This window comes from Argopecten irradians, chromosome 12 (assembly GCF_041381155.1).
Source record: "Argopecten irradians isolate NY chromosome 12, Ai_NY, whole genome shotgun sequence".
NCBI lineage: Eukaryota > Metazoa > Mollusca > Bivalvia > Pectinida > Pectinidae > Argopecten > Argopecten irradians.
Window position 1 is genome coordinate 31,469,804 of NC_091145.1, and position 72,089 is coordinate 31,541,892.

Here is a 72,089-nt window from a genome sequence, read left to right on the forward strand (position 1 = left end):
TTATGCAAGGTTTGTTTGCATTCATCAACGGTTAACTGCCCCTCACATAGGTTTTTGTCAGTAGGTGATAAAGAATGTGGGACATTTGTTTCATTAATATAAGTTTTTATAGCGTTCGCATCCGGTTTGTTACTGGTGTGATTGAACCTAACTTTCAATAGGGATGTCCAAATTCATGTCATGATTATCTATAATTACCTGTCAGAAAACATTTTTACTTTTGAAATTCATAATATGCGGACGGGTCAAAATGCTATCCTGGGCTCAATCTTGTATACACAAGAACCATTTCGAAGGTCTTTTTTTCCCATTTCGTTTAGGATTTGGCGAAATTGATATTGGATTCATCGTCACAGAAAAACACAAATGAAGACAACATGAATAAAAAGACAAAAGGCCTATGCATCAATATCATGACAAATCCCAGATGATAAGATAAAAAATACAGAGTCAGTCCTCATAAACTGCACGAAACATCATTCGTGACTTTTTCAGGGGACGGTTACTCCCATGGAATGTCCACCATGTCATGGCGTTGTCCACTTCTGTGCCGTTGTCCACGGTGTATGGTCCATTGAGGTTGGACAGGCCGCAGTCGTTGTACCACCAACCTGACTGTCCTAATTCCGCGCAGCTGATGTTCGCAGCCATGTCTCTGTCCTCAGTAGCTGTACTGAATTTCATCCCATTCAGATCCCCCATAGCGTCACCTTAGACAACACACAATTGTAATTATGGTGTAACCATATAGTGCTAAATATAATTGCAATAATTTAACCATATATAATGGAAGTACTCTAGGCCTAGGCTATTGTCTAATCCAATGGTAGATAACCACCGTCTTCTGTACACCTGTATAATTTTTATAGCAAGGTATTTTAAAATGAAATAGTGATAACTGAATTCTGCCATTGCTATATTCAGTGACCAACGCAATATTACATGTTATATTAATATATTCTCATGTTGTTTATGTTTGTCATCGTTCTATGTATTATTTTGAAACGAAACAAATTCAACAAAATGAAATTAAAACAAGAGGCCCAAAGGGCCTTAACGGTCATTTGACTACCTTGACAATAGTAAAATTAATTATATATAGTGTCACTTTGTCAGGATCATGTCAGGATAATTTTCAATTTCTTACAACAAATTTTATTTCAAACAAGAGGCCCAAGGGCCTTAACATATAGGAAATTACTTAGATATAGTGTCATGGTAGTCATCTTCGATTTGGGATCAACCAGAGATGTAACAATACTTTGTCGGGACCATGTCAGGATCATTTCATGTAAGTTTCAGCCAAATCCCACCGGTAGAACTTGAGAAGAAGTTCAAAATGTGTTTTCAAGATGGCGGTTGTGGCGGCCATCTTGGATTTAGGATCGACCCGAAAAAATAACAACACTTTTTCGGGACCGTGTCAGGATAATTTCAAGCAAGTTTCAGCCAAATCCCAAAGGTAGAACTTGAGAAGAAGTTCAAAATGTGTTTTCAAGATGGCGGCTGTGGCGGCCATCTTGGATTTCGGATTGACTCGAAAAATAACAACACTTTGCCGGGACCGTTTCAGGATCATTTCATGCAAGTTTCAGCCAAATCCCACTGGTAGAACTTGAGAAGAAGTTCAAAATGTGTTTTCAAGATGGCGGCTGTGGCGGCCATCTTGGATTTCGGATTGACCCGAAAAATAACAACACTTTGTCAGGACCATGTCAGGATCATTTCATGCAAGTTTCAGCCAAATCCCAAAGGTAGAACTTGAGAAGAAGTTCAAAATGTGTTTTCAAGATGGCGGCTGTGGCGGCCATCTTGGATTTCGGATCGACCCGAAAAATAACAACACTTTGTCGGGACCGTGTCAGGATCATTTCATGCAAGTTTCAGCCAAATCCCACCGGTAGAACTTGAGAAGAAGTTCCAGATGTGTTTTCAAGATAGCGGCTGTGGCGGCCATCTTGGATTTCAGATCGACCCAGAAAATAACAACACTTTGTCGGAACCGTGTCAGGATCATTTCATGCAAGTTTAAGCCAAATCCCACTGGTAGAACTTGAGAAGAAGTTCAAAATGTGTTTTCAAGATGGCGGCTGTGGCGGCCATCTTGGATTTCGGATCGACCCGAAAAATAACAACACTTTGTCGGGACCATGTCAGGATCATTTCATGCAAGTTTCAGCCAAATCCCACTGGTAGAACTTGAGAAGAAGTTCAAAATGTGTTTTCAAGATGGCGGTTGTGGCGGCCATGTTGGATTTCAGATCGACCCGAAAAATAACAACACTTTGTCGGGACCGTGTCAGGATCATTTCATGCAAGTTTCAGCCAAATCCCACTGGTAGAACTTGAGAAGAAGTTCAAAATGTGTTTTCAAGATGACGGCTCTGGCGGCCATCTTGGATTTCGGATTGACCCGAAAAATAACAACACTTTGTTGGGACCGTGTCAGGATCATTTCATGCAAGTTTCAGCCAAATCCCACCGGTAGAACTTGAGAAGAAGTTCAAAATGTGTTTTCAAGATAGCGGCTGTGGCGGCCATCTTGGATTTCAGATCGACCCAAAAAATAACAACACTTTGTCGGGACCATGTCAGGATCATTTCATGCAAGTTTCAGCCAAATCCCACTGGTAGAACTTGAGAAGAAGTTCAAAATGTGTTTTCAAGATGGCGGCTGTGGCGGCCATCTTGGATTTCGGATCGACCCGAAAAATAACAACACTTTGTCGGGACCATGTCAGGATCATTTCATGCAAGTTTCAGCCAAATCCCACTGGTAGAACTTGAGAAGAAGTTCAAAATGTGTTTTCAAGATGGCGGTTGTGGCGGCCATGTTGGATTTCGGATCGACCCGAAAAATAACAACACTTTGTCGGGACCGTGTCAGGATCATTTCATGCAAGTTTCAGCCAAATCCCACTGGTAGAACTTGAGAAGAAGTTCAAAATGTGTTTTCAAGATGGCGGCTGTGGCGGCCATGTTGGATTTCGGATCGACCCGAAAAATAACAACACTTTGTCGGGACCGTGTCAGGATCATTTCATGCAAGTTTCAGCCAAATCCCACTGGTAGAACTTGAGAAGAAGTTCAAAATGTGAAAAGTTAACGCACGGCGGACGGCGGACGGCGGACGGCGGACGACGACGGACGAAACATGATGACTATAGGTCATCCTGACCCTTCGGGTCAGATGAAATTAAAAAAAAACCCAGTGCCAAACACTATTGGTAGTATTACAGTATATTTTGTAATGTATGTGATGTATCTTTTTTATTCATTAGCTGTTTTAGTATATAATGCAATGACACTTCGCACAAAACTGTATTGTTTTTTTAACCAGGCCAAATAAAGTACTACAATCAAAAGTATTGTTTCGGTACTTCTAATAATTTACGAGTATAGCAATACTATCATATTTGCAAATAGGACGGATACAAGAATATAATATTATTTTTTATATATTTAGTTTTACTTCTCTTTATAAAAACCTTTCCTCAATGCCCCATCAATTTTAAAAGACAATGAGGTGTGCTTTATACCTTTGTTAAAGTAATATGTGCCATAACTGGGTAAAAACAAATCATGTAATTTTTTCATCAGTAATCTATTGAAAGTGATCAGGTTTGATAAATGAAGGTGTGACAAAGCATTGAAATGAACAGAAAAACATATATGAAGCCTTATAAAATTTAGTTAATGGTTTTACTTATGGCTGGCAAGCTTGTTTGTTTGATTAATTAATGTTATTTCTTTTAACTAAAAACACGGTTCACTCCACAGTATTTGCTTGAAGGCAGATCACAGTGATATCAATTAACTTTCAGCAGAACTGTTTTAAACATTTAATTCATATTCAGAATTGTAAATTTTAAGTCATTATGATTTGTTTGTTTGTTTGTTTGATTAGTTTAACGTCCTATTAACAGCTAGGGTCATGTAAGGACGGCCTCCCATGTATGCAGTGTGTAGCGTGTGTGAAGTGCGTGGTGCGTGTTTTGGGAGACTGTAGTATGTTCGTGTTGTGTCTTCTTGTATAGTGGAACTGTTGCCCTTTTTATAGTGCTATATCACTGAAGTATGCCGCCGAAGACACAAAGCAACACTTGTTTGTTTGTTTGTTTGATTAACTAACGTCCTATTAACAGCTATGGTCATGTAAGGACGGCCTCCCATGTATGCGGCGTGTTGCGTGTATGTTGTGCGAGGTGCGTGTCTTGGGAGACTGCAGTATGTTCGTGTTGTGTCTTCTTGTATAGTGGAACTATTGCCCTTTTCATAGTGCTGTATCACTGAAGCATGCCGCCGAAGACACCAAGCAACACAGCCCACCCGGTCACATTATACCGACAACGGGCGAACCAGTCGTCCCACTCCCTGTATGCTGAGCGCTAAGCAGGAGAAGAAACTACCACTTTTATAGACTTTGGGTGTGTCTCGGCCAAGGGACAGAACCCAGAGCCTTCCTCACAGGGGCGAACGCTCAACTCAAGGCCAAATGTGAGGCGGTGCCAAGGTAGGCATTAGGAAAGATAAAGTCAGTTAGGAAGAAGAGAAAAGATAAGATCCTAAATTTAGTCGCCTTTTACGATCATGCAATAGGGGCAGCAGGTACAATTATAACGCCCTACCTGCAGGGCCAAAGTCATTATGAAGTCATATGTCAGGGTTAAATACTATGTAATCATTGTGGGTTTTTTTTTGTTGTTGCTTTATTTCATTGAAGAAGCTTAATAACTATTAATTTTTATTTACAAATTTGTAACATATTTTATTCATCAGAAAGGTGTGTTAAATGTGTACGTTCAGGTGGTTTTTGTTAGGGAATTAAAATATACTTCCGAAGATCAGGATAAGTCGTAAAAATCTGCTGTTAGTTTTGAATTGGGAGTGCAAGTTTATTCCAACTGCAATGAGTAATTGTCAACAGACCGATGTTGGGCCTGTAACATGCTGAAATGGAAGGCTACCAAATTTGTTCAAATAAATGCCCTAATTACCTTCATTCAAGGTCAGTAAATAGACTTAAATCGTAAAATGAATTTAAACTGTTGGATATTATTTCTTGGGCTGGTGAAATCGCTCTCTTAGCTAGAGTTAAATCGCAATTCTCTTCATTTCATCTGCGACATCCCTTCAGGTGTCGCCCACTAGTATACTGTAACTTAATCGGGTGATATGTGCTCCTTAATATCTGCGGCAGCAATCATTAATTGAAATAAACATATTAAATGCCAAATCTAGTCTATCAATAGAGAGCCGAGTAGTAAGAGTTATGTCATTGAGCTTTTAGAAAACAAGTAATTAATATAAAAAACTGCTCCTTTGTGGAAATAAATGCATAAGAAATACACACAGTATAGCACTAGACACATCGCAATCTTGATTTTTTTTGTATCTTTGTATGTATTTGTGCCTCGTCCAATTGTGCCGAACGTTCTTTTGTCCAGATATAGAGATAGCACCACATGTAATATTTCCTCACGTGCATGTCACGTGAATATAACGTGAACCGGGGCACAAAGTGAATTTCACGTGGTGTTCAATCTAATGTTTAAAACCCCATAGAAACTGCAAACTGAAAATTTGCATATCGAAAGTATTATTAGTTGTCCGTTTAAAATGACACTACTTTTTCCTTTTGTGATTTCCATTAAAACTACATGTAACTGCAGAAACATTCCCAAATTGGTTAGCTTTGTTAAAATATTTAGCTTAAAAATAATAATTTTTTTACGAAAAATAACCCGCCCTGCAGGTAGGGCTTAAGAATTGTACCTGCTGCCCCTATTGCATGATCGTAAGAGGCGACTAAATTTAGGATCTTATCTTTTCTCTTCTTCCTAACTTACTTTATCTTTCTTAATGCCTCCCTTGGCACCGCCTCACTTCTGGCCTTGAGTTGAGCGTTCGCCCCTGTGAGGAAGGCTCTGGGTTCTGTCCCCTGGCCGAGACACAACAAAGTCTATAAAAGTGGTAGCTTCTGCTCCCGCTTAGCGCTCAGCATACAGGGAGTTGGACGACTGGTTCGCCCGTTGTCAGTATAATGTGACCGGGTGGGGGGTGTTGCTTGGTGTCTTCGGCGGCATTCTCCAGTGATATGGCACTATAAAAAGGGCAACAGTTCCACTATACAAGAAGACACAACATGAATATACCGCAGTCTCCCAAAACACGCACCTCGCACAACATACACGCAACATACCACATACACGCAACATACCACATACACGGGAGGCCGTCCTTACATGACCATAGCTGTTAATAGGACGTTAATCAATCAATCAAACAAACAAACAAACAAACGAAAAATAACACTTTTCGAAAAAAAAACACCGAAACATTGCTCTTTGTCATCTCACATCACCCTGTAACGGGTTTCGTTTTTAACCCGCCTCCCCCAATCAAAAATACTCTCATAACATTTTCTGTCTATGTTATTTAGTTTCGAATCGGGAAAGCATTTTTTGAGTTTTTGACTTGAAAATAGAGAGTGCAGGTAGCAACGGACCACTTCTATGTTAGTATGCTTAGTTATACATATCGAGTTTATGATTCTGATATAAATGAAAATTAGTGTACAGTAATAATTTTAGATGCTTGATATGGTAACATACTTGAAAATATTGGTTGCCAAAAAGGAGGCCTCTGAAATTTAGATATTGTTAGAATGAAGTGAAAATTGGTATACAGAGTTATGCTGAATAACATGGTATCACTTTCAAAAAGATTTGTTGTCATGGGTATAAAATGGAGACGTCTGATTAGTTGAAATTTAGATATTATTAGATATAAGCAAAATTTGGTACATATGGGTTATGCCGAATGAGATAGTAAGATTTTAAAATAAATTGGTGTCATTGTAACGAAGTAAAGGCCCCTTGAGTGGTCAAAATCAAGGTTGTAGCCTTTGTGGTGCTGCCATTATTAAACATATTTTATTTCAAAATCAAATGTAACCTGTTTCTCTCTTTAATAATTTTTAATTCAATTTAAAATAGTATTTATCTACATAAGAATGATGGATTATCTTAATTTATATCTTTTGAGTTTGAGTTGCTGACGAAAATATATGTATTTCCAATAAGTATTTGATTTCTAATAAATAAAAAAAAAAACATTTTGTTTCACCCAGAAGCATATCTAGTTGTTAGGTTTTTTGTACTGTTATTGAAAATTCAAAAATAAAAATGCACTAATTTTATAGTATATATGTTAGTTTACAAAATTCTATCACTAACTGTAATTTTATAGTATATATGTTAGTTTACAAAATTCTATCACTAACTGTTGTTTTATTACGGTGTCTATGATCAATTTTGAATTTACAGTCATCTTGGGCAAATATTCATATTTTAGAAAATTCTCCATGCTTCATTTCAACACATGAAATGCTATTTTCCTGGATTTCAATTTTTTGAAAAAGTATCTGTTATAAGATTATACCTATAAGATGTTTAAAAGTGTGGACAAAATCGATAACATGCAAAATATTTCGAGCAAACCCAATATCCTCAATTTTCAAGGGATCCCCCTGCCATATACCTAAAGTATTGTTAGAAAACGTCATTTTAGGCCCTTTATGCGTTAAAAGGGGCCTAACGGTCATCTGACTACCTTGGCAATAGTAAAATTAATTATATATGGTGTCACTTTGTCAGGACCATGTCAGGATCATTTTCAATTTCTTTCAACCAATTTTATTTCAAACAAGAGGCCCAAGGGCGTTAACATATAGGAAATTAATTAGATATAGTGTCATGGTAGCCATCCTCGATTTCGGATCAACATGAAAAATAACACTTTGTCGGACCATGTCACCATCATTTTATGCAAGTTTCAGCCAAATCGCAGCGGTAGAACTTGAGAAGAAGTTCGAAATCTGTTTTCAAGATGGCAGCTGTGGCGGCCATCTTGGCTTTAGGAGCGACCCAAAAAATAACTACACTTTGTCGGGACCATGTCAGGATCATTTCATGCAAGTTTCAGCCAAATTGCATTGGTAGAACTTGAGAAGAAGTACGAAATCTGTTTTCAAGATGGCAGCTGTGGCGGCCATCTTGGATTTCATATCGACCCGAAAAATATAAAACACTTTGTCGGGACCATGTCAGGATCATTTCATGCAAGTTTCAGCCAAATCGCACCGGTAGAACTTGAGAAGAAGTCGCAATGTGTTTTCAAGATGGCGGCTGTGGCGGCCATCTTTGATATCAGATCGACCCGAAAAATAATAACACTTTGTGGGGACCATGTTAAGATCATTTCATGCAAGTTTCAGCCAAATCGCACTGGTAGAACTTGAGAAGAAGTTCAAAATGTGTTTTCAAGATGGCGGCTGTGGCGGCCATCTTGGATTCCGGATCGACCCGAAAAATAACATCACTTTGTCGGGACCATGTCAGCATCATTTTATGTAAGTTTCAGCTAAATCGCATTGGTAGAACTTGAGAAGAAGTTCAAAATGTGAAAAGTTAACGCACGGCGTACGGCGGACGGAGCATGGCAGACTGCGGACGACGACGGACGAAACATGACGACTATAGGTCATCCTGACCCTTCGGGTCAGATTATCTAAAAATCGGAGCGTGGACCCCACCATTTCACACGAATTTCACGTGAAATTCACATGATTTTTTCACATTAAGTAAAATTCACGTGAAAGGGCCTTCGCGTGAATTGCACGCGAGGAAATATTGCTTTTGTACACGTGATATAAATTATCAATTGCCATTAAGTTTAAGCGACACACTGCTGTACCAATCACTTCTCTAATAACCTACCTGCAGTACCAGAGTAACCGGATATATATAGTTTAAATTGGTCGCTCCACCAACCCACACGGAAGTGGCTGTACGAAGCGAACTTGCGGACGCCTTGCCAGTCTTCCAACTCAATTCGTAATTCACATGGTTGATAAACGCACAAATGCTTCACCACATTTAATCCTGAAAAGACAGAATGATACCAATAATTACGCTTCGAGATAGTTTTAGATATTATAATCGAAACATTAGATCAGACTATGTTGTTTTATTAAACAAGGACTATATACGACTTTGGACCTTTTTCTATCTCACAAAGCAATCGATTTGTTTATCTTCATGTTAGAAGTTAAGTTGTATTTGAAATTTATGGTACATCATTGATTCAACTGCAGGGGAATTCTAAGTTCTAATTTGGTGAATATGATAACCACCCGAACATTCCATAATGAAGCAAATATTTCTTATGTCTCTTGATATAACATAAACGTTTTATAGTTGTTCCTTACGCAAATAAATATTAACTTGTAGGCTATGTATATTGTATATACTTCAAGGAATGTTCGACTCAAACACTCGGAATTCAGTCAGTACTTTAAAATGTTTTTGTCCAATTATCCGGTAAGTAGACTCACCCAACCAAAATTCTCCATTGAAGTTTCCAAATGTTCGTCGATATGGTCTTTCAGTTTCATGATGAAAAGTTACTGAACCATCAAAACGGCTCTGCATAACCTAAAAACATAGTATTTAACATTAACATCCTGCAAAAAAAAAAAAAAAAAAGATGACAGGAGCTAATTTGAAATATTAAGTTCCCTATCAGCTTAAAACTGGCCGAGGTGGCTATCCGATTCCATATTGGCCTCACATGATCAAAGGTTCTCACATGGATTGTCCATATCACCCTTAACGAGACAGTCCATATCATATCTATACTTACCGTAACCCCCGTCAGTGTCCATATCATATCTATACTTACCGTTCCCCATCCAACCCCCCCTCTGTCAGTGTTGTCCGTTTTTACTCATATCTATACTTACCGTCCATCCACCCCCCGTCAGTGTCCATATCATATCTATACTTACCGTCCATCCACCCCCAGTGTCCAATGTCCATATCATATTATACTTACCAGTCCATCCACCCCCGTCAGTGTCCATATCATCCATACTTACCGTCCATCCACCCCCGTCAGTGTCCATATCATATCTATACTTACCGTCCATCCACCCCCGTCAGTGTCCATATCATATCTATACTTACCGTCCATCCACCCCCGATCAATATCTATATTAAGGTTAGTCATTGTTCTGAATGAAGCCAAGGATTTCTATCATATCTATATTAAGGTTAGTCATTGTTCTGAATGAAGCCAAGGATTTCTATCATATCTATATTAAGGTTAGTCATTGTTCTGAATGAAGCCAAGGATTTCTATCATATCTATATTAAGGTTAGTCATTGTTCTGAATGAAGCCAAGGATTTCTATCATATCTATATTAAGGTTAGTCATTGTTCTAGAATGAAGCCAAGGATTTCTATCATATCTATATTAAGGTTAGTCATTGTTCTGAATGAAGCCAAGGATTTCTATCATATCTATATTAAGGTTAGTCATTGTTCTGAATGAAGCCAAGGATTTCTATCAAATCTATATTAAGGTTAGTCATTGTTCTGAATGAAGCCAAGGATTTCTATCAAATCTATATTAAGGTTAGTCATTGTTCTGAATGAAGCCAAGGATTTCTATCATATCTATATTAAGGTTAGTCATTGTTCTGAATGAAGCCAAGGATTTCTATCAAATCTATATTAAGGTTAGTCAATGTTCTGAATGAAGCCAAGGATTTCTATCAAATCTATATTAAGGTTAGTCATTGTTCTGAATGAAGCCAAGGATTTCTATCAAATCTATATTAAGGTTAGTCATTGTTCTGAATGAAGCCAAGGATTTCTATCAAATCTATATTAAGGTTAGTCATTGTTCTGAATGAAGCCAAGGATTTCTATCAAATCTATATTAAGGTTAGTCATTGTTCTGAATGAAGCCAAGGATTTCTATCAAATCTATATTAAGGTTAGTCATTGTTCTGAATGAAGCCAAGGATTTCTATCAAATCTATATTAAGGTTAGTCATTGTTCTGAATGAAGCCAGAGATTCATATCATATCTATATTAAGGTTAGTCATTGTTCTGAATGAAGCCAAGGATTTCTATCATATCTATATTAAGGTTAGTCAATGTTCTGAATGAAGCCAAGGATTTCTATCATATCTATATTAAGGTTAGTCATTGTTCTGAATGAAGCCAAGGATTTCTATCATATCTATATTAAGGTTAGTCATTGTTCTGAATGAAGCCAAGGGATTTCTATCATATCTATATTAAGGTTAGTCATTGTTCTGAATGAAGCCAAGGATTTCTATCAAATCTATATTAAGGTTAGTCAATGTTCTGAATGAAGCCAAGGATTTCTATCATATCTATATTAAGGTTAGTCATTGTTCTGAATGAAGCCAAGGATTTCTATCATATCTATATTAAGGTTAGTCATTGTTCTGAATGAAGCCAAGGATTTCTATCATATCTATATTAAGGTTAGTCATTGTTCTGAATGAAGCCAAGGATTTCTATCATATCTATATTAAGGTTAGTCATTGTTCTGAATGAAGCCAAGGATTTCTATCAATATCTATATTAAGGTTAGTCATTGTTCTGAATGAAGCCAAGGATTTCTATCAAATCTATATTAAGGTTAGTCATTGTTCTGAATGAAGCCAAGGATTTCTATCAAATCTATATTAAGGTTAGTCATTGTTCTGAATGAAGCCAAGGATTTCTATCAAATCTATATTAAGGTTAGTCATTGTTCTGAATGAAGCCAAGGATTTCTATCAAATCTATATTAAGGTTAGTCATTGTTCTGAATGAAGCCAAGGATTTCTATCAAATCTATATTAAGGTTAGTCATTGTTCTGAATGAAGCCAAGGATTTCTATCATATCTATATTAAGGTTAGTCATTGTTCTGAATGAAGCCAAGGATTTCTATCATATCTATATTAAGGTTAGAAATCTATATTAAGGTTAGTCATTGTTCTGAATGAAGCCAAGGATTTCTATCATATCTATATTAAGGTTAGTCAATGTTCTGAATGAAGCCAAGGATTTCTATCATATCTATATTAAGGTTAGTCAATGTTCTGAATGAAGCCAAGGATTTCTATCATATCTATATTAAGGTTAGTCATTGTTCTGAATGAAGCCAAGGATTTCTATCATATCTATATTAAGGTTAGTCATTGTTCTGAATGAAGCCAAGGATTTCTATCATATCTATATTAAGGTTAGTCATTGTTCTGAATGAAGCCAAGGATTTCTATCAAATCTATATTAAGGTTAGTCATTGTTCTGAATGAAGCCAAGGATTTCTATCATATCTATATTAAGGTTAGTCATTGTTCTGAATGAAGCCAAGGATTTCTATCAATCTATATTAAGGTTAGTCATTGTTCTGAATGAAGCCAAGGATTTCTATCATATCTATATTAAGGTTAGTCATTGTTCTGAATGAAGCCAAGGATTTCTATCATATCTATATTAAGGTTAGTCATTGTTCTGAATGAAGCCAAGGATTTCTATCATATCTATATTAAGGTTAGTCATTGTTCTGAATGAAGCCAAGGATTTCTATCAAATCTATATTAAGGTTAGTCATTGTTCTGAATGAAGCCAAGGATTTCTATCATATCTATATTAAGGTTAGTCATTGTTCTGAATGAAGCCAAGGATTTCTATCAAATCTATATTAAGGTTAGTCATTGTTCTGAATGAAGCCAAGGATTTCTATCATATCTATATTAAGGTTAGTCATTGTTCTGAATGAAGCCAAGGATTTCTATCAAATCTATATTAAGGTTAGTCATTGTTCTGAATGAAGCCAAGGATTTCTATCATATCTATATTAAGGTTAGTCATTGTTCTGAATGAAGCCAAGGATTTCTATCAAATCTATATTAAGGTTAGTCATTGTTCTGAATGAAGCCAAGGATTTCTATCATATCTATATTAAGGTTAGTCATTGTTCTGAATGAAGCCAAGGATTTCTATCATATCTATATTAAGGTTAGTCATTGTTCTGAATGAAGCCAAGGATTTCTATCATATCTATATTAAGGTTAGTCATTGTTCTGAATGAAGCCAAGGATTTCTATCATATCTATATTAAGGTTAGTCATTGTTCTGAATGAAGCCAAGGATTTCTATCATATCTATATTAAGGTTAGTCATTGTTCTGAATGAAGCCAAGGATTTCTATCAAATCTATATTAAGGTTAGTCATTGTTCTGAATGAAGCCAAGGATTTCTATCAATATCTATATTAAGGTTAGTCATTGTTCTGAATGAAGCCAAGGATTTCTATCATATCTATATTAAGGTTAGTCATTGTTCTGAATGAAGCCAAGGATTTCTATCAAATCTATATTAAGGTTAGTCATTGTTCTGAATGAAGCCAAGGATTTCTATCAAATCTATATTAAGGTTAGTCATTGTTCTGAATGAAGCCAAGGATTTCTATCATATCTATATTAAGGTTAGTCATTGTTCTGAATGAAGCCAAGGATTTCTATCATATCTATATTAAGGTTAGTCAATGTTCTGAATGAAGCCAAGGATTTCTATCAAATCTATATTAAGGTTAGTCAATGTTCTGAATGAAGCCAAGGATTTCTATCATATCTATATTAAGGTTAGTCATTGTTCTGAATGAAGCCAAGGATTTCTATCATATCTATATTAAGGTTAGTCATTGTTCTGAATGAAGCCAAGGATTTCTATCAAATCTATATTAAGGTTAGTCATTGTTCTGAATGAAGCCAAGGATTTCTATCAAATCTATATTAAGGTTAGTCATTGTTCTGAATGAAGCCAAGGATTTCTATCATATCTATATTAAGGTTAGTCATTGTTCTGAATGAAGCCAAGGATTTCTATCATATCTATATTAAGGTTAGTCATTGTTCTGAATGAAGCCAAGGATTTCTATCAAATCTATATTAAGGTTAGTCATTGTTCTGAATGAAGCCAAGATTTCTATCATCTATTTCTATCAGTTCTGAAATAGTATCTATATTAAGGTTAGTCATTGTTCTGAATGAAGCCAAGGATTTCTATCATATCTATATTAAGGTTAGTCATTGTTCTGAATGAAGCCAAGGATTTCTATCATATCTATATTAAGGTTAGTCATTGTTCTGAATGAAGCCAAGGATTTCTATCATATCTATATTAAGGTTAGTCATTGTTCTGAATGAAGCCAAGGATTTCTATCAAATCTATATTAAGGTTAGTCATTGTTCTGAATGAAGCCAAGGATTTCTATCAAATCTATATTAAGGTTAGTCATTGTTCTGAATGAAGCCAAGGATTTCATATCAAATCTATATTAAGGTTAGTCATTGTTCTGAATGAAGCCAAGGATTTCTATCAAATCTATATTAAGGTTAGTCATTGTTCTGAATGAAGCCAAGGATTTCTATCAAATCTATATTAAGGTTAGTCATTGTTCTGAATGAAGCCAAGGATTTCTATCAAATCTATATTAAGGTTAGTCATTGTTCTGAATGAAGCCAAGGATTTCTATCATATCTATATTAAGGTTAGTCATTGTTCTGAATGAAGCCAAGGATTTCTATCATATCTATATTAAGGTTAGTCATTGTTCTGAATGAAGCCAAGGATTTCTATCATATCTATATTAAGGTTAGTCATTGTTCTGAATGAAGCCAAGGATTTCTATCATATCTATATTAAGGTTAGTCATTGTTCTGAATGAAGCCAAGGATTTCTATCAAATCTATATTAAGGTTAGTCATTGTTCTGAATGAAGCCAAGGATTTCTATCAATCTATATTAAGGTTAGTCATTGTTCTGAATGAAGCCAAGGATTTCTATCATATCTATATTAAGGTTAGTCATTGTTCTGAATGAAGCCAAGGATTTCTATCATATCTATATTAAGGTTAGTCATTGTTCTGAATGAAGCCAAGGATTTCTATCAAATCTATATTAAGGTTAGTCATTGTTCTGAATGAAGCCAAGGATTTCTATCATATCTATATTAAGGTTAGTCATTGTTCTGAATGAAGCCAAGGATTTCTATCATATCTATATTAAGGTTAGTCATTGTTCTGAATGAAGCCAAGGATTTCTATCATATCTATATTAAGGTTAGTCATTGTTCTGAATGAAGCCAAGGATTTCTATCAAATCTATATTAAGGTTAGTCATTGTTCTGAATGAAGCCAAGGATTTCTATCATATCTATATTAAGGTTAGTCATTGTTCTGAATGAAGCCAAGGATTTCTATCATATCTATATTAAGGTTAGTCATTGTTCTGAATGAAGCCAAGGATTTCTATCATATCTATATTAAGGTTAGTCAATGTTCTGAATGAAGCCAAGGATTTCTATCATATCTATATTAAGGTTAGTCATTGTTCTGAATGAAGCCAAGGATTTCTATCATATCTATATTAAGGTTAGTCATTGTTCTGAATGAAGCCAAGGATTTCTATCAAATCTATATTAAGGTTAGTCATTGTTCTGAATGAAGCCAAGGATTTCTATCAATATCTATATTAAGGTTAGTCATTGTTCTGAATGAAGCCAAGGATTTCTATCAAATCTATATTAAGGTTAGTCATTGTTCTGAATGAAGCCAAGGATTTCTATCAATATCTATATTAAGGTTAGTCATTGTTCATTGAATGAAGCCAAGGATTTCTATCAAATCTATATTAAGGTTAGTCATTGTTCTGAATGAAGCCAAGGATTTCTATCATATCTATATTAAGGTTAGTCATTGTTCTGAATGAAGCCAAGGATTTCTATCATATCTATATTAAGGTTAGTCATTGTTCTGAATGAAGCCAAGGATTTCTATCATATCTATATTAAGGTTAGTCATTGTTCTGAATGAAGCCAAGGATTTCTATCATATCTATATTAAGGTTAGTCATTGTTCTGAATGAAGCCAAGGATTTCTATCATATCTATATTAAGGTTAGTCATTGTTCTGAATGAAGCCAAGGATTTCTATCAAATCTATATTAAGGTTAGTCATTGTTCTGAATGAAGCCAAGGATTTCTATCATATCTATATTAAGGTTAGTCATTGTTCTGAATGAAGCCAAGGATTTCTATCATATCTATATTAAGGTTAGTCATTGTTCTGAATGAAGCCAAGGATTTCTATCATATCTATATTAAGGTTAGTCAATGTTCTGAATGAAGCCAAGGATTTCTATCATATCTATATTAAGGTTAGTCATTGTTCTGAATGAAGCCAAGGATTTCTATCATATCTATATTAAGGTTAGTCATTGTTCTGAATGAAGCCAAGGATTTCTATCATATCTATATTAAGGTTAGTCAATGTTCTGAATGAAGCCAAGGATTTCTATCATATCTATATTAAGGTTAGTCATTGTTCTGAATGAAGCCAAGGATTTCTATCAAATCTATATTAAGGTTAGTCATTGTTCTGAATGAAGCCAAGGATTTCTATCATATCTATATTAAGGTTAGTCATTGTTCTGAATGAAGCCAAGGATTTCTATCATATCTATATTAAGGTTAGTCAATGTTCTGAATGAAGCCAAGGATTTCTATCATATCTATATTAAGGTTAGTCATTGTTCTGAATGAAGCCAAGGATTTCTATCATATCTATATTAAGGTTAGTCATTGTTCTGAATGAAGCCAAGGATTTCTATCAAATCTATATTAAGGTTAGTCATTGTTCTGAATGAAGCCAAGGATTTCTATCAAATCTATATTAAGGTTAGTCATTGTTCTGAATGAAGCCAAGGATTTCTATCATATCTATATTAAGGTTAGTCATTGTTCTGAATGAAGCCAAGGATTTCTATCATATCTATATTAAGGTTAGTCAATGTTCTGAATGAAGCCAAGGATTTCTATCAAATCTATATTAAGGTTAGTCAATGTTCTGAATGAAGCCAAGGATTTCTATCAAATCTATATTAAGGTTAGTCATTGTTCTGAATGAAGCCAAGGATTTCTATCAAATCTATATTAAGGTTAGTCATTGTTCTGAATGAAGCCAAGGATTTCTATCATATCTATATTAAGGTTAGTCATTGTTCTGAATGAAGCCAAGGATTTCTATCATATCTATATTAAGGTTAGTCAATGTTCTGAATGAAGCCAAGGATTTCTATCATATCTATATTAAGGTTAGTCATTGTTCTGAATGAAGCCAAGGATTTCTATCAAATCTATATTAAGGTTAGTCATTGTTCTGAATGAAGCCAAGGATTTCTATCAAATCTATATTAAGGTTAGTCATTGTTCTGAATGAAGCCAAGGATTTCTATCAAATCTATATTAAGGTTAGTCATTGTTCTGAATGAAGCCAAGGATTTCTATCAAATCTATATTAAGGTTAGTCATTGTTCTGAATGAAGCCAAGGATTTCTATCATATCTATATTAAGGTTAGTCAATGTTCTGAATGAAGCCAAGGATTTCTATCAAATCTATATTAAGGTTAGTCAATGTTCTGAATGAAGCCAAGGATTTCTATCAAATATCTATATTAAGGTTAGTCATTGTTCTGAATGAAGCCAAGGATTTCTATCATATCTATATTAAGGTTAGTCATTGTTCTGAATGAAGCCAAGGATTTCTATCATATCTATATTAAGGTTAGTCATTGTTCTGAATGAAGCCAAGGATTTCTATCATATCTATATTAAGGTTAGTCATTGTTCTGAATGAAGCCAAGGATTTCTATCAAATCTATATTAAGGTTAGTCATTGTTCTGAATGAAGCCAAGGATTTCTATCATATCTATATTAAGGTTAGTCATTGTTCTGAATGAAGCCAAGGATTTCTATCATATCTATATTAAGGTTAGTCATTGTTCTGAATGAAGCCAAGGATTTCTATCATATCTATATTAAGGTTAGTCATTGTTCTGAATGAAGCCAAGGATTTCTATCATATCTATATTAAGGTTAGTCATTGTTCTGAATGAAGCCAAGGATTTCTATCATATCTATATTAAGGTTAGTCATTGTTCTGAATGAAGCCAAGGATTTCTATCATATCTATATTAAGGTTAGTCATTGTTCTGAATGAAGCCAAGGATTTCTATCATATCTATATTAAGGTTAGTCATTGTTCTGAATGAAGCCAAGGATTTCTATCAAATCTATATTAAGGTTAGTCATTGTTCTGAATTACCTGAAGCCAAGGATTTCTATCATATCTATATTAAGGTTAGTCATTGTTCTGAATGAAGCCAAGGATTTCTATCAAATCTATATTAAGGTTAGTCATTGTTCTGAATGAAGCAAAGGATTTCTATCATATCTATATTAAGGTTAGTCATTGTTCTGAATGAAGCCAAGGATTTCTATCAAATCTATATTAAGGTTAGTCATTGTTCTGAATGAAGCCAAGGATTTCTATCATATCTATATTAAGGTTAGTCAATGTTCTGAATGAAGCCAAGGATTTCTATCATATCTATATTAAGGTTAGTCATTGTTCTGAATGAAGCCAAGGATTTCTATCATATCTATATTAAGGTTAGTCATTGTTCTGAATGAAGCCAAGGATTTCTATCAAATCTATATTAAGGTTAGTCATTGTTCTGAATGAAGCCAAGGATTTCTATCATATCTATATTAAGGTTAGTCATTGTTCTGAATGAAGCCAAGGATTTCTATCATATCTATATTAAGGTTAGTCATTGTTCTGAATGAAGCCAAGGATTTCTATCATATCTATATTAAGGTTAGTCATTGTTCTGAATGAAGCCAAGGATTTCTATCATATCTATATTAAGGTTAGTCATTGTTCTGAATGAAGCCAAGGATTTCTATCATATCTATATTAAGGTTAGTCATTGTTCTGAATGAAGCCAAGGATTTCTATCATATCTATATTAAGGTTAGTCATTGTTCTGAATGAAGCCAAGGATTTCTATCATATCTATATTAAGGTTAGTCATTGTTCTGAATGAAGCCAAGGATTTCTATCAAATCTATATTAAGGTTAGTCATTGTTCTGAATGAAGCCAAGGATTTCTATCATATCTATATTAAGGTTAGTCATTGTTCTGAATGAAGCCAAGGATTTCTATCAAATCTATATTAAGGTTAGTCATTGTTCTGAATGAAGCCAAGGATTTCTATCATATCTATATTAAGGTTAGTCATTGTTCTGAATGAAGCCAAGGATTTCTATCAAATCTATATTAAGGTTAGTCATTGTTCTGAATGAAGCCAAGGATTTCTATCATATCTATATTAAGGTTAGTCATGTTCTGAATGAAGCCAAGGATTTCATCATATCTATATTAAGGTTAGTCATTGTTCTGAATGAAGCCAAGGATTTCTATCATATCTATATTAAGGTTAGTCATTGTTCTGAATGAAGCCAAGGATTTCTATCATATCTATATTAAGGTTAGTCATTGTTCTGAATGAAGCCAAGGATTTCTATCATATCTATATTAAGGTTAGTCATTGTTCTGAATGAAGCCAAGGATTTCTATCAAATCTATATTAAGGTTAGTCATTGTTCTGAATGAAGCCAAGGATTTCTATCAAATCTATATTAAGGTTAGTCATTGTTCTGAATGAAGCCAAGGATTTCTATCAAATCTATATTAAGGTTAGTCATTGTTCTGAATGAAGCCAAGGATTTCTATCAAATCTATATTAAGGTTAGTCATTGTTCTGAATGAAGCCAAGGATTTCTATCAAATCTATATTAAGGTTAGTCATTGTTCTGAATGAAGCCAAGGATTTCTATCATATCTATATTAAGGTTAGTCATTGTTCTGAATGAAGCCAAGGATTTCTATCATATCTATATTAAGGTTAGTCATTGTTCTGAATGAAGCCAAGGATTTCTATCAAATCTATATTAAGGTTAGTCATTGTTCTGAATGAAGCCAAGGATTTCTATCATATCTATATTAAGGTTAGTCATTGTTCTGAATGAAGCCAAGGATTTCTATCATATCTATATTAAGGTTAGTCATTGTTCTGAATGAAGCCAAGGATTTCTATCATATCTATATTAAGGTTAGTCATTGTTCTGAATGAAGCCAAGGATTTCTATCAAATCTATATTAAGGTTAGTCATTGTTCTGAATGAAGCCAAGGATTTCTATCATATCTATATTAAGGTTAGTCATTGTTCTGAATGAAGCCAAGGATTTCTATCATATCTATATTAAGGTTAGTCATTGTTCTGAATGAAGCCAAGGATTTCTATCAAATCTATATTAAGGTTAGTCATTGTTCTGAATGAAGCCAAGGATTTCTATCAAATCTATATTAAGGTTAGTCATTGTTCTGAATGAAGCCAAGATTTCTATCAAATCTATATTAAGGTTAGTCATTGTTCTGAATGAAGCCAAGGATTTCTATCAAATCTATATTAAGGTTAGTCATTGTTCTGAATGAAGCCAAGGATTTCTATCAAATCTATATTAAGGTTAGTCATTGTTCTGAATGAAGCCAAGGATTTTCTATCAAGGATTTATCAATCTATATTAAGGTTAGTCATTGTTCTGAATGAAGCCAAGGATTTCTATCAAATCTATATTAAGGTTAGTCATTGTTCTGAATGAAGCCAAGGATTTCTATCAAATCTATATTAAGGTTAGTCATTGTTCTGAATGAAGCCAAGGATTTCTATCATATCTATATTAAGGTTAGTCATTGTTCTGAATGAAGCCAAGGATTTCTATCAAATCTATATTAAGGTTAGTCATTGTTCTGAATGAAGCCAAGGATTTCTATCATATCTATATTAAGGTTAGTCATTGTTCTGAATGAAGCCAAGGATTTTCTATCAAATCTATATTAAGGTTAGTCATTGTTCTGAATGAAGCCAAGGATTTCTATCATATCTATATTAAGGTTAGTCATTGTTCTGAATGAAGCCAAGGATTTCTATCAAATCTATATTAAGGTTAGTCATTGTTCTGAATGAAGCCAAGGATTTCTATCATATCTATATTAAGGTTAGTCATTGTTCTGAATGAAGCCAAGGATTTCTATCAAATCTATATTAAGGTTAGTCATTGTTCTGAATGAAGCCAAGGATTTCTATCATATCTATATTAAGGTTAGTCATTGTTCTGAATGAAGCCAAGGATTTCTATCAAATCTATATTAAGGTTAGTCATTGTTCTGAATGAAGCCAAGGATTTCTATCATATCTATATTAAGGTTAGTCAATGTTCTGAATGAAGCCAAGGATTTCTATCAAATCTATATTAAGGTTAGTCATTGTTCTGAATGAAGCCAAGGATTTCTATCATATCTATATTAAGGTTAGTCATTGTTCTGAATGAAGCCAAGGATTTCTATCAAATCTATATTAAGGTTAGTCATTGTTCTGAATGAAGCCAAGGATTTCTATTCATGGCAGATCTATATCTATATTAAGGTTAGTCATTGTTCTGAATGAAGCCAAGGATTTCTATCATATCTATATTAAGGTTAGTCATTGTTCTGAATGAAGCCAAGGATTTCTATCATATCTATATTAAGGTTAGTCATTGTTCTGAATGAAGCCAAGGATTTCTATCATATCTATATTAAGGTTAGTCATTGTTCTGAATGAAGCCAAGGATTTCTATCATATCTATATTAAGGTTAGTCATTGTTCTGAATGAAGCCAAGGATTTCTATCATATCTATATTAAGGTTAGTCATTGTTCTGAATGAAGCCAAGGATTTCTATCAAATCTATATTAAGGTTAGTCATTGTTCTGAATGAAGCCAAGGATTTCTATCATATCTATATTAAGGTTAGTCAATGTTCTGAATGAAGCCAAGGATTTCTATCATATCTATATTAAGGTTAGTCATTGTTCTGAATGAAGCCAAGGATTTCTATCATATCTATATTAAGGTTAGTCATTGTTCTGAATGAAGCCAAGGATTTCTATCATATCTATATTAAGGTTAGTCATTGTTCTGAATGAAGCCAAGGATTTCTATCAAATCTATATTAAGGTTAGTCATTGTTCTGAATGAAGCCAAGGATTTCTATCAAATCTATATTAAGGTTAGTCATTGTTCTGAATGAAGCCAAGGATTTCTATCAAATCTATATTAAGGTTAGTCATTGTTCTGAATGAAGCCAAGGATTTCTATCATATCTATATTAAGGTTAGTCATTGTTCTGAATGAAGCCAAGGATTTCTATCATATCTATATTAAGGTTAGTCATTGTTCTGAATGAAGCCAGAGATTCATATCAAATCTATATTAAGGTTAGTCATTGTTCTGAATGAAGCCAAGGATTTCTATCAAATCTATATTAAGGTTAGTCATTGTTCTGAATGAAGCCAAGGATTTCTATCATATCTATATTAAGGTTAGTCATTGTTCTGAATGAAGCCAAGGATTTCTATCATATCTATATTAAGGTTAGTCATTGTTCTGAATGAAGCCAAGGATTTCTATCATATCTATATTAAGGTTAGTCATTGTTCTGAATGAAGCCAAGGATTTCTATCATATCTATATTAAGGTTAGTCATTGTTCTGAATGAAGCCAAGGATTTCTATCATATCTATATTAAGGTTAGTCATTGTTCTGAATGAAGCCAAGGATTTCTATCATATCTATATTAAGGTTAGTCATTGTTCTGAATGAAGCCAAGGATTTCTATCATATCTATATTAAGGTTAGTCATTGTTCTGAATGAAGCCAAGGATTTCTATCAATCTATATTAAGGTTAGATTGTTCTGAATGAAGCCGGATTTCTATCATATCTATATTAAGGTTAGTCATTGTTCTGAATGAAGCCAAGGATTTCTATCAAATCTATATTAAGGTTAGTCATTGTTCTGAATGAAGCCAAGGATTTCTATCAAATCTATATTAAGGTTATCATTGTTCTGAATGAAGCCAAGGATTTCTATCATATCTATATTAAGGTTAGTCATTGTTCTGAATGAAGCCAAGGATTTCTATCAAATCTATATTAAGGTTAGTCATTGTTCTGAATGAAGCCAAGGATTTCTATATCAATCTATATTAAGGTTAGTCATTGTTCTGAATGAAGCCAAGGATTTCTATCAAATCTATATTAAGGTTAGTCATTGTTCTGAATGAAGCCAAGGATTTCTATCAAATCTATATTAAGGTTAGTCATTGTTCTGAATGAAGCCAAGGATTTCTATCAAATCTATATTAAGGTTAGTCATTGTTCTGAATGAAGCCAAGGATTTCTATCAAATCTATATTAAGGTTAGTCATTGTTCTGAATGAAGCCAAGGATTTCTATCATATCTATATTAAGGTTAGTCATTGTTCTGAATGAAGCCAAGGATTTCTATCATATCTATATTAAGGTTAGTCATTGTTCTGAATGAAGCCAAGGATTTCTATCATATCTATATTAAGGTTAGTCATTGTTCTGAATGAAGCCAAGGATTTCTATCATATCTATATTAAGGTTAGTCATTGTTCTGAATGAAGCCAAGGATTTCTATCATATCTATATTAAGGTTAGTCATTGTTCTGAATGAAGCCAAGGATTTCTATCATATCTATATTAAGGTTAGTCATTGTTCTGAATGAAGCCAAGGATTTCTATCAAATCTATATTAAGGTTAGTCATTGTTCTGAATGAAGCCAAGGATTTCTATCAAATCTATATTAAGGTTAGTCATTGTTCTGAATGAAGCCAAGGATTTCTATCATATCTATATTAAGGTTAGTCATTGTTCTGAATGAAGCCAAGGATTTCTATCATATCTATATTAAGGTTAGTCATTGTTCTGAATGAAGCCAAGGATTTCTATCATATCTATATAAAGGTTAGTCATTGTTCTGAATGAAGCCAAGGATTTCTATCAAATCTATATTAAGGTTAGTCATTGTTCTGAATGAAGCCAAGGATTTCTATCATATCTCTATTAAGGTTAGTCATTGTTCTGAATGAAGCCAAGGATTTCTATCATATCTATATTAAGGTTAGTCATTGTTCTGAATGAAGCCAAGGATTTCTATCATATCTATATTAAGGTTAGTCATTGTTCTGAATGAAGCCAAGGATTTCTATCAAATCTATATTAAGGTTAGTCAATGTTCTGAATGAAGCCAAGGATTTCTATCATATCTATATTAAGGTTAGTCATTGTTCTGAATGAAGCCAAGGATTTCTATCAAATCTATATTAAGGTTAGTCAATGTTCTGAATGAAGCCAAGGATTTCTATCATATCTATATTAAGGTTAGTCATTGTTCTGAATGAAGCCAAGGATTTCTATCAAATCTATATTAAGGTTAGTCATTGTTCTGAATGAAGCCAAGGATTTCTATCAAATCTATATTAAGGTTAGTCATTGTTCTGAATGAAGCCAAGGATTTCTATCATATCTATATTAAGGTTAGTCATTGTTCTGAATGAAGCCAAGGATTTCTATCATATCTATATTAAGGTTAGTCATTGTTCTGAATGAAGCCAAGGATTTCTATCAAATCTATATTAAGGTTAGTCATTGTTCTGAATGAAGCCAAGGATTTCTATCAAATCTATATTAAGGTTAGTCATTGTTCTGAATGAAGCCAAGGATTTCTATCATATCTATATTAAGGTTAGTCATTGTTCTGAATGAAGCCAAGGATTTCTATCATATCTATATTAAGGTTAGTCATTGTTCTGAATGAAGCCAAGGATTTCTATCAAATCTATATTAAGGTTAGTCATTGTTCTGAATGAAGCCAAGGATTTCTATCAAATCTATATTAAGGTTAGTCATTGTTCTGAATGAAGCCAAGGATTTCTATCAAATCTATATTAAGGTTAGTCATTGTTCTGAATGAAGCCAAGGATTTCTATCATATCTATATTAAGGTTAGTCATTGTTCTGAATGAAGCCAAGGATTTCTATCAAATCTATATTAAGGTTAGTCATTGTTCTGAATGAAGCCAAGGATTTCTATCAAATCTATATTAAGGTTAGTCATTGTTCTGAATGAAGCCAAGGATTTCTATCATATCTATATTAAGGTTAGTCATTGTTCTGAATGAAGCCAAGGATTTCTATCATATCTATATTAAGGTTAGTCATTGTTCTGAATGAAGCCAAGGATTTCTATCATATCTATATTAAGGTTAGTCATTGTTCTGAATGAAGCCAAGGATTTCTATCATATCTATATTAAGGTTAGTCATTGTTCTGAATGAAGCCAAGGATTTCTATCAAATCTATATTAAGGTTAGTCATTGTTCTGAATGAAGCCAAGGATTTCTATCATATCTATATTAAGGTTAGTCATTGTTCTGAATGAAGCCAAGGATTTCTATCAAATCTATATTAAGGTTAGTCATTGTTCTGAATGAAGCCAAGGATTTCTATCAAATCTATATTAAGGTTAGTCATTGTTCTGAATGAAGCCAAGGATTTCTATCAAATCTATATTAAGGTTAGTCATTGTTCTGAATGAAGCCAAGGATTTCTATCAAATCTATATTAAGGTTAGTCAATGTTCTGAATGAAGCCAAGGATTTCTATCAAATCTATATTAAGGTTAGTCATTGTTCTGAATGAAGCCAAGGATTTCTATCAAATCTATATTAAGGTTAGTCATTGTTCTGAATGAAGCCAAGGATTTCTATCATATCTATATTAAGGTTAGTCATTGTTCTGAATGAAGCCAAGGATTTCTATCATATCTATATTAAGGTTAGTCATTGTTCTGAATGAAGCCAAGGATTTCTATCATATCTATATTAAGGTTAGTCATTGTTCTGAATGAAGCCAAGGATTTCTATCAAATCTATATTAAGGTTAGTCATTGTTCTGAATGAAGCCAAGGATTTCTATCATATCTATATTAAGGTTAGTCATTGTTCTGAATGAAGCCAAGGATTTCTATCATATCTATATTAAGGTTAGTCATTGTTCTGAATGAAGCCAAGGATTTCTATCAAATCTATATTAAGGTTAGTCATTGTTCTGAATGAAGCCAAGGATTTCTATTTATTAAGGTTAGTCTGTTCTGAATGAAGCAAGATATTAAGGTTAGTCATTGTATCTGATATGTTAGTCATGTTCTGAATGAAGCCAAGGATTTCTATCATATCTATATTAAGGTTAGTCATTGTTCTGAATGAAGCCAAGGATTTCTATCATATCTATATTAAGGTTAGTCATTGTTCTGAATGAAGCCAAGGATTTCTATCATATCTATATTAAGGTTAGTCATTGTTCTGAATGAAGCCAAGGATTTCTATCAATATCTATATTAAGGTTAGTCATTGTTCTGAATGAAGCCAAGGATTTCTATCAAATCTATATTAAGGTTAGTCATTGTTCTGAATGAAGCCAAGGATTTCTATCATATCTATATTAAGGTTAGTCATTGTTCTGAATGAAGCCAAGGATTTCTATCAAATCTATATTAAGGTTAGTCATTGTTCTGAATGAAGCCAAGGATTTCTATCAAATCTATATTAAGGTTAGTCATTGTTCTGAATGAAGCCAAGGATTTCTATCAAATCTATATTAAGGTTAGTCATTGTTCTGAATGAAGCCAAGGATTTCTATCAAATCTATATTAAGGTTAGTCATTGTTCTGAATGAAGCCAAGGATTTCTATCAAATCTATATTAAGGTTAGTCATTGTTCTGAATGAAGCCAAGGATTTCTATCAATATCTATATTAAGGTTAGTCATTGTTCTGAATGAAGCCAAGGATTTCTATCATATCTATATTAAGGTTAGTCATTGTTCTGAATGAAGCCAAGGATTTCTATCAAATCTATATTAAGGTTAGTCATTGTTCTGAATGAAGCCAAGGATTTCTATCATATCTATATTAAGGTTAGTCATTGTTCTGAATGAAGCCAAGGATTTCTATCATATCTATATTAAGGTTAGTCATTGTTCTGAATGAAGCCAAGGATTTCTATCATATCTATATTAAGGTTAGTCATTGTTCTGAATGAAGCCAAGGATTTCTATCATATCTATATTAAGGTTAGTCATTGTTCTGAATGAAGCCAAGGATTTCTATCATATCTATATTAAGGTTAGTCATTGTTCTGAATGAAGCCAAGGATTTCTATCATATCTATATTAAGGTTAGTCATTGTTCTGAATGAAGCCAAGGATTTCTATCATATCTATATTAAGGTTAGTCATTGTTCTGAATGAAGCCAAGGATTTCTATCATATCTATATTAAGGTTAGTCATTGTTCTGAATGAAGCCAAGGATTTCTATCATATCTATATTAAGGTTAGTCATTGTTCTGAATGAAGCCAAGGATTTCTATCATATCTATATTAAGGTTAGTCATTGTTCTGAATGAAGCCAAGGATTTCTATCATATCTATATTAAGGTTAGTCATTGTTCTGAATGAAGCCAAGGATTTCTATCAATCTATATTAAGGTTAGTCATTGTTCTGAATGAAGCCAAGGATTTCTATCAAATCTATATTAAGGTTAGTCATTGTTCTGAATGAAGCCAAGGATTTCTATCAAATCTATATTAAGGTTAGTCATTGTTCTGAATGAAGCCAAGGATTTCTATCAAATCTATATTAAGGTTAGTCATTGTTCTGAATGAAGCCAAGGATTTCTATCAAATCTATATTAAGGTTAGTCATTGTTCTGAATGAAGCCAAGGATTTTATCAATCTATATTAAGGTAGTCATTGTTCTGAATGAAGCCAAGGATTTCTATCATATCTATATTAAGGTTAGTCATTGTTCTGAATGAAGCCAAGGATTTCTATCAAATCTATATTAAGGTTAGTCATTGTTCTGAATGAAGCCAAGGATTTCTATCAAATCTATATTAAGGTTAGTCATTGTTCTGAATGAAGCCAAGGATTTCTATCATATCTATATTAAGGTTAGTCATTGTTCTGAATGAAGCCAAGGATTTCTATCATATCTATATTAAGGTTAGTCATTGTTCTGAATGAAGCCAAGGATTTCTATCATATCTATATTAAGGTTAGTCATTGTTCTGAATGAAGCCAAGGATTTCTATCATATCTATATTAAGGTTAGTCATTGTTCTGAATGAAGCCAAGGATTTCTATCATATCTATATTAAGGTTAGTCATTGTTCTGAATGAAGCCAAGGATTTCTATCATATCTATATTAAGGTTAGTCATTGTTCTGAATGAAGCCAAGGATTTCTATCAAATCTATATTAAGGTTAGTCATTGTTCTGAATGAAGCCAAGGATTTCTATCAAATCTATATTAAGGTTAGTCATTGTTCTGAATGAAGCCAAGGATTTCTATCAAATCTATATTAAGGTTAGTCATTGTTCTGAATGAAGCCAAGGATTTCTATCATATCTATATTAAGGTTAGTCATTGTTCTGAATGAAGCCAAGGATTTCTATCAAATCTATATTAAGGTTAGTCATTGTTCTGAATGAAGCCAAGGATTTCTATCAAATCTATATTAAGGTTAGTCATTGTTCTGAATGAAGCCAAGGATTTCTATCATATCTATATTAAGGTTAGTCATTGTTCTGAATGAAGCCAAGGATTTCTATCATATCTATATTAAGGTTAGTCAATGTTCTGAATGAAGCCAAGGATTTCTATCAAGAATCAATCTATATTAAGGTTAGTCATTGTTCTGAATGAAGCCAAGGATTTCTATCAAATCTATATTAAGGTTAGTCAATGTTCTGAATGAAGCCAAGGATTTCTATCATATCTATATTAAGGTTAGTCATTGTTCTGAATGAAGCCAAGGATTTCTATCAAATCTATATTAAGGTTAGTCAATGTTCTGAATGAAGCCAAGGATTTCTATCATATCTATATTAAGGTTAGTCATTGTTCTGAATGAAGCCAAGGATTTCTATCAAATCTATATTAAGGTTAGTCATTGTTCTGAATGAAGCCAAGGATTTCTATCATATCTATATTAAGGTTAGTCATTGTTCTGAATGAAGCCAAGGATTTCTATCATATCTATATTAAGGTTAGTCATTGTTCTGAATGAAGCCAAGGATTTCTATCAATATCTATATTAAGGTTAGTCAATGTTCTGAATGAAGCCAAGGATTTCTATCATATCTATATTAAGGTTAGTCAATGTTCTGAATGAAGCCAAGGATTTCTATCATATCTATATTAAGGTTAGTCATTGTTCTGAATGAAGCCAAGGATTTCTATCATATCTATATTAAGGTTAGTCATTGTTCTGAATGAAGCCAAGGATTTCTATCAAATCTATATTAAGGTTAGTCATTGTTCTGAATGAAGCCAAGGATTTCTATCAAATCTATATTAAGGTTAGTCATTGTTCTGAATGAAGCCAAGGATTTCTATCATATCTATATTAAGGTTAGTCATTGTTCTGAATGAAGCCAAGGATTTCTATCAATCTATATTAAGGTTAGTCATTGTTCTGAATGAAGCCAAGGATTTCTATCAAATCTATATTAAGGTTAGTCATTGTTCTGAATGAAGCCAAGGATTTCTATCAAATCTATATTAAGGTTAGTCATTGTTCTGAATGAAGCCAAGGATTTCTATCATATCTATATTAAGGTTAGTCATTGTTCTGAATGAAGCCAAGGATTTCTATCAAATCTATATTAAGGTTAGTCATTGTTCTGAATGAAGCCAAGGATTTCTATCAAATCTATATTAAGGTTAGTCATTGTTCTGAATGAAGCCAAGGATTTCTATCAAATCTATATTAAGGTTAGTCATTGTTCTGAATGAAGCCAAGGATTTCTATCAATATCTATATTAAGGTTAGTCATTGTTCTGAATGAAGCCAAGGATTTCTATCAAATCTATATTAAGGTTAGTCATTGTTCTGAATGAAGCCAAGGATTTCTATCATATCTATATTAAGGTTAGTCATTGTTCTGAATGAAGCCAAGGATTTCTATCAAATCTATATTAAGGTTAGTCATTGTTCTGAATGAAGCCAAGGATTTCTATCATATCTATATTAAGGTTAGTCATTGTTCTGAATGAAGCCAAGGATTTCTATCAAATCTATATTAAGGTTAGTCATTGTTCTGAATGAAGCCAAGGATTTCTATCAAATCTATATTAAGGTTAGTCATTGTTCTGAATGAAGCCAAGGATTTCTATCAAATCTATATTAAGGTTAGTCATTGTTCTGAATGAAGCCAAGGATTTCTATCATATCTATATTAAGGTTAGTCATTGTTCTGAATGAAGCCAAGGATTTCTATCAAATCTATATTAAGGTTAGTCATTGTTCTGAATGAAGCCAAGGATTTCTATCAAATCTATATTAAGGTTAGTCATTGTTCTGAATGAAGCCAAGGATTTCTATCATATCTATATTAAGGTTAGTCAATGTTCTGAATGAAGCCAAGGATTTCTATCATATCTATATTAAGGTTAGTCATTGTTCTGAATGAAGCCAAGGATTTCTATCAAATCTATATTAAGGTTAGTCATTGTTCTGAATGAAGCCAAGGATTTCTATCATATCTATATTAAGGTTAGTCAATGTTCTGAATGAAGCCAAGGATTTCTATCAAATCTATATTAAGGTTAGTCATTGTTCTGAATGAAGCCAAGGATTTCTATCAAATCTATATTAAGGTTAGTCATTGTTCTGAATGAAGCCAAGGATTTCTATCATATCTATATTAAGGTTAGTCATTGTTCTGAATGAAGCCAAGGATTTCTATCAAATCTATATTAAGGTTAGTCATTGTTCTGAATGAAGCCAAGGATTTCTATCATATCTATATTAAGGTTAGTCATTGTTCTGAATGAAGCCAAGGATTTCTATCATATCTATATTAAGGTTAGTCATTGTTCTGAATGAAGCCAAGGATTTCTATCATATCTATATTAAGGTTAGTCATTGTTCTGAATGAAGCCAAGGATTTCTATCATATCTATATTAAGGTTAGTCATTGTTCTGAATGAAGCCAAGGATTTCTATCATATCTATATTAAGGTTAGTCATTGTTCTGAATGAAGCCAAGGATTTCTATCAAATCTATATTAAGGTTAGTCAATTGTTCTGAATGAAGCCAAGGATTTCTATCATATCTATATTAAGGTTAGTCATTGTTCTGAATGAAGCCAAGGATTTCTATCAATCTATATTAAGGTTAGTCAATGTTCTGAATGAAGCCAAGGATTTCTATCAAATCTATATTAAGGTTAGTCATTGTTCTGAATGAAGCCAAGGATTTCATATCAAATCTATATTAAGGTTAGTCATTGTTCTGAATGAAGCCAAGGATTTCTATCAAATCTATATTAAGGTTAGTCATTGTTCTGAATGAAGCCAAGGATTTCTATCAAATCTATATTAAGGTTAGTCATTGTTCTGAATGAAGCCAAGGATTTCTATCAAATCTATATTAAGGTTAGTCATTGTTCTGAATGAAGCCAAGGATTTCTATCAAATCTATATTAAGGTTAGTCATTGTTCTGAATGAAGCCAAGGATTTCTATCAAATCTATATTAAGGTTAGTCATTGTTCTGAATGAAGCCAAGGATTTCTATCATATCTATATTAAGGTTAGTCATTGTTCTGAATGAAGCCAAGGATTTCTATCATATCTATATTAAGGTTAGTCAATGTTCTGAATGAAGCCAAGGATTTCTATCAAATCTATATTAAGGTTAGTCATTGTTCTGAATGAAGCCAAGGATTTCTATCATATCTATATTAAGGTTAGTCATTGTTCTGAATGAAGCCAAGGATTTCTATCAAATCTATATTAAGGTTAGTCATTGTTCTGAATGAAGCCAAGGATTTCTATCATATCTATATTAAGGTTAGTCATTGTTCTGAATGAAGCCAAGGATTTCTATCATATCTATATTAAGGTTAGTCATTGTTCTGAATGAAGCCAAGGATTTCTATCATATCTATATTAAGGTTAGTCATTGTTCTGAATGAAGCCAAGGATTTCTATCAAATCTATATTAAGGTTAGTCATTGTTCTGAATGAAGCCAAGGATTTCTATCATATCTATATTAAGGTTAGTCATTGTTCTGAATGAAGCCAAGGATTTCTATCAAATCTATATTAAGGTTAGTCATTGTTCTGAATGAAGCCAAGGATTTCTATCAAATCTATATTAAGGTTAGTCAATGTTCTGAATGAAGCCAAGGATTTCTATCAAATCTATATTAAGGTTAGTCATTGTTCTGAATGAAGCCAAGGATTTCTATCAAATCTATATTAAGGTTAGTCATTGTTCTGAATGAAGCCAAGGATTTCTATCAAATCTATATTAAGGTTAGTCATTGTTCTGAATGAAGCCAAGGATTTCTATCATATCTATATTAAGGTTAGTCATTGTTCTGAATGAAGCCAAGGATTTCTATCAAATCTATATTAAGGTTAGTCATTGTTCTGAATGAAGCCAAGGATTTCTATCATATCTATATTAAGGTTAGTCATTGTTCTGAATGAAGCCAAGGATTTCTATCATATCTATATTAAGGTTAGTCATTTCTGAATGAAGCCAAGGATTTCTATCATATCTATATTAAGGTTAGTCATTGTTCTGAATGAAGCCAAGGATTTCTATCATATCTATATTAAGGTTAGTCATTGTTCTGAATGAAGCCAAGGATTTCTATCATATCTATATTAAGGTTAGTCAATGTTCTGAATGAAGCCAAGGATTTCTATCATATCTATATTAAGGTTAGTCATTGTTCTGAATGAAGCCAAGGATTTCTATCATATCTATATTAAGGTTAGTCATTGTTCTGAATGAAGCCAAGGATTTCTATCAAATCTATATTAAGGTTAGTCATTGTTCTGAATGAAGCCAAGGATTTCTATCATATCTATATTAAGGTTAGTCATTGTTCTGAATGAAGCCAAGGATTTCTATCAAATCTATATTAAGGTTAGTCATTGTTCTGAATGAAGCCAAGGATTTCTATCATATCTATATTAAGGTTAGTCATTGTTCTGAATGAAGCCAAGGATTTCTATCAAATCTATATTAAGGTTAGTCATTGTTCTGAATGAAGCCAAGGATTTCTATCATAAGTGTCTATATTAAGGTTAGTCAATGTTCTGAATGAAGCCAAGGATTTCTATCATATCTATATTAAGGGATGTTCTGAATCATATCATATCTATATTAAGGTTAGTCATTGTTCTGAATGAAGCCAAGGATTTCTATCATATCTGAATGAAGCCAAGGATTTCTATCATATCTATATTAAGGTTAGTCATTGTTCTGAATCAAGGATTTCTATCATATCTATATTAAGGTTAGTCATTGTTCTGAATGAAGCCAAGGATTTCTATCATATCTATATTAAGGTTAGTCATTGTTCTGAATGAAGCCAAGGATTTCTATCATATCTATATATTAGTCATTGTTCATCCATAGTCTATCAAATCTATATAAGGTTAGTCCATCCACCCCTGAATGAAGCCAAGGTCCATTTCTATCATATCTATATTAAGGTAGTCATTGTTCTGAATGAAGCCAAGATTTCTATCATATCTATATTAAGGTTAGTCAATGTTCTGAGTGAAGCCAAGGATTTCTATCATATCTATATTAAGGTTAGTCATTGTTCTGAATGAATCCAAGGACTTTCTATCATCCATCTATATTAAGGTTATATCATGTTCTATACTTAGCCAAGGATTTCATCCATATCTATATTAAGGTTACCGTCATCCAGCCAAGGATTTCTATCATATCTATATTAAGGTTAGTCATTGTTCTGAATGAAGCCAAGGATTTCTATCTTAATCTATATTAAGGTTAGTCAATGTTCGTGTCCATATCATATCTATACTTACCGTCCATCCCCCCGTCAGTGTCCATATCATATCTATACTTACCGTCCATCCACCCCCGTCAGTGTCCATATCATATCTATACTTACCTTACCGTCCATCCACCCCCGTCAGTGTCCATATCATATCTATACTTACCGTCCATCCACCCCCGTCATGTCCATATCATATCTATACTTACCGTCCATCCAACCCCGTCAGTGTCCATATCATATCTATACTTACCGTCCATCCACCCCCGTCAGTGTCCATATCATATCTATACTTACCGTCCATCCACCCCCGTCAGTGTCCATATCATATCTATACTTACCGTCCATCCACCCCCGTCAGTGTCCATATCATATCTATACTTACCGTCCATCCACCCCCGTCAGTGTCCATATCATATCTATACTTACCGTCCATCCACCCCCGTCAGTGTCCATATCATATCTATACTTACCGTCCATCCACCCCCCGTCAGTGTCCATATCATATCTATACGTCCATTACCGTCCATCCACCCCCGTCAGTGTCATGCATATCATATCTATACTTACCGTCCATCCACCCCGTCAGTGTCCATATCATATCTATACTTACCGTCCATCCACCCCCGTCAGTGTCCATATCATATCTATACTTACCGTCCATCCACCCCCGTCAGTGTCCATATCATATCTATATACTCACCGTCCATCCACCCCCGTCAGTGTCCATATCATATCTATACTTACCGTCCATCCACCCCCGTCAGTGTCCATATCATATCTATACTTACCGTCCATCCACCCCCGTCAGTGTCCATATCATATCTATACTTACCGTCCATCCACCCCCGTCAGTGTCCATATCATATCTATACTTACCGTCCATCCACCCCCGTCATGTCCATATCATATCTATACTTACCGTCCATCCACCCCCGTCAGTGTCCCATATCATATCTATACTTACCGTCCATCCACCCCCGTCAGTGTCCATATCATATCTATACTCACCGTCCATCCACACCCCGTCAGTGTCCATATCATATCTATACTTACCGTCCATCCACCCCCGTCAGTGTCCATATCATATCTATACTTACCGTCCATCCACCCCCGTCAGTGTCCATATCATATCTATACTTACCGTCCATCCACCCCCGTCAGTGTCCATATCATATCTATACTTACCGTCCATCCACCCCCGTCAGTGTCCATATCATATCTATACTTACCGTCCATCCACCCCCGTCAGTGTCCATATCATATCTATACTTACCGTCCATCCACCCCCGTCAGTGTCCATATCATATCTATACTCACCGTCCATCCACCCCCGTCAGTGTCCATATCATATCTATACTTACCGTCCATCCACCCCCGTCAGTGTCCATATCATATCTACTTACGTCATCACCGTCATGTCCATATCATCTATACTACGTCCATCCACCCCCGTCAGTGTCCATATCATATCTATACTTACCGTCCATCCACCCCCGTCAGTGTCCATATCATATCTATACTTACCGTCCATCCACCCCCGTCAGTGTCCATATCATATCTATACTTACCGTCCATCCACCCCCGTCAGTGTCCATATCATATCTATACTTACCGTCCATCCACCCCCGTCAGTGTCCATATCATATCTATACTTACCGTCCATCCACCCCCGTCAGTGTCCATATCATATCTATACTTACCGTCCATCCACCCCCGTCAGTGTCCATATCATATCTATACTTACCGTCCATCCACCCCCGTCAGTGTCCATCCACCCACGTCAGTGTCCATATCATATCTATACTTACCGTCCATCCACCCCCGTCAGTGTCCATATCATATCTATACTTACCGTCCATCCACCCCCGTCAGTGTCCATATCATATCTATACTCACCGTCCATCCACCCCCGTCAGTGTCCATATCATATCTATACTTACCGTCCATCCACCCCCGTCAGTGTCCATATCATATCTATACTTACCGTCCATCCACCCCCGTCAGTGTCCATATCATATCTATACTTACCGTCCATCCACCCCCGTCAGTGTCCATATCATATCTATACATACTTACCGTCCATCCACCCCCGTCAGTGTCCATATCATATCTATACTTACCGTCCATCCACCCCCGTCAGTGTCCATATCATATCTATACTTACCGTCCATCCATCCACCCCGTCAGTGTCCATATCATATCTATACTTACCGTCCATCCACCCCCGTCAGTGTCCATATCATATCTATACTTACCGTCCATCCACCCCCGTCAGTGTCCATATCATATCTATACTTACCGTCCATCCACCCCCGTCAGTGTCCATATCATATCTATACTTACCGTCCATCCACCCCCGTCAGTGTCCATATCATATCTATACTTACCGTCCATCCACCCCCGTCAGTGTCCATATCATATCTATACTTACCGTCCATCCACCCCCGTCAGTGTCCATATCATATCTATACTTACCGTCCATCCACCCCCGTCAGTGTCCATATCATATCTATACTTACCGTCCATCCACCCCCGTCAGTGTCCATCCACCCACGTCAGTGTCCATATCATATCTATACTTACCGTCCATCCACCCCCGTCAGTGTCCATATCATATCTATACTTACCGTCCATCCACCCCCGTCAGTGTCCATATCATATCTATACTTACCGTCCATCCACCCCCGTCAGTGTCCATATCATATCTATACTTACCGTCCATCCACCCCCGTCAGTGTCCATATCATATCTATACTTACCGTCCATCCACCCCCGTCAGTGTCCATATCATATCTATACTTACCGTCCATCCACCCCCGTCAGTGTCCATATCATATCTATACTTACCGTCCATCCACCCCCGTCAGTGTCCATATCATATCTATACTTACCGTCCATCCACCCCCGTCAGTGTCCATATCATATCTATACTTACCGTCCATCCACCCCCGTCAGTGTCCATATCATATCTATACTCACCGTCCATCCACCCCCGTCAGTGTCCATATCATATCTATACTTACGTCCATCCCACCCCCGTCAGTGTCCATCCACCCCCGTCAGTGTCCACCATCCGTCATCCACCCCCATATCATATATCTATACTCACCGTCCATCCACCACCCGTTTCCATATCACCCATATCACAGAGGTCAGTGAATTTGACTCCATATCAGCCTGTTGGCCGTGGGCTACATGATTGTCGCCATCCCAAGCTATATGAAAACTGTTTACCGTATTACGATTTGTCTGAAAGTAAACTACATTATGTGTCTCTTTAATTTCTAGTCAATATAGTATACATAATTATCTCGGAAATCCTAACGAAGGCTATCGAGACTGCAAGTATATAAACTGTGTAACAAAAGAAAGTCATCCATTGATGTATAACTTTGGAGTCTTAGACATCATATTGAACCTCCTTAATCACGCTAACACTATTTTTCCACCACTATTTAGTTGCTGTTGAGTTCTTGCTATCGTCTGTTTGACATTGGGATACTAGTGCTGTGCTGTCCTTTGGTAACCTCATTTTTGAGTCAGGCCATCTGGGTCGACTTAGTGGACTTTACTTGGGGTGACTTGTCGTACTGAGTTATTTTTCAATTGCTTACATAGCTTATGGTTACTTCCATGAAATTATGTTACACAACACTTCGCTTCATTATATTTACAAATCTGATTATTTGTTTACTTCAGTTTGTCGAGTTTCCTTTTGCTCAGACCCATATAGAATACTACTACCGGGAATACTCCGTGTGAAATCCGTAGATACCAGTGTTCTCCCGGAGGAAAAAATCGCACACGGATGACCCAGGACTTAACAATGATACTTCGGTACCAACAAGGACACTGGAATGTGTGAAAGGTGCTTTAACGAGATCTCCACTGTAGGCAAGTATATTCATAGAGCGTAATATATATATCTCATGCTAGTTTAACGGTAACGACATGTCGCTTAAAACATTTGATATTTACACATGGACATGTAATTTTGAAGATTTAGCTCCAAAAAAAGCATATATCGGCCTATAAGCTGGCCGAAATCTAGGGATCATATATTCCTGGTTTGGAATACAGCGACTTCAGTCACGCCATGTTCAATACCTTCCGGTTTTGTTGGCCATGCAGGTAGGGCGTTAGAATTGTACCTGCTGCTCCTATTGCATGATCATAAAAGGCGACTAAATTTAGGATCTTATCTTTTCTCTTCTTCCTAACTGACTTTCTGTGCCGTAATGCCTCCCTTGGCAGCGCCTCACTTTTGGCCTTGCGTTGAACGTTTATAAATATAAACTTTATTTATTTTACATCGATTGAGAAACAAGTTTTACAACTTATATAAATCACTCTCGATGGCCCGGATGTAAGCGCGCGAGGGGTCTTAGTGTTGGAGGAAACCGGAGTGCCCGGAGAAAACCCACGTGACCGGGCAGGTGACCCCTAACCTTTTCACGTCTGTGCCGGGGGTCGAACCCCGGCCGGCTAGGTGAAAGGCGAGCGGCTTAACCACTACACCACCCGACCACCCAGCGTTGAACGTTCGCCCCTGTGAGGAAGGCTCTGGGTACTGTCCCCTGGCCGAGACACACCAAAGTCTATAAAAGTGGTAGTTTCTGCTCCTGTTTAGCGCTCAGCATATGGGGAGTGGGACGACTGGTTCGCCCGTTGTCAGCATAATGTGACCGGGTGGGGTGTGTTGCTTAGTGTCTTCGGCGGCATGCTTCAGTGATATAGCACTATAAAAAGGGCAAGAAGAATTTACAACATGAATATACCGCTGTCTCCCAAAACACACACCTCGCACAACATACACGCAATGCACCGCATACATGGGAGGCCGTCCTTACATGACCATGGCTGTTAATAGAAAGTTAATTAATCAAAACAAACAAATTCGGGTTTTGTCGGAACTCCGAATGATATCCCGTGAATGACTTCCACACGACCTGCACGTTGAAATCCAGGTAACTACCGTAAGCGCACATGTGTTTGTTTTCGTTTTGCTTCTGGTTAATATGTGCAAATCGTGTTGGTATATATCCATAGTGCGAGTATTTGAAAAATCTAATCCACACATTGCCATAATTCAATATTGTGTGAAACAAATATTGTAATGTGCGAGCATTATTTTCTTTGTAGATACAGTCTGCTGAGGTCGACTACATATTTTGTTTACCAAAATTGTTGACATTTTCTCCTGGTTTCGATTCACAAATGTTACTCCGAGATTGTCGCGACGATGTTCGGGAGAGTTCTGAATGATTTGACATCTTTCGAGCCTATTTTACGTGTACACATTAAAAAGATTTTTTACTTTATTTTTATAATTAAAAAAAAATATTCCAGTGCTGCAACTTTACAAAAAAGTGATAAAATTAGAAAATTTGAACCTGGGACAGACGGAGAAAATGTGTATAACACTTATACAGTTTTTACTACAACAAAAAGAGCGAAAGTGATAGACCATACAACTTTCGGGCTGTATTATTCTGAGGTTTCAGTCCCGTTGAAGTCTCGTTTTGACAAAGACAAAGGAGGTCTGAGATTTTCAAATACAATCTATCAATATCTGTAGCAAGTTGTCAGTTGCAACTTTTGTCAAAAAAATTACATTTCTGTTTTTAGTAAATTTTTTATTCGGGGATTTTAAGAAATGGTCCATTCGGCGGCCATTTTTAAATTGTGTCTTTAAGTAGAGCCACAGTTTTACTATTTTTTGCTGAAATTATTTTTACTTAAATCATCACTGTGCCAGCATTTTTAGCTGTATCGTGGTAATTAAAATATTGAGCATTAATGTGTGAAATGATACCTTATGTCACTTTATTTTTACATTTTAAGGTAATTTGAGCACTTTTAATTTTTTACTCTGAAATATTGAAAACTAACAAAATATTCATATGTGGCTAAAGTGTAAGCACACGGACCTCCCTCCCTTTTTTCTGCCTTATTTAGAATGACGAACCCTTTCCGTATTGATATGAACATATTAACAAAAGTTAAATACCAGAATTTTTTCTATAAAGGGTTACATTTGGCAAAAAATGGCTGAAAATGGTGCATTTTGTAGCTCAAAATTAAGGAGTAGGGGTAGCATATATTATTATTCTGAGAAAAAATATCAAAACTGGAATATTTTTAAAGAAGACCACTGAGAAATAAATTCTACAAATTCCACACATATTTAACACCTCACAAGGAAATTATGGCTTTAATCTCTTGTGTATATGTTCAAAACGACAAATTCCCATAAAATCCAATATTTTGTCAACTAGGTATCTTTGAGTGACAATAGCAAAAAAATGGCACACGGACATATGTTTTTTCTTCCAATTTCTCGTATGGTATGAACTTCTATTTATTTAAAAAAAAACTATATGAGAAAAAAATGTTTAATACAAGAAAATTTTAACTTCTAAGAGGAGTTCATCCTTGATGTCTATTTATTGTTTATAAGTTTATAAACGAACAGACCGACACCATTTGTTTGATGCGCCTAGTGTTACACACGTTTGTTACACTGAGTGCCTACGTATGTAAATAGCGTTTAATTTATATTTTTGATATTGTTTAAACCGCACACAATTTTAATATGCCTTTCATCAGAAAAAAACTACATAATAATTCGACGTTCGCAACTAATTATAGCGACTAACAGATGGGATCATCCAGACAATACACATCGCCATTGTCCCTGTAAAGTGTATCTGTATATATGCTATATTTGTCATTGTTTATATTTGTTTAGAACAATAATTATGTTATTCTATTTGGTCTTGCTGTGTCTTGACAAAGTGGCAGATCGCCTTGAATATTCAACAATGTTTTGTCCCCATTGTAAGAATTACTTCTTTACTACTTAAAGTAATTCGTATCCTGCATACATGCTAATTAGGATCCAATGCTACATGGAAAACAACTATTGATATTACTTCCATGACCCATAGAACAAAATATAGCTTATACTCACTATAAATGTACAATGGCAGATATATCATTTGTAGCATTTTCTCCACATATAAATATGTCCAATTTTGGAAATGGTTTTTCTTCTATACGACTCCATTTAACGGGGATTTATATCTAGTTTTGCATATAGTTTTGTTCTCTTCTCAAGTTAAAAACAAGAGGCTCATGGGCCTTAACGGTCACCTGAGTTCGTTTAGAATGGAACAAAGACATTTAAACACTAATATACTGGGCCTTGAATTCGGAGAGTGATTTTTTAAATTTGACTTTTTAATCTATGAAGAGTATTTGCTTCCATCAAACCTGTGAACTCAGAAGATGAATTTTGCTTGGTCCCGCCTCACTGTTCCCTAAAGGACCGATATGGATGTTAAAATGCTATATGTAAGGCTAATAATTCTATTCAAGATTGACTCATTTCCTACGAAAATTGAGCAGATAATGTTCATGAATGTGTTTTTCATATATAAAACTAAAGTAAAATTGACCCCTACCCAGGGGGAAACGTGAGACCCCATGGTCATATAATTCACAATTTTTATAAAATACCTTAAGACCTTTTCATCTCTAAAGTGTATTTGATTCTACCATTTCCAGAATTTCAGAAGAAGAGTTTTGAAGTTTTAGCCTATTTGACCCCTTCTGGCCCCACCCCTCTAATCCCAGGGGGTCGGCCATGACCAATATGGATATGATATTAAAATGCTATCTCCGGAAAATAAATTCAAACCAAGTTTGACTTATTTCCTATGAAAATTGAGCAAACAATTTTCGTCAATGTGTTTTCCCTATATAAACTATAGTAAACTTGAGCCCCTCCCCAGGAGGAAACGTCAGACCCCAGGTTCATATTATTCACAATGTTTGTAAAGGAACTTAATACCTTTCTATCTATGAAAAATATTTGATTCTATCATTTCCAGAATTTCCGAAGAAAAGTTTTGAAGTTTTAACCTTTTCGATCTTTTTTCACCCCGCCCCTAAGACCCCTGGGGGTCAGTCATAGAAAATTTGTTAATAATGGCAATATCATACTGATAATTCTGACAAGATTTTATTTTATTTCTTATTACAAATGACCAAATAATGCTCAAAAATGTGTTTTCCATATATAAACTATAGTAAACTCTACCCCCTTTCCAGGGGAAAAGAAGAGACCCAAGGGTCATATAATTCACAATATTTGTAAAGGACATTAAGACCTTCCTATCTATGTATTTTATTCTACCACATTTGTGAGTAGAGAAGAAGATTGTTGAAATTTTAGTCAATGTTACCCCTTTTGGCCCCTCCCACAGCCCCCTGGAGGATGGGGGACCATATAATTCACACTTATGATTTGTCTTATGCCTTAGAAGTTTTGTGCAACATTTCATTGAAATTGTTTCTGAAGTTTTGGAGAAGAAGTTGAAAATGTAAATTGTTTACGGACATCAGACGACGCACGACGGACGACCCACGACGACAGACATAAGGCGATTAGAATAGGTCACTTGAGACTTCGTTTCGTCACATGAGACTTCGTCTCAGGTGCCCTAAAATGATTTGACTTGCTATGTCATTATGTTTGTTGAAAAAGAAAAGGAAAATACAATTGGATGTTTAAAATATTACATAAAAACGACACCATCTGCATGAAATAGTGGTAATGTATTTCTTGTTAGTTATGTTTGTGACATTATCGAAAATATATAAATAAAACTTACATTGATTGTAGTAAACCAGTCCATCCTGTGTCACAACTCCCTTCGTCCCGTCAAAGATTTTAGAATACAGCCTACATAATCCGTTGTTCGTATTTAATGAAACCGAGAAGCAGTAGTGTGCCTTACAATGCTTCAAACACTCCGGTAGTTTGAAGACATCGCTGAATTCATCGATGATATCTGTTGTAAACAATGCGCCTCTTAGTTCCAAATTTTGTTTGTAAAGATCCCTGCACATCCATATAAATGTTGATTGTGAGAAAAGGATCAAGAAAGAAATAAGCATGTTCATTCTGTTACTGTGTAAATGAAAGCAGAATCTCAAACTCTCTTTCCTAATGTTTTAAACGCGCTAAGAAACTTAATGAACCATGGTACAGATAATTAGCTTGTTTGTCAATTTCACACATCGTAAATTTGCATTGATTAGCAATTACTAAGTTACACTAATTTATTATAAATACCTACTTACAAATCTTATTGATTTTATGTCTGTGTATAACACCAACAAACGAAACTAATATCACAATGTGTGTGTATTGTTACAAGATCTTAATACATTGAGTTAAATCAAGTTACTACTGATATCGGTACATATTCTACAAATGTAGAAGTAGTACCGTTCAGAATACTTCATAAATATGAATAAGCATTCTAATCCAATTTGATGTTGATTCTCAATGCATATTTTCAGGTTTGGGAATAATTACCGTAATAATTGTAATTTTGTTAAACCTTCGAGTTAAATATATAAATCCCACTCATTGGAGAATTCAATTTGAAAGCAGGTATTATATCAACTTTGAGGCCCAACATGGGGAAACCAGACTGTAACAGCTCAGGTAAATCTATTTGTTAACCGTTTGTATAGGACTGATACTGCTGAGTCAGTGACTAATTATCTGTGACAGCACAGTGAATAGTACAGGTAACGATAGCTGCAATATTGTAGCTCAAACGACTTTTTGACAGAAAATGGTGTCGTCTTTAGAGCTACAATTGGTGCCTATTACTGCTAATGGAGCAAAGTAATACATATGCAAACCATTATAAAACGTTTGTTTGCATTTTATCGTACTTGTTTGATATCGCTTACCTACTAGGCAATAAAACTGAACCACATAAAATATCAAATTCTCATCGAGGCATTATCTTTTTACATAATACATATGGAGGTCTTTCTGAAGGAAATCTATACGGCAAGTCCACAAATTGTGAATTTGACGTCTTGTGACGGCAGATATTAAGAATGGTAGTTATGTTTGTTTTGGACAAAAATGATATGTAAATGCATGTATACGCATAAAATTGATTTTCGGAGGCAGTGCTCCACTACGACAAATAGGGACCAATTCGTTTGGTTTGTTTATTTTTACGTCCTATTAACAGCCAGGGTCATGTAAGGACGTGCCAGGTTTGTTGGTGGAGGAAAGCCGGAGTACCCGGAGAAAAACCACCGGCCAACGGTCAGTACCTGGCAACTGCCCCACATGGGATTCGAACCCGCTTCCCAGAGGTGGAGGGCTTGTGGTAATATGTCGGGACATCTTAACCACTCGGCCACCGCGGCCCCAAGGAAAGGTATAGTAGGCCGGGTACGAATATTCGTTCTAAGGTAACGATTACTTACTCCAACCTGATTTTATGTACACACACTTTCCTGGAAATAACAATTTAATTGAAAACAAGTTGGCGCATAATTAACACTAGTAAAACACAGCTATAAATACAGTGATGTAACATATAGGCCAGATTTGAATTTACAGTGGGGGAAAACCAGATTTCAATTTTTTGGGGTTGAATTTTCAGTTGATTTAGATCAGATACCAAAAATAAAATTTGACAAAAACATTGTAAAACTCAAATCACTTCTTACTGCTTGGAAGTGGCGGAGCTTGACTCCAATTGGGAAAATCAATGTTATTAAATCTTTATTGATCTCGCAACTTAATTATCTATTCATAACCTTTCCAAACCCACCAGAAAAATATTTAGCTACAGTAAATTCTTTATTATTTGATTTTTTGTGGAATGGTAAATGCCATAAGATCAAATCAGATGTTATGATTTGAAATTATGCAGATGGTGGTTCAGGCAAATGGTATCTGATCCTCAAGTCAACTCTAGATTTAAATAAGATATGTAATTGTGGGAAGGATAATGCAAAATTGTGTATATCCAGATGTCGTGATCAATTTTGGAAAAGATGTCTTTAAAGCATGGGATACATTAAATTATTTTGAAGATATGAGGCTAAATAGACAAGAGTGTATCATCAAAATACCTCTCTGGTACAACAATGCTATTAAAGTAGATAATTAATTTGTTTTTACCCCAACTGGTTTAGGTCAGGTATTTTAATTTTAAATGATTTGATGAAAAATTCTGAAAATTTTGCTTTTCTTTCTTTTGACGAATTTATACAAAATTTGGAATTGATACTAATTTTCTACAATACCATGGTCTAATATTGTCAATAAAGCGCTATTTAAGAAATCTCGAATTAAAACCAGAGAAGCTTCCATACCCTTTTATACCACAATTATTAGAAATTTTCTTTAGAAGCAAAAAGGGTGTGAAAGACTTCTATAGGTTTATCATAACTCCATCAACAACTCCAACAGGTACTAGAAAATGGAATTTGAGCTTTAACTTTGATACATAAATCTGGTTAAAAATAAATACTCTTCCATTTAAGGTAACAAAAAAATCCAAATTGATATGTTTTCAAGTCAAAATTATTCATCATATAATAGTTACTAATACCTTCGTTCATAAGATAGGAATAAATCATAGTCCTCTGTGTACTTTATGTAATACAGAAAGGGAGACAATTATACATTGCCTATGGGAATGCAAAGAGGTGCAAACTTTGCTTCAAAATTTTGAAACTTTATTAGATTTATTGTTTATTCCCTTTGCATATGATAACGATTTATTTATTTTTGGAATAGTTTTACAAAATTGTAGCTCTGTTGATAATGAAATTTTGATAATTATGAAACATTACATTTATAAAACCAGATGTCTTGGCAACTCTTTAAATATCAATGCTCTTATTAATGTAATTAAGGATAATTTTTAGTTAAAAAATATATGTTTTTTAGTCAAAGTGACTATGTAAGAAGGCAATTTGAAATAGGCTAAACCTTTATTGGACCTTTGAGTATATACCTTTACCCTAGTATTTCATTTAATCTTTTACTACTGCTAACTTACTTTAACTCTCTTTTTTATCTTTTGTTGGGGTTTATATAGCTGATCAGCATAACGATTCTTCAGAACATTTTTTTTATTTATTTAGTGTAATATATTTAATCTGTAATATACTTGTATGTGTAACGGTACCTCCTACCTCTTCTTTCTTTCATCTTTCTTCTTTAGTATGTCTGTCTGTCTGTCTATATGTATGTCTGTGTGTGTATGAGGGTGTGTGTGTGTGAGAGAGAGAGAGAGAGAGAGAGTGAGAACATGCATATGTCTGCGTTATGGTTGGCTATTAATGACTAATATATATTTTTATGGATATATCTATATGTGTAAATGTATATATGTTATGGTGCTAGATATGTTCTGTTATGCTTAGTATTTGTGTATTATGCAATGTCACAGCCATGATGCTAATGCATATGTATGTACACATATGTTTTGTATTATGTATGCAACATGCAGGAGTGTATATATGCATGTATGAGGGTACATATGTGCATATGTATATGTGTATGCTTGTGTACACATGTGATGTTAGAGTTTGTTTGTATGCATGTACCTATGCATGCATGCACGTATGTATGTCTGCATGCATGTATGGGTATTGTGTCATGTTAGTACACATACATGCATATTATGCAGGTTAACACCCGAAAGAAAATTGATAGAGAAAAGAGAAAATGGGAAATTTTCAACACTCGAATACTTGCCTGATGCATAAAACACTAGTTTTGCTGATATTCAAGACAAAACTATTAAAGACAGACTTCATCAAGATACCTGGTATTGATGAAGCGGCTTTTTCCTTCAAAAGACATTTCCTTTGACTATCGAATGTGTCATGTATTCTGGTGGGGTCAATCTGAAGTTCTTGTTTCCTTTGACGCAACTACCGTCACTTTTATCATTTTGCAATATGCGCAGACGCGAAAAAATCATGTATGATTTCTCATCAAAAACAAGCCAGGGGAATGCCTTTAAGTTCTCTCTCGCGAACTCTCATATTTTGTCACATACATTTGACACCACATACACGGGAGGCCGTCCTCAGATGACACTGTCTGTTAATAGGGCGTTAATATAATAAAACAAACCGAACATATCAATGTAAGTTATGCCCTTGGTAGGAACTTTCCACGACACATAGACGGTGCGATATCCTTTTTCTTGGTCTATGTTTTGGTATACACAAACATATGATTAGTTAAATATGATAAGTATCCAGAGAAATTAACTATTCAGAGAAATTATGATAAACAAGGTTTTTTGACAAAAATAACCACTTTAAAAAAAATCCGATTAATTGGTCTTAATCGATGATCGGTTTGAAATATTTTTCGATTTTGTTGATCATCAGCCCATCACTAATGTTTTGTATATCTAATTCTGTAACATCAAACCCACTTCTAGAGATAATGTAGTCACTGCTGAATCATAGGATATAATATATGTAACAGTAAACATTGACGGTTTATTTTACAGACACATCTTTACTTATCTAATATATGTAATTGTTTTTATATTTATCTGCAATGCTGCACCAAGAAATAAATGATATTTAGAAAATGAATTATTTAAAATTGATTGTGCTGTATGGAACATGCAAAATATTACAATTATGATAAGACTATAACAAATGATTACATACATGTACATGTTTCATGTAATAAATTGAGGACCTGAATTTTCCGTTGAACATTCAGCTTTGAATACTGATAAATATATATAAATATCTTTCCTACACTTTTTATTCCTCCTTTAAACATTCACGATTTGCAAATTGAAGAACAATTCCTAATATTAATCAAAGCTGATTAAACATTATACAATACAGTTCCTGTAACTCCTCGTGAAAATGAAAGGGAATGAAACTGAACGACGTGTGACCCTCTTTATAAAGAAAAGTAAACTTGTGTGTTTAAATGTTGGAAATGTGAAATCAATGGTCAATGGACGAACTGACACCCTTGAAACCCTTGACAGAAAATATTTATAAATATAATTTCTGATGGAAACTCATTGAAGCAATTTTTACCGCAATTTTAAGGTTTCTAACATCCGAAATACTATTGATATACAACTTCCATAATGACTGAAATAATCAAACTTCTTAATTGTTTTCCTATAGAGGTTGACGGTGTTACTATACTATACTCGCGGTATTAAAAAATAGTGATGGTTTGCCTACATTGTGATCGTTATTAAGTATTGTTTCAAAACATTTACGCAAAATTGTTTCTCTTAAACATCTGCAAAACGCAAGTTGAGAGTTAGAGGTAGCATAAATCATAATAAAAATATTTTCATGGTGGATTCTATATTTGAAGGTATTTTTTTTTAATTTTAAACAGACGACGTTCATACGTTATAGAATAAACGTACATCCATCACATTTGGTTCGACTATTTCCAACATCTATATTGCCCTGAGCTCTGCAATTTTGAATTCAATGTTTCCATTCGTTTTCATGGCCCGTATACGTATATTAATTTTATTCACAAATATTGATGTGTAGCAAAGCGATTGTGTATATTCACATAGTCATCTCTCGAATCATGTGTCAATATTTATTCTAAAGTATTTTTCCTTTCCATTTATCATATTTTACTAGATCGCTACTTCATGCAAAAAAGGGTCATCTACTTAATCTATTGGTGATGTTCAAAATTAAAAATTGGACAAAAACGAATCATCTGGTTGCACCTTTGAGAATCATTCGAGATAATTTTGTTATGATTTTGATCCTTTAACATAAAAAGTTGAGAAAATGTGATCAATTGATATATGCCCGTTTTAATTTTGTCAAATAACATCCTACAGAGGTTAGCGTCTGAAATACGACATTTACCCATGACGACGATTTGGACAAATATTTTTTTTTTAAATAGTCAGTCCGACTCTAAATTTGGGATTTACAAATAACATTTTTGTGGTTATGTTTTATTTTGTTTTAATTTTCGTAACGGATGTTATTAGGAGTTTGGTGACATTACGAAATATTTCACCAAAGAGAATATCTGACGATCTTTTTTAAACAAAAGTTATCAGATTCTATACATATTGTATGTCAAAGTCTTGCCACGGCAAAATCAATATTTCAACAAAGAGAATATTCATTGAACTGCACTAGCTCTTAACTGTTCTAAACAAAGCGACTTCGAAAAATACGATTTGAAAGCTTATTCTAAGCAACAGAGACAAGAAACGGTTGACGGAAATAACTCATTCCTATTTTTTCATGTAGCCAAAGACCGTCGTCTTACATTTGGAACAACAAATTACATAGAATTGATAACATAATTGTGGAATCGGCAAGGTACAAGTGACAAAGTTGAAAAAAATAGGACCATTTTTCTGGAAAGGCTGTTTTACAATCATGAAATATGGCCAGCAGGTACAATTCTAACGCCCTACTTGCAGGGCCTCAATTCAATCTGTTATTGGTAACTTCGAAGTTTCTAAAAAAAATGGTTGGTGCTAAATTTTCGCTGCTGTGTATACAAATAACAATTCGATGCAGAGACATTTTACAAACGCCAATGACCTGATTGTCTGAAAAAAGTAAACGTTCTTTCACATACCAACTTATGATACAAACATCTTACATCAATTAACGTGATCATGTCTTCGTTCATATAGCGTATCAAAAACGAGAAAGTTGTTGCATTGGGTAATCGCGCTAGAAACACTTTCTCGGAAAAAAACTTTGTTGAAATATAAAACCCTAAGCAAATTTTAAGGTTCAAATGCTGGGTTTTATCTTATTTAATGATCAAGAAATGTAAAGCAAAATTACATTGATGCTTGTGATTATTTAATGTAAACACATATACACCAGGAAATATATTGATAATCATTTTCAATAATGAATTCTTGGAATTTCCTAACACAATGAAGCTAATAAAACAATGAATATAATGCAAGAACCAGGCTAATGTGAGATATGCTGGAAAATCTATATATGTTCAGTGATTTTTCCTATTAATAATTCATCATAACATTTGCTTAATTACCAACTACAAACTTTAGACAACAAAGCCTTTTATTTGATTTGGAAATATACCATATTCGATATATCGATCAATACATGATGCTCTGAATCTTAGTGGTAGTTTCTGCTCCAGCTAAGCGCTCAGCATACAGGGAGTAGGACGACTGGTTCGTCCGTTTTCAGTATATAATATGACTGAGTGGGATGTGTTGCTTGGTGTCTTCGGTGGCATGCTTCAGTGATATAGCACTATAAAAAGGGCTACAGTTCCACTATACAAGAAGGCACGCCACGAATACACCACAGTCTCCCACAACACGCACCTCGCACTACATACAGGCAACACACCGCATACATGGGAGGCCGTCCTTACAAGACCATAGCTGTTAATAGGACGTTAATTAATGAAACAAACAATCTTACGGTAGCTGATTTGTGCTATTTCGTTTTTTTTTCGCTCCGAGGAGACAAATATTAACTATTTCTGCATCTCGTGTTTTCGAGGCGAAATTTAATGTTTGTTTATTTTGAGTATCAAAATTTTAAATTTTTGTCTTGTGGGGTCGAAGAGACGAAAAAGCGCAAATCAGCCACCATAGAATCTTGATAAAATTTATTTCAAGTAGAAAAAAATATCTTATAACTAAGAATCCAACAACGAAATATACTTAAAGGCAAGGTGACATCATTAGTGATTATAATGTTAATGCATGTTTAATATGATTTGTAATTAAGTATCCCAGTAATTAATCACTTAACACCAAGTAAGGGAATTTAATTAGTGATTAACCATCCTTGGAAAGTCAACATGCATTTGATGGTAGGCGTTGTGACACGATAGACCTATTATGTTCCTTTATTATAAATAAAACATTGGTTATATCACGATGTCACATGAAAATTATTGATTGTATATATTTATATAGTAGTTAGTAATCCTGCTTTTATTTATGTATCATCAAGATGAATTTGATTGGTTTCCTATTTATCACACAATTATTTATATTGATGTGCAGGGATGTTAAATCATGAAAACAGGAAGATTGGTTGATTACCACGTTCATATCTGTACTTGATTATATGTAACTGTTCAGATATCGATCTTGGTCGTCTATGCCCATTTTGTACCCCATATTTGTTGTTTGGTTCAAATATTTGTTTTTCAATCTTATTGTTATTGATGTTTATCAATAACACATAATGTTATCTATGAAACTCGAATATTTGAGAAGTCATTAGTAAATGACATTTAACAACAAATGTTGTCTCCATTATTATTCCTTTGAGTACAGCAAACATAGCTTCGGTCACTTTGCTCCATGTTACGAAACTGAGATGATATAAATTGGAGTATTGTTTACAACTGAAATTATCAATGAACGCAGCGATGTCTAGCCTACCTCCCCGGGATGTTTGAGGCATTGTTGCTTCTCGTTTTGAATAAACACAAACAATGTGATATGTAAAGACTGTATTCTATACTCTTTGATAGTATTGAAATAACTATTTTATACGTTTTTAAATACTACAAGTGTAAACTATGTGTTATTTATGCATCTTCACTCTTCAGTCCTGTCCCAAAAATAACAAGAGGCCCAAGGGCCTGAACGGATATCTTACTGCCTTGTCATATAAGAAAATAATGAGATATTGTGTCACTAAAGTTAAATCGCACCAGTAGAAAAATATATTTTCATGATGGCGGCTGTGGCGGCCATCTTGGATTTTAATTCGATCCGAAAAATGACAACACTTTGTTGAGACCATATCAGAATTATTTAAGGCAAGTTTCAACTAAATCAACCTGATAGAACTTGATAATAAATTCAAAATGTATTTTCAAGATGGCGGCTATGGCGGCAATCTTGGATATCTGATCGACCGGAAAAATAACAACACTTGGTCGAAACTATGTCACAGGCAAGTTTCAGTCAAATCGCCCCAGAAGAACTTAAGAAGATCAAAATATGTTTTCCGAGCAAGAAAACGAAACTATTTGCCAATCCACCCAGCAGTTTATTAAAGATACTAATAGATTTAATTAGAATATTGCTTTGTTTGTTTTAATATATTACATCATTCTGGTCTTTCCCGGCTCGGGTGACAATATGTTTGTGATAAGATTTTATAGAAGGATCAGCGAACGATAAGGAGAAAGACATCGAAGGCACGGTATGTGATAGACATTAGATAGTTTGAATGGCATGAACAGTGGAATAGTTAACACCGGTGATTGTCACCTGAGCCGCGATGGACCATCTACTTTATTAAAAATATATATATATGTTACGATATATGTTACGATATATGTTATATATGCTAATAAGTCTCTCTCTCTCTCTCTCTCTCTCTCTCTCTCTCTCTCTCTCTCTCTCTCTCTCTCCTCTATGTCTCTCTCTCTCTCTCTCTCTCTCTGTATATATATTTGTATATAGTTAAGGTCATCCGTTTGTTTGTTGTATATAATATATAATAATTGGATTTTGATCGACATGAAAAAAAAACAACTCTTTGTCGGCACCATGTCAGGATTTCAGGCAAATATCAGCTAATTCGCACTGGTAGACTTGAGAAGAAGTTATAAATATGATTTCAAGGTGTCGGCTGTGAAATCGTACAAGTAGAACTTGAGAAGAAGTACAAGATATGTTTGGAAGATGGCGGCTATGGTGGCCATCTTTGATTTCGTATCGACCCGAAAAATATCAACACTTGGTCGGGACCTTTTCAGGATCATTTCATCAAATCGAGCTGGTATAACTTGAGAAGTTGTTCAAAATGTGAAAAAATAACGCACGGCGCACGGGGAACGACGACGGACGAAACATGACGACTATAGGTCATCCTAACCCTTCGAGTAATGGGTCTAGCCGCCATACTTGCACGTATAGATGTGATGACATTTTTAATGTGTTACTATACAATATGTACATACATATAAAATATATATCGACCAATAAACGAAACAAGTAAAACCAGATGTAAAATTATTTATAACTGATTTCTTGTCAAATAAAGATATATTTAAATATGTAACACAATAATGTATTTTAATATGTAAAGAAATACTAAATACTATCAATGCGATATCTACAGCTGAACTTATAAGTATTTGACATAAACGTATCTAGAAATATCAGAATCAGATGTTCGGCAGTTGCAATCAATATATTATCGACTTGTCAAGATTCTCAAAGAAAATTTTAGCGAACCAAAAGAAAAAGCTTAATATTAAACAGGAAAAAATAAAAGAGAAAAGGAGAACAAAGAAACACAACTGTTAAGAATCGATTCATCAATAACAATTGTAGGTATAACAAAAGCTCAATTTCTTATAGTGACCAGCTGTTTATTTATAGAGCAAATTAAATCAATTGTAAAAAGACAATAAATACGATGTCTAAGGTCCAACATTATAGATCAATTGATGACATTTTTGTAACTCTGTTATTCAATTTATTTAATTCGCAGTCCCAATAGCCGGCGTATACGATGTGATTTATTAGCTCACCTGGCCCGAAGGGCCGGTGAGCTTATGTCATGGCGCGGCGTCCGTCAACATTTTCTTTAAATCGCTACTAGTCATAGAGTTCTGCATGGATTGTAACCAAATTTGGCCACAAACATCCTTGGGGAAGGGGAAACAGAACTTGTATAAATTTTGGCTCTGACCCCCCCCCGGGGCAGGAGGGTTGGGCCCAAAAGGGGAAATATATATAGAGGTTAATCCTATAAATCGCTACTTGTCCTAGAGTTCGGCATGGTTTGTAACCAAATTTGGCCACAAACATCCTTCGGGGAAGGGGAACAGAGTTTGTATAAATTTTGGCTCTGATCCCCCAGGGGCAGGAGGGGCGGGTCCTAATAGGGGAAATAGAGGTAAATCCTTTAAATCGCTACAAGTCAGAGAGTTCTGAATTGAATGTAACCAAATTTGGCCACAAACATCCTTGGGGGAAGGGAAACAGAGTTTGTAAAAATTTTGGCTCTGATCCCCGGGGGCAGGAGGGGTGGGGCCCAATAGGGGAAATAGAGGTAAATCCTATAAATCGCTACTTGTCATTGAGTTCTACATGGATTGAAACCAAATTTGGCCACAAACATTCTTGGGGGAAGGGGAACAGAACTTGTATAAATTTTGGCTCTGGCCCCCCGGGGGCAGGAGGGGTGGGGCCCAATAGGGGAAATATATATAGAGGTAAATCCTTTAAATCGCTACTAGTCATAGAGTTCTGCATGGATTGTAACCAAATTTGGCCACAAACATCCTTGGGAAATGGGGAACAGAACTTGAATAAATTTTGGCTCTGACCACCGGGTGCAGAAGGGATGGGGCCCAATAGGGGAATTAGAGATAAATATTCAAATTCCTTTAGAAAAGAAACAATGAACCAGTATTCACAAACGTACTTGGCATTACAAACCAGGTGAGCGATACAGGCCCTCTGGTCCTCTTGTTAAGAATTGGAGAGAAAATCTTAGTTTTCTGTGTTATGAAAACTGACGGTGGTGAATGGACGGAGATAAAGTTATGATAGACATAATCAGCGCAGTTGTTTTACATTTAACTTAGTGGATTTTTTTTCTAAGTGCCATTCAATACAGGGGTTTTAAGGGTATTTAAGACAGGGTCAAGTTTAGATTGTGAAAAGTCGGCGTTCCTGGAAAAATAATACCCGATTTACGGTTAGAACCTGGATCAGTTTCCACTCAAACCACAGATATTGCAATCAAACTATGGAATACATATTCATTCCTTGTTGGAGATAAGATAGTACATTGAAATAAAGCAATTGAAACCATATATAGACTTACATCAAATGGTATTATTTATCAGAGCCGTAGAATGACCAATGCCTGCAAAAACACATTCTACTTAACAGACCCTCTTACTATTTCAAACCAAGTTTGTAGCTATATTAAGCCATATTAATGTCAGAAAGTGTCCCAAGAACCCGTTTCATCGATAGTGAACCAAACATATATTTTGTATTGGCATATACTATACAAATAGGCTGAATATGTTATGTACACTGTAAGTAACAAAGTCAAATAGAAGCTTATGCATGTATGAAATCTAATTTACCACTACAACAGGATCAATGGGATGTTTAAGTCTAAAGAGCTTCGTGTAGTATGAATAAATTAGAAGACACACCCCGCAAATCTAGGGCATCTACGTAACAATCTCTTCGAATACGCGTAGAAAACGGGTGTTATCATACAGAGAACATTGTTTTAACACTCTTTTATATAGATCAGATCAGATAGGTCTATTATAGATCCTATTTAGATACGCACAAACTGTAGTTTCGCAGCTGATGCATCAATGCATTGCGTCAAAACAATCTATTGACAAGCTAAACTAGACCGCATGTTGATTTTAGAGATGTCCCAGGCCTATTTTGTCATAAATTACGTTTCACATTATCGTACCGTGATTTTACTAAAAGCGATCAACGATAAACGGGGCTTTTTATATATGATTTATATTCGTTTTCTTTATATTATACAAAATGTTGTTGGGCCTTTACGGTCATCTGACTCATGGCACAAAACAACAAAGTCACAGTATAAAGTAGTGGTTAACAATTAATATAAATAATACAAGGAACTCCTTAGTTGAATATGTAAGTTTCTGAAATAGGTAAATGTCATTTGTTGAACAAACTTGGTTGCCCTTCATCTATATATGGTTGTAACCCATTCAAGGATTAATATAAGGAGTCAGATTTTAAAGCCAAATTTCAGCTAAGCTCCCAGCTTGGACCTCCGCCGTACTATCCCCATGGGTCTTAGCCTGGTCCTTTATAAAATATGATTGTCCTCACCTAAAGTCCCCCCTTCTGAATCAAATAAAACCCCTTTAGACCAATTTTCATTGAGATCTGAAATGAACCCGAACACAGGAAGTGGGCCAGCAGCCATCTTGAAATACCAAAATTTTTACGAAAATGTTTGCATGTTGTTCGGCATCAATTAAAACCCCTATAGACCAATTTTCATTAAGATCAGAGACTGAAACCTTAAAACAGGAAGTGGGCCAGCGGCCATCTTGGAATACAATAATCTTTACGAAAATGTTTGCACGTTGTTCGGCATCAATTAAAACCCCTATAGACCAATTTTCATTGAGATCAGAGAGTGAAACCTGAAAACAGGAAGTGGGCCAGCTAAAATTAAGAAAATTTGCCCTTTTGGGGCCCCACCCCTCAGCCCCTAGGGGTCGGACCAGGCTCATTTATATAAAATATGATTGTCCTTGCCCAATGATGTTTCACACTAAATATAAATGAAATCCATCCAAGGATGAAGGAGGAGTAGAATTTTAAAGCTTAAAATAAGATAATTTGCCCTTTTGGGGCCCCACCCCTCAGCCCCTAGGGGTCAGACCTATCTCAAATATATAAAATATGAATGTCCTTACCTAATGATGTTTCACACTAAATATGGATGAAATCCATCAAAGGATGAAGGAGGAGTAGGAATTTAAAGCTGAAATAAGATAATTTGCCCTTTTGGGGCCCCACCCCTCAGCCCCTAGGGGTCAGACCTATCTAAAATATATAAAATATGAATGTCCTTACCTAATGATGTTTCACACTAAATATGGATGAAATCCATCAAAGGATGAAGGAGGAGTAGGAATTTAAAGCTAAAATAAGAAAATTTGCCCTTTTGGGGCCCAACCCCTCAGCCCCTAGGGGTCAGACCAGGCTCATTTATATAAAATATGATTGTCCTTCCCCAATGATGTTTCAAACCAAATATGGATGAAATCCATCCAAGGATGAAGGAGGAGTCGGAATTTAAAAGCTAAAATAAGAAAATTTGCCCTTTTGGGGCCCCACCCCTCAGCCCCTAGGAGTCGGACCAGGCTCATTTATATAAAATATGATTGTCCTTCCCCAATGATGTTTCAAACCAAATATGGATAAAATCCATCCAAGGATGAAGGAGGAGTAGGATTTTTAAAGCTAAAATAAGAAAATTTGCCCTTTTGGGGCCCCGCCCCTCTGACCCTAGTGGTCGGACCAGACTCATTTATATAAAATATAATTGTCCTTCCCTAATGAAGTTTCACACCAAATATGGATGAAATTCATCCAAGGATGAAGGAGGAGTAGGATTTTAAAGCTAAAATTAAGAAAATTTGCCCTTTTGAGGCCCTGCCCCTCTGACCCTTGGGGTCGAACCAAGCTCATTTATATAAAATATGATTGTCCTTCCCTAATGAAGTTTCACACCAAATATGGATGAAATCCATCCAACGATGAAGGAGGAGTAGGATTTTAAAGCTTAAAATAAGAAAATTTGCCCTTTTGGTGCCCCACCTCTCAGCCCCTAGGGGTCGGACCAGGCTCATTTATAAAAAAATATGATTGTCCTTCCCCAATGATGCTTCAAACCAAATATGGATGAAATCCATCAAAGGATGAAGGAGGAGTAGGCTTTTGTATAAATAGTCTTACGCACGGCGCACGGCGGACGGCGCACGGCGCACGACGACGGACGAAACGCGCGCTGACAATAGGTCAACCTTCGTTGTTAAGCTATTAAAAGTATCATATTGTTTCTTCTAAATTGCGCCGATTCAGCTTAATTACATCATCTGCCGTATTCATAGACTTGGAGCCCTGTCAAGTCCGATGTCAACCAACATTTCACGCAATTTTCAAAAAGACAAAGAGCGCATCTGACATGTATGTTTTCTACGTTTCTGAAGTATTATTCACCACAAAATGTTTTAATTGCTAGATTCACGAACTTAGGGCTTCCGATAGTATAGAGTCACTGGCCCGGTACTTCGGCTGAGAAAGTTGATATTCCACGTATCCTTTCATAATCTACCTAATATCAATGTGTGCGATTTGTTTCCCTGGACAAGTTTAATAATTTATATCCTTTGCAGCGGAAATTGAACAAATGAAATTCATCCATTGGTGAAGATACAGCCAGTGAGCATGAAAGGAAAGATACAGGAAGTGATACAATCTGGGATACAAAATATTCATAAGGGAGGAAGTATAAATCAGGATACTGGGACCCTACCAGCATGTGTACTTTTTCTAATGGTTGTCAAGATTTCCGAATGTCTGGAGCTGTTTTCATGAGATGAAAACAATTATTTTTCCTCAAATCACGATTACTAGTTAATTTTCGTCTTATTATCTACTCCATGCAACCATACTGCACAATAGTGGGGCAAATTACTGTAAAATACATGTTATAGTAAAAATATGAAGTTTTACAAAGTGATAGTTAAGGTATAATAAAACATTTAAGATATGGACCCATCGCCATTCGATAAAAATGTCACCGATGCCACCAAAAATTGTAAACGTATGCCGAGTATAGTGATGCTGCATTTTTGTGAAATCACTACAATGAGTACGGAGTACAATATATACATTTATTTACATTATGTACATGAACAAATACATTATTAAAGGCATACTCTCCTACGCTCACTCTGCAGTCCCTCATACACCTCTTGTACACATCAATATCCTTACACAAATATACATATATATATATCCTGCAACTGTCCCACATACTGACCGATAACTACTGCCGGATAACTTGTGATTTATCCGTCAATACGTAATGCTTTATCCGTCAATACGATCACGTGAATTTGTTCCATATCTAACGGAACTTTTTCTAACTTGACCCAGAACTTGAACCTTTCGGTGAATGAAACGTCATTCAGTCCCGCTAAAACGTTACGTCACATTCATCGGAATGACGTCATTTTTACGATATCGAAAATCTCGAATGGCGGTGTCGTCTTTTTCTTGGCTCATGACAAAGGTATGTATTGTAAAATAATTCTTTAATGAGTATTGAGTGTTTTTTGAGTATTTTTATTTTGTTTCAGTGATATATCACGCTGAATAGAATTACGGGTACTGTTTGCGAATGCGCTTATTTATTTCCCACGGCAGTAAAAGGGAGTACACTCTTATTCCGTTTAGTGAATGAATCTTTACCTCCGCATCAAAGAAGTGTCTCGCTTCGAACGAAACCAAGTAAATAACTGTCAATTTGCTTTCGTTTGAATGCTATAATGGTTGCAGGATAAACAGAATACACGGTTAGTATCTTACAATACAAGGTTTATTTTGGTGCTCGACACGGAAAGCCGAGATGACTCGGCAAAGCCTCGTCATCTCGGCTTTCCTAAGTCTTGCACCAAAATAAACCTTGTATTGTAAGATCCTTACACAAATATACATATATATATTATTATCAACACTTAGCCGATCTAATATACATATACCTTATCCTACACAGAAATATTACATAAGTAATTCTATAACCCTATCAAAGTCTTGTAGCTTCTCCCAGTTGTCATATAGTCGTTGATACACCACAAAGTCTAACTCCATATAGCCTATGTAGCCCTTCGTTGACGAACACAACATCTGTTCAGTAATGCTGCAATACGCTGACCGTTAGGATGTAGCTGAACTGTATCTCAGCTGCTGAATGTCTCCACGTACGATCAAAGTATACCTCCTTGACACCACCGGGTCACCATACCGCAGTATGTTGTCGGACACTTCCGGTCGTTACATAAGTGTCAATATGCGGGAAATGTGCACTCATGACATAACCCTCTCAGGATAAACATATCCCCACGCATGAATGTCTATTCATGAACATCAAAGACGTATCTATAGGCGTCTGTAGTCATAGCTAGGTAGAACGGGCTGTCGGCCATTACGGGCTTCCATAGATATACTCCTCAGTCGATCGTAGTCCTGACTGGGAATAATAAGCTACAACAAATTAATAACGAAATTCACTACATTGCTAACATAATTCCTTATCTATTACATATAGATACATTTTATCTCTGACTATATTCCATGATAATACATATAACACAACTGAACTCATAAGATACTTTACAAACCTCCATCGTTCGCTAGCATATGCACTATTTCTATTAACAACATTATTGGTAATTCATATGCTTTACTATAGTAAGCGAACATCTTGTTTAAGATTTTGAATATGAATCCAACTTATCGTCAAACATTAAACGTACAACACGATTGCACTCACTGCTCACCGTACATATATAGCAAACTTGTATACTGTAGTGAATATATAGATACGATACTAATTATACCTTCAAAAATTCACAGAATCATCAAACTTCAAACCCAGATTACATACATATCTACAGGAAAATAAACGATACTTACCGTGAGCTGTATTTCACGCTTATTCGCTTATATTTCCAATATATATCCCGTATTATCCACTATCGTACGACCACCGCTACTACGCCATTCTTTACCTGCCCGCTCGATCCACTGACCGTCCGTGCGCCCATGTAATTCGCACTCTTTCTCTTACCCGCGAAATTCAAACATACTTACCTTTCAACTTACGACTTGCTTGCCTTTATTAAGGTCCAATATCTGGAAGTTTAAGAATAGGACTTGATGACAACATCTTCTTCAGGGTTACGAATGCTCTCTCCTGAGGCTCATTCCACTGAACTCTGTGTGGCTGTCCCTTCCTCGTCAAATCAGTCAATGGAACTGATATAGACGCAAAGTCTGGCATAAACTTCCTATAGAATCCTGCCATTCCCATGAACGATCTAACTTGCTTCTTTGTCTCCGGTGTTGGTACATCAAGGATGGCTTTAATTTTGTCCGGATTCGGTGCGAGACGCTGATCCCCGACTATATGTCCAAGGCACTCCAGGCTTCCATAACCAATAGCACATTTGGTCGGTCTGGCGGTAAGTCCTACTCCTCGCAGCCTCTGGAATAGCTCTCTCAAGACCGGAACATGTTCTTCCCATGTCCTTGTGTACACTAGAATGTCATCTATGAAGCTCTCTATATCAGTCATATCCCTGAGTAACTTCCTCATGATGCGACAAAACGTAGCGGGTGCATTCACGAGACCAAATGGCATGACAGAAAATTCGAACAAACCCACGGGAGTCGAAAACGCAGTTTTCTGTTTCGCTGATTTTGCCATTGGCGCCTGCCAATATCCTTTGCTGAGATCCAGGCGCGAAAAATAACGATGTCCTGATAAACGCGCAAAGATATCATCCGCGTTGGGCATAGGCTCCGCATCAAAGATGGTTACTCTGTTGAGCTGTCGATAATCGATACAGAATCTATTGCTGTCATCTTTTTTCTTGACAATCACAACAGGAGCAGAATATGGTGACTCTGGTGGAGTTATCACGCCCATCTTCAACATCTTCTTGACCTCGTCTTGTATGGTTGCTTTCATCTTGTAGGGTATGTTGTGACTCTTTGCTCTGACTGGCTCATCTGTCAATGTTATAATATCATGTTCTCCAAGGTTAGTCTTTCCTGGCACATCTGTAAGAATATCTTCAAACTCGTCAGCATATCATGCACCACTTTCTTCTGATTCTCACTCAGCACCTCTGATATGAGTACATCTTCAGATGTCTCGGTCCTCGTTGGTTTAGGTGGTGTAACGATGCCTTCACCTGGAAAGGTATTATCATCACCGTCGTCTTCTTAAATAGCCATAGCTGATATTACCGATAGTACTCCTGGTACTTCTCTCACAACTGCGAATGTCTCACGGTCCACATATAGTCGTAAAAGGTTGGCTTGGTACGTCTTTGACTTGCCATCAACATTGACCTTGTAGTCCATGGAACCCTTCTTCTCTTCTATAACATACGGCCCTTTCCATTGCATTAACAACTTATTCCTCTTAGTTGGAAGCAGCACAAGCACTTTCTGCCCAGGGCTCATCTTCCTATCCTTCGCCTTCCTATTGTAGTAGGCTGCTTGACGAGTCCTCGCTGAACTCAGGTTTGACTGAGCAATCTTGCAGGTCTCCTCCAGACGTTCCTTCAGATCTATCACATATTGATAGGTAGTCTTAGTATCAGGATCTGGAATATCCTTGGTCAACAATTCCTTGAGAATCATCATTGGTCCCCGCACCTTACGTCCATAGAGTAACTCAATTGGGGGAAAAACAAAGACTTTCCTGCGTCAACTCCCTATAAGCAAACAACAAAGCGTTTATGTACTTGTGCCAGTCATGAGGTCTTTTAGCACACATCCTTCGCAACATCTGCTTCAGAGTACCGTTAAATCGCTCAACAAGACCATTGCACATTGGATGGTACGGAGTCGTAGTCAACTGGCGAATGGACAGCAACCGGCTTCCCTCCCGCATCACATCCGAGGTGAACTGTGCACCCTGATCTGTCAAAACTTCCTGGGGTATCCCAACCCTACTATAGACATCAACCAATGCCTCGGCGACACGTTCTGTTTCTATCCCCTTCAACGGCACCGCTTCAGGGTATCTCGTCGCATAGTCAACTATTGTAAGTATATACCGATTATCCCTTTCCGTCACTGGATCCAATGGTCCCACTATATCTATAGCCACTCGATGAAAAGGGATGTCTATCAACGGCATAGATCCAACCGGCACTTTTCCTTTTGGGTAAGTCCTCTGACAAACATCACATGACCTGCAGTATCTTGTTACATCAGACGTGATTCCTGGCCAAAAGAACTCTGAAGTAATTCTCTCCAATGTCCTCTTCGCTCCCATATGACCTGCCATCATCGACTCATGAGCTAACTGTAGGACTGTCGGTCTATACACTTTAGGAACAACAAGTTGTTTGAACAACTGTTCACTGGCACATGTAGGGCTCTTAAATTCCCTAAACAACAGTCCTCTGGATACATAAAATCGCGATTGCCCACCATCTGACCGCACTTTGGTAGTTCCATTCTTCGCCATCTCCCAAATAGTTTTTATGCTGTCATCCTCCTTCTGAGCATTATTGATATCTACTGGCGACCCTAAGTCTTTTGGGCTAAAAACCTTGGTCGGACGATAAGGCTTATCCTCTTTCCGCTTCTGTGCCCTTGTCTGTACAGCAAGCGCATCCAATCCTTCATCTCGCTTCCAATCCTCATCTGGTTCATATGACTGTCTTGCTCCCTTAATATTACCAAGTAACAAATCATACACTGGAGTGTCCATACACCAAGCACGTACTTTACCTTTAAAGTATGGCGAGTCAACAAATGGATAAGCAACAGGAACATCAACTTTTTATCCATTAGCTATATACACATCTCTGTCTCATTAGTGCGATCTTCATCCCTAATTAGACACGTCCGGACAATAGAGCGCTCACAGCAAGAGTCTCTCAAAACTGATACTGGATGATCGCCAACGAACCCCTGTACAACTGGCATTTCTGTTGTCTCACTACAGGAAGAAGATAAATGTTCGCTTCTGTCAAAATAGGCTTTCTTCAGTTCCGTCTTTTCCTGTAAAGCATGTCTTCCGCTCCTTCCTCTTCTTCTTAGAAGCAACACAATTGTCTGTGTTCTTCTTCTTACCACTCCTCTGGGGACAATTGAATGATCGGTCTTCTGACATATGTAGCAATGCTTCATCGAACTGTTAAATTTGTCTTTTGGTATCGTATCACCAGATGTCTTGCCAGACTGTACCTGCTGATTGGCATGACCAGAAACTGACTTATGTCCTCCATACTTTGGCCTAGCTAAGCTGGATGCATCGCCTCTTGCCTCAGCATACTGGTCAGCGAGTTTTGACATCTCTTCCACGGACTTAGGAATTCTCTCCTTTAGAAACAATGTAAGGTCGGTTCCACATGCGCGGAGGAACTGGTCTCGGATCACCAAATCCTTTAATCCAGCAAAGGTCATCTCTATACCTGCCATCTCTAGCCATCTCTGGAAATAACTTCCTAGTCTGACAGCAAACTGACTAAATGTCTCGCCCTTCTCTTGTCTTCTATCTATGAACCGCTTCCGAAACCATTGCTCCGTCATCTCGGTACTATAAGACTCTTTCATATGTGGATATGTATTGAAGGATAGGGATATTCTACCCGAAGGTCACAAAATGTAGTAGAACCCGAGGCTTGCCATACATGAAAAATTACGTGATATTTTCAACACGAATTCCGTTGTTTGCATCTTTTATTGTAAAACCAGTCATATTTGTGAAAATATTTTTAAAATTTTACCGAGGAAATTGAGATCTTGTTGACGCTGTGACGTCATGAGGCTTTATCGATTTGTCAGATAAACATATATGCGTGGTTTTTCATTTATTGTTTGTTTGTTTGATTAATTAACGTCATATTAACAACTATGGTCATGTAAGGACGGCCTCCCATGTATGCGGTGTGATGCGTGTATGTTGTGCGAAGTGCATGTTTTGGGAGACTGCGGTATATTCATGTTGTGTCTTCTTGTAAAGTGGAACTATTGCCCTTTTTATAGTGCTATATCCCTGAAGCATGCCGCCGAAGACACCAAGCAACACACCCCACCCGGTCACATTATACTGACGACGGGCGAACCAGTCGTCCCACTCCCTGTATGCTGAGCGCTAAGCAGGAGCAGAAACTACCACTTTTATAGACTTTGGTGTGTCTCGGCCAGGGGACAGAACCCAGAGCCTTCCTCACAGGGGCGAACGCTCAACTCAAGGCCAAAAGTGAGGCGGTGCCAAGGGAGGCATTAAGAAAGATAAAGGTAGTTAGGAAGAAGAGAAAAGATAAGATCCTAAATTTAGTCGCTTTTTAAGATCATGCAATAGGGGCAGCAGTTACAATTATCAATTACCGGGTACCGTTATAATCATGACGTTTAGATGAGTTTCGTAAGTTTTAGTCATAACCGCTTCGCTTTAGGTTTACCTGTCAGTAATCGTAACAAAGTTTCCCGAGAAAGTAAATTCCCCTTACTGTTTTATAACGCGAAATTTCATATAGTTTATATTGTGCAAATATAATTTGAGTATCTAAACATCTTTCACATTGATGTGATACTGGTCAAACTATAATGTAAGAAATGAATACATTCTGTAACTAATGTGTTCTCGTCTATAACATAAATATCCCCAACATAGTCACTACGTCATAGCTAACAAACCACGTTACAATTTGATTCATTCATAAAAATGAAAACACAATGATGGAGATCACTCTGACAAATCATGTATCATATTGGATTTCACTATGTTTCTTGAGTGTGTGCTATGAGAAGAAAGGTGTGCAAGTATATAAAAAGGACTATGAAACGTTTACTGTAACATTTTAGTCGCTAGAGGACATCGTCATCGTAGCCGGTTTAGTTACTTGTGCTGTAGTTTTCGTGATTAAATGTTCCTAGTTTAGACTAGTGTTCAGTTGGACGCATGGATAGCAACAGTTAAAGTGAACAGTCGGGCAAGGATGGCTAAAGTCGGTAAAAATCGTGTGAATGTATCCAGTATGATTTCTTATGAAATAGAAAAAATAAAATCTTTCATCAAAATCTGTCTGCGTACGAAGAAATTAATTTAAAGCTTGGAAATTCTAAAACGTCCTCCCGGCTCACTATGTCCGTGGTTACATTTCCACGCAGCCTCGCTTTCAATGCTTTCAACTTTTCTTTACTTCAAGGGTCAGAACTGGGAAACTAAGCAGAACTTGACCGTCGTATTAATATGTGGGAACTTTTGGAAGGCCAATGAACGCATTTAGACTGGTTTTCTTTGCCCGACTATTCACTTTAAAAGAAATTGAATTAATTTGTTTTGTGTTTTTGTTTGAAAAGGGTATTCCCTTAGTAGTAGTTCTGGCTAGTAGGGTGATGCAAGATCTTATATCGCACATGTGTGATACAAACCATCATAAAGTATTCAGCGAAATTAGTTGTATTACTATTGTAAAATTGCTTAGGTATGTTATAGAAGGTAGATCGCAACCATCTAAGTGTAAATAATGACGTTGAAATTGTTGCTAGTAACCCTGTTTTATTCCTCAAGGTAGGTTATTTTAGGGCGGTGGTTAGTTATGGGATGGATGGCGGTGCCAAATACATCATTATATTAGTAGATTTAGGAAACCCTTACGTCATGAGATGTGACGTTATTGGTTGGTACCACGTTGAAGGGGAAAAGGGGGACTGGGGATGTACCGAGTAGGTGGTAAGATCGATATAGCAGAATACATCGGCTGACGTTGCGCCATATCAGATAGTTTGTACTTTTATCAATCTATAGGATCACGTTAATATATATTGTTAATTAGAAACGTTTAAACATATGTATGATAAACATTGTGTTAAAATGTATACCATTTAATTTTTATCGATTTATATCAGCGTTATGGTTTTCTATAGCGAAGAGTAAAACATCATATCATTTGCACTAAACCCATAGAGAAATGTTTATATATTTCATGAACTAACAAGAGGCCGATGAATAGGCAAATACAATGCTCAATTTTCAGGGAGACATAGATTTAAAAATAGCAATGTTTCTTAGGGTGGTATATCCACCGACACACATCCTAACTAATGCTTGGGTCACATTGATCGGCCGATATCCGGGTATAGGGGGTAATCGGGAGTTCATCGCTGGTTTTGGCTATTTTTCCAGACATAGGAATTTTTCGGGGGACAATGGAGCAGTGAATACCGACCGGGCGATAACCGGCTAATTCTCCGGACAACGTACGAATATCGTACGGATATCTTAGGGATACATTGTAATGAACGATACTTGTACCAGGCCCGGACGAATGTCGGGCGGTGTGATTGCCACGCGATTCCCGACCGGATATTGGACGATACTTAAACGATTTGTGAAGGACATGTGGCCGATTATGGAAATATACGGGACACCGGGAAGATTTTAATTTCGAGTTAAAACTCTTCGGGCACCTCCCCGATGCTGCTTGAGAGCCCCAGCCACCGGCCGGCAATGTTTGGTGTCCGGCCGGATATCCGGCTAAAATGGCTCAAAATCATGCCGGAAGTACATCCTAAGCATAATCGGAAGGGGTTGTAACCGAAACATAAAGCAGGTATCACACCCAAATTTGTATCAGATTTGCCACTTTGGGAACAGTCCTTATCTTTTTTTCTTCCACCACTTTGAGAACAGACGTCGTAAGATTCTGCACGACTACCTTTTCATGCATATAATCAATCGGAAAACCACTCGGGCCTTTCCGTCATATCTTCGGAAAACACATCAGGAGTATATAAGAGGCCGCCATATTGGAAGCCATGTTGGATCTACTTTAAAAGATGGCGGCTCCAGTAAGAGGGTTTGTTGTCTTTGTGATATAGGCAAAAAAGGTATATACCACTGAATGGCAACAGGGCACGCTTGTTGAACTGTAGACAAAATATACAAGTTTGTTTCATAAGCCCTGTGGAAATATGTGACGGATTTCTCGATTCATCTGTTATTTTTGATCCGTGCCATAAGTTTGTTTCAACAGCTGTAACATTTAGGGACAATCTAACTTCCTCGATTTCAAAATTCATGTCAGTTTCTGTCCCAATACTTAAACGTCCAGCCAAAACCACCATCAGCTTTGCGACGTCAGTCGGTGGGAAAAAAATTGAAGGAATTGACAATATCTAAATCTAGTACCAGTAAGAAAGTTTAATTTGCAAAAGAATCAATTTCACTGATCATGTATATTCAAAAGGCTCTTCATCAACTGTAGATGATGATAAACATATGTGTCTTACTTTACTCTTGACCCGTCGTTGATATTTGCTGAACCTGGTAGTGATGGCTACAGTAGTGTGTTTCCGGATTTAGATCGCAAGATCAGCAAACTTTCCACTCAAGAAAGTATATTGTTTACCATGAAAGACGTAAGCTGCATCACATCAAAACATGTATTTTCACTGTACACGAACTACATTCGAAGTGCCCGATTAACAATTTAAAATTGTTTTGGGCAATTAAAGTTGATGAATGAAGAGTTTTATGCGAGTGCCTATGTCATGGAAGTAAATGAGTTCAATTTTGATGTACCACTAGGAAAAAACATTATTGAAGTCGTACTACAATCCAGATGACTTAGGCATGAGTGTAAGAGTATCTTAAACACATAACTGGTATAATTTATGAGAATAAGTAGAGTGAAAACTTTAAAATAGTAAATGTTGTCTCAAAAATGACAGTCACTTGACTATGAACGTACCCACAGTTTATGCCCTTTTATGGCAAGATATGTATCATACAATTACAGAGACAGTTATGTGATGAATACGCTTCTAAATCAATATTTCATGCACATGTGTTAAATAACTCTTATAGAGAAGATGTATACATATTTGAAACTAGAAGTTTAAATTCACAAAGCAATATTATAGAATCTGTAATTGTAACTTACCTGTAAGTACTGTACTTAAATGTTGGTTTGTGGTATAGCAGGCTGTTACATTTGTTGTTGTCTTACATTATAATTAATTACCATATATTTCTTAACCGACATCATTGAGGCCCATTAATCTGAACTCCATCCAATTTGCAGTTGTGAAATTCTGATTGTGAAAGTCTACACAGATCTGCTGAAGTGTTATATTTGTAAGTTAATTCAAACTTTAAAAAAATAGCACACCTAATATAATGGGATTAAAGAATATTTGGTAATTAACTATTGATTTTACTATTGCATGTCAATGAATTTATGCACTTCTCTTTTAAGTTTTGTTTCCAGTTATGCTGTTATTTAATTTGTTGCTGATTATGAAATCACAGACTAAGAGCTTTACCTGGATCAGGTTTGAGAGAAGTATTTATTTACCTTTTTTTAGCTGTTATTATCTAGTGAACTTATCTGCATTGCTAAAATTGTGTAACACTTGTTCAGATTTCTGTTCTGCAACTTTCAATTTGTGTCAGATTGTAGTGTAGATATGATTTGTGATGGCACTGACAATAACTAGTCACCAGGTTCAACTCCTGGGAGTCATGCAACATCAATTTGACATGAAACTGAGTTGAGAGATGTGTAAAGATGTCAAGCTTTCAGTATCCAAAATTTAATTACAAAGGATTACAATTTTAAGCTCGATTGGTTGTTTTAAAAGTTAAAGTGAAGATACTACAGTTTTGTAATACCCGGTTTGATACATCCACTTTATCATATATATAAATATATATAAAATGTACATAGTGTACAATATAATAGTCCTTTATATAAGTATGTTTATTACTGCTGTTTACATGCAGGTGTTTGTTTACTACTCAAGTCTCTTTTGCATATTATTTATCTGTTCACTTTCGTGGAAGAAATAACTTTATGAGTAGTGTATTAATGTATTTTAAGCTTACTGAGGATTAAATGTATAAATAGACGTAATGCAATAAAAAGTATGTTTATTTATTTTAGCTAATGATACGTCTCAACAAAGTACATCTGACTCTTTCTGCTGAGTCAAAGAGGAATATTGTGAAAGAGTTCGGAGGCCATTTAGAGGAACAGGTGATAGCTGAATTGGCTGGTGGGAAAACAGGAAAGTTAAATGGTGATAATGTTGACCTAAGAGTTCGTACTAATGACATTAGAATGCAGAACAAGGACAAATACTACCACTTTTTTGCTTCTTCATTCATCATTGACACCTCAGAATATTCCACACATAAACCAGATGTTGCGGCAGAACTTCACAATTTTTTACCTAGTTTACAGGAACAGCAGATATATTCTTATAGCCTGAAAGTTATACTATCACGAATTCTGATGGAAAACATCCCAGCCTTTTCATGGATGGCCAACGTGTTTCCACATCACATACCACACCCATTCAGTGATGCAATGGCCCAGAAGTCAACTATTCACTTGTTACCTATATCATGAAACAATGAAGTGAGTTATGAGGGATGCATTCACATCATGGATGAATATGTAAAGATGGTGAATGAGTGGTACACAAAGGCAGGCAGAGGTAAGTTCCTACCAGGAATCTGATATACATGTAAAGATTTGTACAGAATTATCTTTAATTTTCTGGGTTCCTAGTGAAATCTGCAGCGATTTTAAAAATAAATTATTTGTGTATTCCATTCTGCACATGTACATTTATCAGTATTTTAACTGTTTTGTGGACAAATATTAATAATATATAAGTATGCAAACTTTGCAAAGTACCTTTAAATTCATGTTTAAAGAGCGATATATATATACAGTCAATATTTCTGTTGAAAGTGAAGCTTATGCATCAGTTAATTTTCTTTACTGTATGAAGTAGTTGAGTTACATGTACATAGTCATTTAGACACTGAACTACTTAAGCTTTCAGTTGGCAGTTATGGGCTGATGAATGCCAACTAAACAAAAGACAAATGCAATGAAGCACATGACGTTGAATTTGCCATCATCCAGTTGCATTCATCAGCCCATAAATGCCAATTGAAAGTAGAGGAAGGCTGTTTGCAGAGGATTTGCAGCGGTAAAGATGAAATATTTATATATATATGCACTAACGTGAGAATGCTCAATCTGATTTGAAAACAAACTTTTTTGTGTTTATTAACTATTTTTCACACTTTTTCAGGAGGGAAACTGGAACATTTAAGACTGCCTGTAGGGGGTGACCAGCTAACGAGATGTAGGTTACAAGGTGCAAAGTCTCTGCGAGCTGGAGCCCATACACAGCAAGAAAGATTTGAGCAGCTTTACCCTATTGTTGTTGAACTCTTCCACACCCAGCAAGACTTCCTTGATGTATGATATTTATAACTTTCTCTTTACTCTTTTCATGAGATAGGAAATCACTTCAGAACAAAGTGAAAATGAAAATCTTAATGTCTCTCTGCATACTTGTAATGGAAGGATTTTTCAAGGTAAATTGAATTCAATAACCATTTATTCAATGTACACCGTAATCCATTTAGAAAAAGTAATTACCACATTTAATTAAAATGAAAACATATGAAATTGAAAATATTTTTCAAAACTAAGAAAATATTTTTCAAAACTAAACCTTAAACATGTTCCACATGAGCTGCTTGTCTTAAGGTATTTGTAAGAATTTAGAAAGCATGTAAGAAGTTCTTGAAGCTAAATGAAGGCAGAGACACTGGTACGCTGGCACATCTTAAAATCCTCATACAGAGAGTGAATGTGAATGTGCAAGTCAAGGCACGTTCAAGGTAAAATAAAATGGGTTTGAGTATTTATTAAATGTTTTGTTCACTTTATTTATGATTGAAATCAGAAATTTCTAATTGCTGCATAAGTTGATTTGGTATTGTTTATTATGTGCAAGAAAACAAGCCTAAATACATGTATATCCCATTGATTAATCAGTACAAGAAGCATAATAGTGATAAAATGTGTTTTATTCAAACTACTATTTTTTTCACTAGTACATGGGTAAACCTTAACCTAGAATGATATAAAAAAATAGAATAATTCTTATTGCATACTGATGTGGAAAAATAAAAGAAGTTAGGTCATTCTAATTAGTAAAGAAATACAAATGGTGGATGGAAGTAAACACATATATATGTATGCTTATTTTTAAAATTACTCAGTGCAGTATATAAACTTAGAGGGTTACAGAACAAAACTCTAAATAGAATCATTTTGTAAAAATGAGTACCATCCCAGGATAAATGTACAAGGTTTTCTACTTTATAATGCGGAAAGAATATTGTAGATTAGTGTCAGAGGAGAGAGTGAACAATTGTGAACAATGGCTGCATATAATCAATATTATTAATAAAAAACTTATAACTGAATAATTGTGATGTTATATTTGGTAACATAGAACATATTAAACAAGATATTGGATTTCTGATTGTGACACATAAATCTCACATATGACCATGTATATCTCACTAGTTAATTCTTATAGGAATGGGTGGATGTGTAACATTTCATAATGGTACTTCAGTAGTAATAGACAATCTACACATTAAGAGAAATACAAAATAGGTGTATCATATATTTTTGTCAATCTGATTAAATTACAGATCCTTATTATCACTACGTTTGATATGAGATCTGAGAACATCCCATTAGGGGTCACGTCAGGATGACCTTTGGAAATGGCCAATCAAATTGGCACAGAATCTTTACTGGGGACGAACTAGTTTGAAAAAAAACTGTCTAAATAATTTTCGTGTACATAGTCATCTCGCCAAAAGTGCACAACAATTCTAAATGTATATGCTAACTGGGACGAAATGGCGTTAACAATTCACGTAAAAATATGTAGAAAATGTATTTGATCTGGAATACACGTGGTAAAAGCATCCGAAGTGACCCCATATCGGGTATTGTCAGATCCTATATTGAACGGAGTGGTTATAAGGATCTGTATTTCAATTAGATTGATATTTTGTCAAACTTTTTTGACAAAAAGTATTTTTGTCGGACATTGATGTTAAACTGATTATCTTTGTCACTGCATTATGCAAACCTTAAAAAGTCATATACAGTATTTCACAATATAAAGCATTCCTTGTAGGTTCTGACTATTTAGTGATTAGAATGAATTAGTATTCATGAACATTTTAAGTCCACGAGGATTTCGTCAAACTTGCTGGAAAAGCGTACTTCTTGGACATTGTCATGGAAAAGTTTGATATGAGAAATGTGAATGATGAGCCACTCATTCCAGCCAACATAAACCAGGTCCACAAGGAGAAGACCAATGTTGCTTCAGCAGTAATGGATTGTATGATTAAATCTCTCTTCATCCAGTGTGATTTAAAGGTAAAAACCCTGTAGTACTTGAATAAAGAGTGGTAAGTCGTACTTTAGTACTTAAGTTTTGTTAC

General features: G+C 35.4%; 1 pseudogene; it reads right to left on the bottom strand.

Annotated features, from left to right (window-relative positions):
• Positions 1 to 450: 450 nt before the first annotated feature.
• Positions 451 to 42,506, bottom strand: LOC138305055 (ficolin-1-like; annotated as a pseudogene).
• Between the last annotated feature and the right edge of the window lie 29,583 nt (positions 42,507 to 72,089).